Genomic DNA, 50,715 nt, shown 5'->3' with positions numbered 1-50,715 from the left:
TTCGCAATTGAATAACATTTAAGAAAAAGATGAAGTATTAAAAAAAATATATAATGCAATAAATATAATTTAAATTTGCAATTGAATAGATTTCAACTTATAAAAAGGATGTCAAACTATTGTACTATAAAAATAACTATTAATAAAAATATAGAGTACAATGACATTTAACAAAAAGATACTTACCAATTATCATCTTTCAACTAAATTGGAATTAATATAAAAAAATATAAATTGCAATAAATATAATTTAAATTTGCAATTGAATAGAATTAAACTTATAAAAATGATGTCAAACTATTGTACTTTTTATAAAATATACTATTAATAAAAATATGAGTACAATAAAATTTAACAAAAAGATACTTACCGATTATCATCTTTCAACTAAATTGCAATAAATATAATGGAATAAAAATATTAGAACAGATAATCACATTGATATAATTCTAACAAAATGATTGTTATTTACATTGCATAAATAAATATTTTCTTTAAATATTTTAATATTATTAAAAAATTTCATGGGCGAATAATAAGCCCATTTATATTGGGTATAGATTAATATATTTGTCTGTAACAATGTGGCCATAGATAATATTTCTACCTCTGTTGCCCAGACACCGTTTCCCATAACATTTCTGTTAACTAGGTATTCCTCTACAGGATATTCTATAAATTTTCCCATTTCCAATTTGAAATCTTCGCTCCTCATAAAAAGAATGCATTCTTCCCTAAGGTAATTATAATTTTCCTGGCTATTTGATATCTCTTGACTTATACACCTAAAATAGGTAAATAATTTAAATATTATATATAGATTCTAACCTAAAAAAAGAGTTCCCATCACCCACAATATGATCGGTTGTGAAAATCTCTTTTAATATACCACATTTTATCTTGGGATAACGTCCATTTACTTTGAAATTGAACCGTTTAGAGTGATATACCTTCGAGTTCCTTGTTGTGGGCAGAAAAAGTTCACCAATTTTCTTTGGTATTATTGCTTCCACAATAATTTGGTCATCTAAATTTGATAATTAAATAATAACATATTTTTAAAAAATATTACTACCCTGATCTTGTACGCCTATATATCCTTCCTCTCTCACTATACTTTTAATAGCTATTATTGGATCTTCACCAAAAGTATCTATATCCAAAAAAATATATTAAATAATTTTATATATTATACCCTTTCTCTTGACACGTTTTATTTTAGTATCCTCCTTTTTAAATTCCAAAGAATTTTAGATTTATCAAAAATATAATTTTTCCAATTTTTAAAAAATAAAACTTTCTCCTGAAACTTTTATTCCACAGGACATTTCTTCAAATAGTGCTTCTTCTAATGAAAATATAATAATTAAAAATATATTTTCCTTTTTCCCAAATGCATTTGTTTACCTTCTCCTTCTCCAACTATAGTTTTAAGAAGCCTACAAACTTAATTATTTGTTCAATATTATTTTATGAATAAACTGATATTACCTTGATCTTGAACACCCTCTATAGTTTCACAATGTGCAATATTTTTGACTGTATCTTTACCATTAAAAAAAGTTATATTCATATATTTAAAAAATAATACCTTTGTTACCCTCTATATAGTGCTTTAAATTACTTATATTAGCCTTAGTATGTAAAATTTTTCCTATTGAAGAGGATAATTCTACATTGCCTAAATATGTATAAATATTTTGTTAAAAATAATAAATTTACTATTAACAATTTTAACAATTATATAAGGACCTACCCAAGGCTGCAACATTTTCCCTCCTTTCCTGTCAGCCCTTGATTATTCCATACAAGCACTTTATCATTTATGTGATAAAGTGCATTCTTAGCAGCATTACGAGTTTTATAATCTCGTTGCTGCTTAAGCTGAGCCTTTATAATATTTTTTGTTGCAGTCTTGAATATGCCTTTCATATTGTCTGCCCTTCTTTGGAAATTGCAGTCATAATCTGTATCATAAAGATCGTCAAGATCTGTTTCTGGTTCTCTATGATCCTTAAATAATAAAAATTTATTACGTATAATAATTTTATACAAATAATGATATATATATATCATACCGCAGTAAAGCTTTCCTGCCATACATCATCTCATATGGCGTAAATTTTGAGGATTCATGCCTTGATGTATTGTAGGCAAATACAATACCAGGTAGAACTCCAGGCCAATCTTTCTGATTGCCTTTTGTACACTTCAAAAGGGAATTTTGAAGAGTACGATTGGCTCGCTCTACCATGCCATTAGCCTGAGGATGGTAAGATTATGTTAAAGTACATTTTAAAAGTGTTACAAGCTTTTTGGGTGATATCAGGCTAAATTTAAGCAATATTTTAAAACAATATTCTATTAATTGAAATAGAATTTTAAATTGAGTACTGTATCCTAGCTTATAAGAGCAATATTTACCTGATTATATTAAAGTACATTTTAAAAGTGTTGCAAGCTTTTTGGGTGATATCAGGCTAAATTTAAGCAATATTTTAAAACAATATTCTATTAATTGAAAGAGAATTTTAAATTGAGTACTGTATCCTAGCTTATAAGAGCAATATTTACCTGATTATGTTAAAGTACATTTTAAAAGTGTTGCAAGCTTTTTGGGTGATATCAGACTAAATTTAAGCAATATTTTAAAACAATATTCTATTAATTGAAAGAGAATTTTACTTTGAGTACTGTATCCTAGCTTATAAGAGCAATATATACCTGATTATGTTAAAGTACATTTTAAAAGTGTGACAAGCTTTTTGGGTGATATCAGGCTAAATTTAAGAAATATTTTAAAACAATATTCTATTAATTGAAAGAGAATTTTAAATTGAGTACTGTATCCTAGCTTATAAGAGCAATATATACCTGATTATGTTAAAGTACATTTTAAAAGTGTGACAAGCTTTTTGGGTGATATCAGGCTAAATTTAAGCAATATTTTAAAACAATATTCTGTTAATTGAAAGAGAATTTTAAATTGAGTAGTAAATATACCTTTCAACTAGTTTATCATATGTCTTGTTGATTCCAAAGTGACCTGATAATGACATTTCTGTGAGATTTGTCTCACATCCTCCATGGAATGATACTAAAAATTTTTGTTTTTCGCTATAGAGTGAGATAACTTGCATTATGAAGGTTATGGTATAATTTGTCATTCTCTAAGAAAAACTTGGCACATTTGACTCTAAGGTTTCTTTTTAAGCCATGATCGCCGACATAGGAGTTTGGGTAGGTTTTGCATTTTAGGTAATTATAAATATCATTGATAACATCGTGATTCACTATTTAATATTTTTATATTAAAACAATAAAATATTTTACTTTTTACGTGAACAAGTTACTTTTTAAAAAGGATGTTTAATTTCACCAAGTAGATAAAAAAAATTTAAATTCGATTCAAAATTTAAATTCGAAAATCAAATTTACAAGAATTTCAGCAATATTAAAAAAAACTGCATGATCATATAACTCTCCCTATCAATTTACATTGTAATTAATATCTTTGTTACTAATTAACTCCCTCCTTAACACTATTTATCAAAGGGGGAGTTAATCTATCATAGTTATTACTTAACTCAGAGGTATGTGATAAGGGGAATTAATTAATCACGCTACACCGCGACAAGCAACTTCCACGACAATCGTTTTGATCAAAGCTACGATAATTGTCACTATAACCGCAACCATTTCGATAATCGCAACGATAACTACTACGACGATCGATTCAACAATAGCGGGTACAAGGTCCATGACAATCGCCACGACTATCATTGTGACCATCATCAAAGCCCTCTTCGAAGGAATGACTTCTATAGAGGTGATAACCGAACCAACTATTCCCGTCGTGGTCAGCATAGACATAATCCTCAAAATATTATTGGTTTTCCGAAATATTAGTCGAAGCCCAACCATTATAATAATGAAAATAATACTTACAACAGATCTTCTGATTACAAAGATCGTGATTGTCAAGAATACACCATGCTATGAACATCGAAGTAATCGATGACGACGACTCAAACACAGACCTTAAAGAATATAATCTGCAGAATTTAGAAGTGTACAATCTGGGGGTCAACGATACTAGATATGACGCGTACAACGTAAAGGTGAGCATCAACAATATACCCACGTTGATGAAAATTGACACCGGTACGAGGTGCACTGTATTTCCGAAGCTGACCGCTAAGACTGTGGGCATAACCACGATACATAAGACGGATATGAAACTCACTGGTTATGACGGCAGCGCCAAGATATTAGGTCTTGCCAATGTGAACATGAAGGTAACTCACAAACGCTAGAGGCCATAGTAGTGGATTGTGACAAGATCCCCTTGCTAAGGCGTATGTGGCTCCACGCCTTCAATAACATATTAAAAACGTTCTTAGTGGGTAACGTAGAGAATGATTTCGAGAAGGTAATCTTGACAAAAAAAAAAAACCTCGAATCAACTTACTTCTACAAACCCAACATGATCAGACAAGAGAAAGTTCACCTGAAGCTCGATCCGTGCCTAAGATCATACATCCGAGGAGAGTTCCATATGTCAGGGTTGATGCGATGACTAGTGAATTGGATGGCTGGCTGAAGGACAACATAAATCTTGCTCGAGAGGAATCTAGATGCCCGATGCCATGTACAAATGATCTGATCGCAAAGTTAGCTAAGGGCTGCCTTTATTTTACCAAGCCATCGTTCGGTTTGAAAAGAAGACTGCACCATGAACATGGGTGGCGTATTGTGTGGCGATCTTAAAGGCGTTCCACTCAACTTATCCAAGGAAATCGTAAGCCGAATTTTTTTGGAGGGTGGAATGTTAAATAATAATGATTATATCTTTCGGTCAAAATTTTATAGTAACATTTTTTTATATATCATTTTAACGTGACATTTTTTTTATTCACTTTGTATAATCGGTGAAAATTTTATATTAACATTTTTTTATATCATTTTAACGTTTTTTAATATCAATTTGTATTTCACACAATTAGTTATTTTTTTTATTGTTAAAAATAAAATATATAAATAAAAATTGTTTTTAGTGAAAGGGGAATAAAAAATAAAAATGTAATTTGTATAAATATAAAATATGACATGATGATATTATTACTTAATGGGAGATTCTATTGAATTCTTACAAAGTGGGTATGGGTTCTTTACACTATCTCTTTAATTCCTATAAATATTTAAACTGCTAGTTTTTATATGCGCACCGTGCGTACAGGTAACTGCAGATTGACAAATCTCGAGTTTACATAATTTTATTTTTGCAATCCTGATCGGGCCATTATTAAAAATCGACCCAAATCGGGCTTTTTAAAAACGATCAAATAATATTTATTACCACTAATAACTCATTTAATAAAAGTTTTGTTTTCCAAATCATAGGTAACCTATTTTAAATTTAAATTCTTTCCATTTGTACATATATCTTTTTACCCAGTTTGATAGCGTTTTCAAAAGCTCCGTTGGCACGAGAGGAGGGGGAGGCAGGCCGACCTAATAATTTTGGCTACCAAGTCTGGCCTTCCGAAAGAATTTTTGGCCCCAAAATTTAAAAAAAAATTATTTAGTTATTAAATTTTAGTTCACCATTTACAATTAAATCTAAATGAAAATACAACAAAATTCTTAGAAAGATATTTTTAAATTAATTTACACAAATTAATAAACAAGTTGGGAAAACCTGAGCATAATTATTCCTTATTTTTGTGGTGAAATCCAAGAAAATTAAATAGGAATCATTAACTAAAATGCTTAATGATTGTATTAAAGCAAAGCACATTAAATATATTGTACAATATTTTAGGCGTTTTAATGTATCCTGTAAATATATAGGCGATACTCTTATAAAACTTAGTGGACAAGTCATTTTGAAATATTTCGCATCATTTATGAGAATTTTGAGGCTATTGGTGAAGTATTATTTTATTTTTCTAATAGAACTCTTAACTCTAAAGTTTTCACTTATGATTCAAATGAAGACTTTGGTCTTTTAGCTTAAACCTTTAATATAAAATACATTATATTGGCCTTTTTGATTTATGAGGTATTATAACAATAGATTCACAAAATAGGCATCTACAGTGAGTAGGTATTAATATAGTGGATGCTATAAATTGTAATGATTTCACATTTAATTTATTAAAAAAGTAGTTATAATTCTTTTGATTTGATAAAAATTAAGGCTTGAAAACTCATATCAAAATTTAATCTCATCCTATCTAGATTTTTTAAGTTGATTCCAAATTACAATTTGATTGTAAATAGAACTTAATTGAGTTCACTAAAAAAAATTGTTATAAAATTAATTACTTTGTTTGTTTTTAGATATTTTTGCACATGATGATTATAATCTTCTATCATATTTTAAAATAGTGCCCCCTCCCCCAGACCCTGTTTATTTCATATCAAATAAAGAACCCATTGGAATCATTATCAAACTTAAATATGGGAACGTTACATCATGAAATAAAACTAACCAAAAGATTAATAGCTGCAGAATGAAAAATAATTTTGAAAATTCCGTAAATATTATGTAAGAAAAATAATATCATCTAGCTTTTAAAGAACTGTATAAATGCAACTCAGCAACCATCATCAAGTATCAATGCTCTTTGTAAGGGTGAGTTCAATCGAGCACTAGAAACTCGATAAAAGATCTACTTAAACATAATTTAATATTAATGATGTTAAAAAGATACCATCGAATTTTGCTTTTAATTCATTTATGTTAAAATTCAAAATCATTTTTACAAATTTTTAATAAAAATTTCTGAGCGCCTAATTATTTGATTTTCTAAAAATAATAGTTGCCCCCCCCCCCGCTGGAAATTCCTGGCTACGGCCCTAATTTTCAACAATACAAAAGGGTAAGCGCTTAAAGAAAAACGAATGAAAAGTGATAAAATTTATCAATTTCTAATTTTACTTATGGGTTAGTGCATAATCAAATCAATGATATATAATACCTATAGCTAGACTTTCCCTCAAATGTGTATCACTATAAATCAGCTTGTGACACTACATTTTATTAAAGATTTATAAAAAAAATTCAAAGCTTCATTTATCTATATTTTTAGCTTTTATAAATAATGGGTGATTACTATTCAATTTTTTTTATTTTAAATAAAATTTATTAACCAACTCCCTGCCTACTTAGATAATTGTTTAAGTTATTATCATTTAACAAAAAGTAAAAGTTAATTTTGATATAATAAAAATCATAAATGGTTTAACAAATAAAAATTTTAAAACTTTAATATAAAATATCTTAAGTACATATAAAAAGAACAAAAAAAAATCGATCACTTCAACATTCTGCCCTCCTGAAAACCTACCAATGGTTATCCTTGTATGTGTTAAAATAACTGTTAATTAAAACAGGGGCATCGCTAGCCTTTAAATCTCAGGGAGCTCAACTCGCCCCCCATACCCCCCCCCCCCCAATATGCGGGCCTTCGGCCGGGTTTTATATTAATGTATTATACATTTTTAAAATTAACTAACTCTAAATAATTATTCTGAATGTCATTTATTATATTTTGCATCAAAATAAACTAGCATATAAATCATTAAAATAATACAAGACATTTCTAAAAATAATATTTTTTAATACAAAATCTATTTATTACAGTATAAAATATTTTCGATTGTTGATATAAAAAAATTTTGCGCCTAAAGAATTATAAATGATAAAAAAGGTTAATATATTCATATATATATGCCTCAATTGATAATACATAATATAATATAATATTAGTAACTTACATTGACAAAAGGTCATGAAACTAATATAACTCTCTATTACCATTTTAGACAATGTTTTATAGAATAGACTAATAAGAAAACCTTAAATCAACAATTCTTGAAGAAGAGCATATAAACGACCAATCCAAATCATAAAACTATATGGTGGTTAGAGCTTCCTCTTAGATGACATGATGGAAGCTAGATAAGTAATCGAGAAAATTATTGTATGATATTAAATTTCTATAATATTATCTTCCATTTTTAATGATATAAAAACGACTACACAGTTGACCATTATTGCTTATCTAAAATATGCGATCATATGCTCTCAGCAGCTGTAGTAATAATCTTAAATTACATAGCCACACAAATAATAAATGCTGGTTAATTTGCAGTCCTAGGCATGACACTCACGATGGTAACCCATATCAGAATTTATTCTGTTAGATAAATTGATAAAACAAAAACACTAAAAACCTTTAGAAGAAATTATGAAAATATATTGAAGCCTTGAGTTATTTACACGGCAAAAATGCCATATTAGAAATTGTTACATTATAGGAATTAATAAATTAATATTATATATTTTGGTTATTGTTTTACTTTTTTGATAATTTCATTTTTGTAACCTTACTTATATTACTTTTTATGAATTCAAATTTATCTTTTCAATTTAACCTTTTATTTTTGTAATTCAACTTATATTACTTTTTATTTCTCGTAACCTTACTTTTTGTTTTTATATATATTCTAATTTATATTTTTAGAAAATATATATATACCTTAAGAAAAGAAAAAGAAAGATATAATAAAGTTAATAATAATAAAATATATTTTTACTTACTCGCAGGTAAATTCTTTCCTTCTTTCTTTTCATGAAAAGAATCATGATAAACGTGCCAGTATGTAAAAATATCTTTTATTATAATTAACTTTATTATGCCCATTTCTTTTTCTTTTCTTAAGGTATATATATCATTTTTTACAAATCAAAATTAGAATACAATATTAAAAAAACGAAAAACAAAAGTAAAATATTACAAAATATAAAAAGTAAGGTTACAAAATATAAAAAGTAAGGTTACGAAATATAAAAAGTAAAGTTACAAAATTAGATTATAAAAAGTTTGTATGCAAAAAAACAGAAGTAAAAATAAGGTTAAAAATTAGACTATAATGTAACATTCTGTTTGTTTAAATCGATTTTGCAAGTTGGTTTGTTTAAATCGCAAGCTTGATATCCTTATCGTAAGTTGTCTCCATTAATCATAGCTTGCTTGGTAGTACTCAGTTGTTATTATTATCATTTTTCAAAATTGTTATTATCATCAGTAAGTGGCGAATAATAAGAAATAATAGTTCATCATATTGGATATAAGAATAAACGACGAATGATAAATCAACAAGATTGTTATATAATATTTTCAGCGTTTTAATTTTTTGCGTTTTATTATAAGCGTTTTAATATTTAATTTACTTTATGCAATTTAATATTTATTTTATATTTTAAGTTATGTAGTCTTTTAAATAAACAGGTTTTTGTTTAATTCGCATAGGTCTAGGAATAGGTGTTATATCATTATTATCAGTAATTTTTATATTTTTGTCCACACTTCCCTCCTTAAAAGAATCCTTAGAGTCATAGTTAATAATTGTGTTAAAACAGTTTCTAATTCTTATTTGATCTAAATGTCTCCTCAAAATACCTTTCTCTGTCTTAATTCGGAACATCATATCACTTTCTTTATGTGTGATCATACCTTTGCACCATTTATCATCACCTTGTACTTTATACCAAACAAAATCTCCTACATTAAAAGTTCTATTACGTGGTAAAGTAACGTTTATCTTATTATCCTTCTCCTCCAACGGTTTTAATAAGTCCCATTTAATTCTAATATCTCGATTAAACATTCTCTGAGAAGGTGTAACACCTGTAGTATCATTACTCGTATTTCTGTAATTAAATAAAAATTTCCCAAGCGCGATGTCTAGGTCAATTTTAATATTCCTTTTCATATGTGTTTTGAACGTTCTCACCATGCGTCTACCTGGCCATTAGATTGGCAGATGTAAGCACATGTTTAATACCAAAATTGTTGCAAAATTTTTCAAAATTGTCACTCGTAAAGTTAGTGCCGTTATCAGTAACTATAGTTTCATATTCCATATAGCGAAATAGTTTTAAAGATTTCTTTTAAAGTCACATCAGTCGTAATATTTTTAACAGGAATAAGAATTGGAAATTTGCTGTAGGCATTGACTATTATCAACCAATTTTTTGTGAAAAACAGACCCGCATAATCTATATGTATCCTTTCAAACGGTTTGGTTGCCGAAACCCATGGTTTTTGTATCTTTATAGGATTATCATGATATATGTTACAATCGTCACAACATTTCACTTCCATTACTATATCATTATTTATACCAGGCCACCACATGAAATCTTTGGCTAAGGATTTGATTTTTCCTGCTCCCAAGTGACCTTCATGTAATGACTGTAGTATATTTTTTCTCATAGAAGACGGAATTATGATTCTGTTGCTTTTGTAAAGACAATCCTTAATTATACTTAATTCCAATTCAATGTTTTTATAAATATTATTCATAATAGGCCTGTTGTTATTAATATCATTTATGACTTGTTTTAATTCCATATCTTTCAAAGTTTCATCACGAATTTGATTAAAATTAATAGGTAAATCCCCATATTCATTTATTATAGTGATATTTTCAATAGTTTCATCATGACATTCTTGTGGTAATCTCGAAAGACAATCAGGAACAACATTATATTTACCGGATTTATACTTTATATTAAAATCATATCCTCCTAATGTAATATTCCACTTCTGGAGTCTTAAGGACATGGTGCTATTATCCTTAAGACCCTTGGTAAAGATGTGAACTAGAGGCTTATGGTCAGTAATAATTGTAAATTTTGTGCCGATTAAATATTCCTGGAATCTCTTTATAGCGAACATAATGGCGAGAGCCTCACGCTCAATATTGGTATAGTTCATTTCAGATTTTAATAAAGTTCTCGACGCGAAAGCTATAGGTTTTTCTTTACCGTCTTTTTCAATATGAAATAGTACAGCTCCTAAACCACATTTCGATGCGTCAGTGGCTATCCCTATAGGTAATTCAGGGTTAAAATATGTCAAAGCAGGTGGAAGACTAATCAACTTTTTAAGATCATTAAAACTTTTAGAGTGTTCAAGGTTCCAAGCCCATTTTTCTTTGTTAGCAATCTTATATAGAGGATCGGCAATTTCTGCAAAATTGTTCAAAAATTTTCTATAGTAGCCAGCCATTCCCAGAAATGTTGATAATTCAGCAGCTGATTTTGGTTCTGGCATATTAATTATTGCTTCAATTTTGTCGTGATTAGCATGAATCCCCTTAGCGTCAATATCATGACCCAGGAACCTCACTTCGTTTTTAAAGAACACACTTTTATTAAAGTTAGGTATTAGCCCAAACGATGATATTCTATCAAACACTTTTTTTATGTTGTTAAGATGGGCTTCATCGTTTTTTCCATTTATAAGTAAATCATCAATATAAAATATGACATCATCCATGTCACCAAAAATTTGATCCATAATCTGTTGAAAAATTGCAGATGAGGTCTTAAGCCCAAAAGGAAGTCTAGTAAATTGGTAATATCCCTTGTGCGTAGATATGGTTAAAATATTTGTAACTACAAAATAAGAACCAGAGTGATATCATGAAAGCAATTAAGATTTTATATATTATTGTCGCACCATCTCTAGTTGGTATATTATATCTTAAATAATAGTAGTTTGTAATAATATTAAAAATATATTCGTATTAAAAATTTAACTCAAATCTATATTCCGAAGAAGAAGAAAATAGCTTTCTAAAAACACGTAAAAAAGAGAAGAAAAGATATCTAATTTATTACATCCATTGTAGGATGAATAATAATACGCTTAATTTTAATTATATTGCAAATAAATAGATAGAGTTAAATATTTGTAAGCAAATTATTACTTATATTTATTGTCAAAAGCATTTATTAGTAAAGTTTTAAAATATTAACTGTAATATATTATATAACTGTCAGATACGTCTGTAAAAGTGGCATTTTACTTAATATTTTATAAAAAATTATATATAATAGAGGGTTATAAACTATATGTCTACTTACTTTTTATAAATAAATCTCTTATACTTATTTGGATTTGGACCTTGAAATAATTTTAGGAAGAGGCATGATAATTAAATTTAAAAATCAATAATATAGTTGATTAGTGATTTTGAACTCGGCTAAAATATTAAATTATTAATTTTCAATTAATAAATGATTATATTTATTTAATTAGGGTTATATAATAATTTAAATAATAAAAGTCAATTAAGCTTCAACTGTTAATGCTAAATTAATATTTAGTGAGTGATATTGTTATATTTTTAACATAGAATTTGATTGCAAGCTGAGATAGTATAATTTATATGTAATAATCTAATATAATAATTAAAATAGTTTTTATTTAATAAAAATTAAGATAGTCTTATTAATTTTTTAATAAAATTAAATCTATATATTACTCAATAGAATTATAAAAGACATTATTTAGAGGGCAATTAAAAACATTTATTTTTAGCTCAAGGGGATATTAAGGAACCATTAAAAAAAAAATTTTTCTTCAGGGGGCTATTCAAACTTTTTAGGGGGCTCGAGCCCCTGTGCGCCCCCCCCCCTAGCGACGCCACTGCCATGAGAACAACTAAATACACATGATGAGTTTATTGAATCAAATCCCAAAATCAAAAATGATTAAAAAATACAAAAAAGAATATTGTTATATAACAATATATTTAATTTAAATTGTTACCGAACATAAAATTAAATGACTTTTCGAAGTTATTGAAGCATAAAAAATATATAATTGTTTTTTGAATGTCATTAACAATAAAAACTTGTGTATTTCTTTTTTTGAATATTATTAACATGAAACTTGTATAAATGTTTATTGAATATCATTAATAATTAACACGAATAGTTTTAAAAATCGATGAAAAAAACAATTAAAACGACTTATTAACAATTATAAAATTTATTAATTACATTTAAATATGGAAAAATATAATGGGAGGGTGGTCAAATGCCCGGGATATCCTTTATATCTTTTTTTAAGCTCAACCTAGATGAGTGTGTGTTACGTGGGGAGATATGGTAGCAGATCGAAGAGAGCGTATTATTTGGTGTAAAGTGTGGCCTTTAAATAAAAGCTTCAAGGGCAATGGAGGGACTAGCCTTTACTATCCAGGTAGTTCAACTTTTAAAAAATGCAATTTATTTTAAGAAATCACTTTATTTGAAATATTTTTAAAAATATTATTTTTATGGAAATATTTTTTAATTACCCATTTTTAGGATATTTTTAAAATTATTAATTTTAGGAAACACTTATAAAATTACAGGTGGCTCGTATAATTATTTAATCGGCTTGAGCTCCCCTCCTCCAATGATGCTTCTGTTCTGTTAAATCACTTATATTTATGAGCGCTATTTAGTAGTTGTTTCAAATTTAATTATTTTCATCTTTCCACCATATGTCATTTTCAATCGATTAAAAAATGCTATTAAATACCGAAAAAATTGAAGAAAACGATAGTAATTTATTTTGGTTATAAATACAATTTAAGTTTTATCTTTAAAGAGAAAACAGAAAAGGGGCTTAATTTTTTTCAATCATATGCCACTCCATATAATAGTTGTCTTAGAAGAAGGCAAAGCCTACTTTCTACAAAAAACATATATTCAGGAGGTACTCAATCATAACTCAATTTTTTGATAATTTTATATAATAGGGCAAAATGTTTTGCAAAGACAAAGTTACCATGGCTCTAGTTTATTCCAATTAAGAGGTGAATATGGTAAGTCATTATAAAATGTTATTAATTAATCTCTTCACATTAACAATATAATATATTCAAATATTAAGGGATTCCTATTTTATTTTTATTTGATAAAATTCACCTGTATAAAGATTAATCAAATTAAAATTATCACATCATTAAGAATATATATACCTTTTTAGAACATTATATTTCTTTCATAAACATTAATTATATGTTAACATTATACAGGGATTCAAACTGTAATGGATATCAATTATGGTTCAGATAAATAATAACAAAAAAGACTACTATCTTAAGTTTGAACTTTTAAGAACTGGTTCAAACTTTTTGCATGCAAATTTTTAGAATTATATATAGATAATCACATTTTTATTGTATCTTTGAATTTGATAATTAAAGCAACTAATGTTTATGCTATTATTAATGCACATACAATATACAAAAACTAATTTATAAATTTTAGCAAATAAACAGTATTTATCAACTCCTAAAAAAATACTATTTAAACCATACAATTAAAATATTTTCAACCTTCAATCAAACTATATTCAAAGAAAACTTATTAAAAAATTTTCAGAATATTAAAATTAGTAGACCCCCTTAATTAATAACTTAAAAGATTAAAGTTAGTTACTACCAGATATAGTGTTAAAATAAGTATTAAATTTTTTTTATTTGTTAAATGCATTATCTTAAATAAAGAATATATGTAATTTAAGCTAAAATAATATTATATTATTTATACTACATTAATGAGTTAATGAGTAATCTAAAAGAAATAATATCTTTATTCTTCAAAATTATAATGTTTGGCTATTTCGTGCTTAATTTAATATTTTTGTAAAATTTATTGTAAACATACTTCATAAATTATATTTTACATTACCCACTACTTTACAATAAATTTTATAAAAATATTAAATTAAGGGTTAAAATAACCATTTAAAAAAAAGGAATTTAGAATTGCCTAAAATAAAAGTTTTGATATATTCACCCATTTATTAAAATATTTATATCCATGTTTTGGTGGGATCAGACATGTTAAGTCAATTTTTTATCAGTTTGATTTCACTCACAAAAATTTCGTGTATTGTCAAATTAGTTTTAGCAAAAAATAGACTGGGACTTGAACTTCAGTAGATTGGAAGACAGCTCAGGTATCATGATTATTGACTATATCAATCCTGCTATTAAAATATAACAATTGATCATGAAAGATAATTTCTGACCGTGTGTTTTTACACTAACCAAAATATCATGCTTGCACAATTTTTGTAAAAGCAACATTCGTTACCATTGTTGATAATATTAATGTTTGAGAAAACAAATTGGATTGTGAAAAAAAATGATCTTTAATCAATTAAATTTTATTATTCGGGGAATTTTTATTTATTTATTATTCATATTCATAAATTCTGAATCTAATAATTACAATTAATATTTTTGTAAAATATATTAATAAACCTGTCTTTGGCCGTGTATTTTGTTTACTTTATGTAAAAGAAATTAATAATGTGGCAACAGGAAAGTTTTTATATTTTTTTTACAATTCATTATCTATTTCATGTAATATATAATTAATATTGGACCATTGAGGATATTTTAATATTGATATATATACATATATATAATATATATATAGATGAGAATAAAGATTGTTGGTGGAAATTTCTAGTATATTCGTATAATTGTATAAGTGTCCATATATTAAATAATAAAGGTTGAGAGCTTTCAAACCTAATAACGAAGAATTTGTTCTAAGGCCTCGCTCAATCTAGAGTTACATAAAAATAATAACTAGCCAAAAAAATTATTTAAATTTTGACGGTTATTAAATGCTTAAAAAGTTGCTTGACCCATCTTACTTCCAAACCAAAACTGAATAGTATTTGGCTTGAAGAATTTTCGAATTAATTCTAATGGGGAGGTGGATGAGGAAAATATATAATTTTTAAAAATTACCTTAGCTTTGAAGATCTTTATAAAACATTATAGATGAGCTGCTATTTATTTTTGTCCAACTTATTTTAACATAATTTTATTTTATCATTTTACATTAATTTTTTAAAAAGAATTATTTATACTAAATTTCATATTTGGTGTAAAAAATAACATTGGAATAATGAGACATTAATTACTAATTATCAGAGTTGTTAAAGTATCTAGATACAAGTATCTAGATACTGTATCTAGATATAAAAATGTAGTATCTGTATCTAGATAGATTTTTTAGAAAGGTATCTGTATCTAGATATTTTTTTAGAGGTATATGTATCTGTTTTCGATACTTTTTAAGATAGATTTTATATACCCCTTTTTTTTATTATAAATAAAAATATTTGACTGTAAAATTTATTTTATTTCATATAAGCTTATGAAACAAATAAATATATATATATATATTATATATTAATATTTATTAATACTATAATAAAGAATTATATATACATAAAATATTAAAACTTATATATAAAAAATATATATAAATATTCATTAATTTAAATATTATGTCCGAGTTTATCAATAAACCATACAAATTTTAATATTACAATATGGAAATGGTAAATTTTATTTTATAACTAAATTTTTAAGTTTATATATTTATTTAGATCTATATCGATGAAGAAGAGGAAGCAACAACAAGTTCTATTGCTTTACCATGACCTTTTCACAATATAATATTAATTTAGGTTTATGCAAACCTATAAGAGCATAATAAAAAATGTATCTGTATCTTGATAACTTTTTAGACGCTGTATCTGTATCTAGATAACTTTTGAGACTATGTATCTGTATCTAGATCCATTTAAAAAGTATCTTTTAACAACTCTGCTAATTATAGACTATTAAACGTTTCTAGCTGACAGGACAGCGATTTTCACATTGATTCTCAATTAAATTATATTTTACTTTTAATGTTTAACACCTTGATTTATAAAAAGTGAACCTTATATATACTATTGCATATAAAATGTTTTTTATTTATTTTCAAAGGCCGACTCAAATTGATGCATTCCTATTTTTCTAACCAAGGGCTCAACGCCTTGAGCGAAAGTACCGAAAACATAATAACAAACAAAATAATTTACCCTAAAAATTATAGAAACAACACATCAAATTTTGCCAATAAAAGCCCTCTGAGATCATTTTCCAACATTTCTCATTATAGAAACCCGTATAGCAACGGTTCCACGAGGGACAATTCTCCTGCCTTATCCCCTCTCAAATCTTCTCGAACTACGAAATCTATTCCCGTAAATAGGTACTCATCTGTATTATGTGAACTACATGCTAATTCGACTGGGCTAAACGTCGAGAATTCAGAAAAGGGGGATTCTGAAGAGGGAATGCATAAGAACTCGATATACGCTAATAGATTATTCGTTGGTAATTTGAGCTATAGAGTAAATTATAGAATTTCGATTTTTTATGTTGTCAAAGATCACTATATACATAAACATGTGATATTGCATTTGATTATGAGAATAAGAATAGAATGAAATAGAATTATTATATTTTAAGAAAATTATTTCCAGGAGTTATTTTAAATATTATTCCATTTGTCAAATTAAATAGTTTTTCCTTATACGGTGAAATGAGTGTTATTATTAAATATACAACAAAATGGAGTAAATAAAGAAAGATATTATTTTAATTTAACAACATATGAATTTAAAAAAGACAAAACAATTACATCGTCATATTTAAATAATAAGAAATTATGTTGAAAATTTAATTTAGGTTGATGAAAAATCACAATTTTTTTTTGATCTTTTAGAATGCTCAAGTAATATTTTTAATAAAATTTTATCTAAAATTCTAAAATTTTTTTTGCAAAAAGTCTTTTTAATATTTGATTTTTGAATTTCCTAAATGTATAATCTATATTGTATCCATTTATTTCGATAAAAATATGATATATATTTACTATAAACTTCTATAATCATTTCGATGAAAGAATAAATATATAAAAATATAATTAAAATTTAAAAAATCATTCTATTTGTTTCACAACCTCGATGATGGTACCTTTCTAGAAATAAAACAAATCGTCTTCTTCGACCCTGTAAAAATTTTAGTACAAGTTGCCCAACCCGTTACATTTTTTCCTAGGCCCACCCTGGTATAATTTTTTTATAAATTTGACCAGCCCGGCATGCAGGCTTTATATTTTATAAGTATATTTTTATGACAATTTATTTTATTTATTAAAAATTTTTTTTATAATATTAAAACACTATGAAAGCACTATAAAATTAAAACACTATGAAAGCACTATAAGAATAATATACAATTTTATAATTGTGTTCCCAAAATGGAACCATATTATATCTAAAGATTTCTATTTAATTTTTTGACGAATATATCAAAATTCCTTGGCTTTGTTGGTGAAATGCCGAATTTTGCTGCCAAGATTTTTTAAAAACTCATAGGTTAATTGCAAAAATCATTTGTAAAAGTGACTAATGGAATAAAAAGGAAATTGTTGAGATTTTTGTATTTATCGATCTTTTTGGTCATGATTATTAAAGGGTCTGCAAAACTCAATCTACCAACCAGTTGGTTGGGAAATTTTTCATTTTCGGGATGGTACTGAACTAAAGAAAAATTCGGGTGGGTCATGTTTGGAAATATATTATTTTTACAAATTTAAATTTAATCGGTAATCGGTGATATAAATATCATGGTTTGATTGCATTTTATTTCACAGTAGAGTAGAAAGAACGCCGCTGCTTTTACTTTTATTGTCCCTGAACCTCAACCTCAAATTATCATTATCGTTCATCTTAGTTTATTCTTATAACATCCTAATGATAACCCAACTCTAAATATTGTTGCATGTGATTGTGGAAATTAGTAAAATCATAAGGAATGAATCCGCGTAACATTTAACAACACTACTAGCGACTAAAATATTGTCAATTTCTAACGCACAAATTCAAATATAAATTGATTATAAATATTAGATATATATAATCGGCGTATGAATCAGTATTAAATAAATGTCTCGAAAAGAACTTTGTAAAAAAAGTATAAATTTTTTAAGTATATAAAATTTGATTTATAAATTTAAAACTATATTAAAAAAATATTAAAAAAATATTGGATATATAGATTAATGCACATATAAATTTCCAAAATATTCATGGAAAAAAATATGGTTTATCCGTGGTAAAAAATATAATTAAGAAGCATATTATAAATTTATAATATAAAATTCAATATTTCCTGGATTGAGCTAATTTTTTAATGATTTCATTCGTGTTTAGTGTTAACTCGCTATTATTAAGAAGGCCATACTTCTTAGTAAAGTTGTTAAAAGGTTCAATTTAGGCCAATTTTTAAAGTGGCTAAACCAAAGAAAAATATTACGCAAGCCTGAAGAATTTGCTCATAGATGGCACAAAGGTTTAGACATCTATAAACGAAATCTCGAAGCATAGGCAATATTTTTTTGGTTTTTAAAAATCGGCGTAAATCGAGCCATATAACAACACTATTTCTCAAGTTTGTTTTTATTCTTGTTAAAGAGGGAAATGTTTTTCATTGATAGAAAAATATATAATAATTTTTATACATTAGGAAAATAGTCTTAAATGTGTTTGAAATTGCGATGCATCTATCGCATTTTTTAAAACATTATCAACCATATTTAACCTTTTGTACTATAGTTTGCATTCAGCTAGTAAGGCATTGGGATACCTTAACACCCTCACAATAAAAATCTGTCAAATATTTAATTTTTCTCTAACAAGAATTGAAATAGATTCGAAAGAATTCCTATGTAATATTTGCAGATTTATAAGTGCTACGCTACCTTATTAATTGAAAACTTTACATTCATTTTAGTTATAAAATCCAAGAGGGGAATAAAAGATTTATTCTATGGTATTCCTCTACTGACCCTATATTTATATTTGAACGATGGGCTTGCCTTGCTCCAAGTCGAGATAGATAAATATTAAATTTATAGGGCTCTGCTTTTGACTCAACAATGACATCCAATATAATGCTCTCAGCTATTCTCATAGTCTCAATCATATAGATATCATTTTTTTCAATAGTTTTGCAGTGAAAAAGTTTCAAATAATTTGAGAAATTTTAAAATGGTGAAAATTTAAAATCGATATTAATTATAGAATAAATTAGTGGCATATTTATTTTTGCTGTGAATGTTATAGATAAATGTAAATAGGAATATATAAGCAATAAGATGTAGTAATCAGTAATTTTCTTTAAATATATTTTATCCGGTATCTTGATTTTTTAGCTGGGGAGGGGGATTTTCCCCCCTGCTTCCCGGCGTGTTGATTTGTATTTAGATTCAGATAAAAGTAACAGTTCAGGTTCTGTTCAAAAAATTTAATCATATCGGTTTGGAAAAACTGTAAAATATAATAGTTCATTGACTTCAAAAGAAATGAACACACTACATAAAAACATTTATTAGCACTCTCATACAGGCGTATTAGAATTATGTAAATAAAATGTTTTAAATTTTATCACTATTCTCTAAAAATAAATTTAGTTTTAAAGTGCTTAGTAATAAAAAATATTTTTTTAATTATCTTATATTTTATATATTGATTCAGGAACCCATTTCCCAGTATTAAACTTAAATCTTGCACATAAACACAATTGTCCCCTTCTGTTATAAAAATATATATCTTAAAAAAAATCTAGCTTACCTTAGAATTTATAAGTTTATCATCTTAATACTTAGCGGTAGTGTTAAAAAGCTCGTTTTGAGCCGTTTAAAAATGGCTAACTCAATATTTTAGTCAGAAAAATATTGCCTAATCCTTGAGATTTTGCTAATAGATGTCCAAACCTTTGTTCCTTCTACAAACAAAATCTTCTGGAATATTATTCTAGATGAAATAGTGAGTTCGCCGTTTTTAAAAATCGGCTCAAAACGAGCCGTTTAACAACACTACTTAGCGCGGATTTACTTCGGCAAAATATATATGCTTATTTTTTTTTATGTGGAGGGGTGGATATTTACCCTCTTTTTAAACTATAAATTGTTTAATAAACATTGTTATGCAAACGTAAACAATCTTCTCACAGAGTCATTCAGTCACGAAATGTTAATGTAATTTTTGCATATATTTCCTATTGTAAATTTTTTATATAATATTAATTCAAATATGCCTTTAGTCCTAAATCTCCCACTGTATATTAAAAAATTATATTTAATTGCTTGTAAGTATTGATTTAGCATTTTTTATATTTTATAATAGATTCTAAAAGTAAATTCGATATATAATAAAACATATTTAATAAATTTACAAAAATGTTTAAAAGGGTTTTATCTACCAAGAGTCAAAATCTTATACAGTAATAATATGATTTGTTGAAAAACATTTCCATATATGTTAAAAACATTACAATATAATTATTTTGCTTTCCGTAATTGTAAAATCTTGTTGAAAAAAATGCAACCTTTTTTAGAAAACTTTTAAAAACTTGAGAGAAAATGTTGAGAAAAACATGATTGTTTTTAAAAACCTCCGCTATTTTTTAGAACTTAATTTAAAACTTCTAATAATTTTTTTTTAAATTAGCGACAATTTTAATTTTAAACTTCTAATAATTTTTTTTTAAATCTAATTTTTTTACCTATTAAAAACTATATTTCTATTCTTTTTTAAATGTCATATTTTACTATCGCTAGTATTTTGAATCTATCTCCAATTTCAGACTTGTTAATATAATGTTCGATTATTTACTAATATACATAATTTTAGATACACCTAAGGAAACTTCTTATTTTCTCGGGGGGGGGGAGGGGGGGTTTATCTGAAATAAAAAATAGATACCAAAGTTATTCACCTATCCCATCAAATTCCCTTAAATGTCTAACGGACATTACAAAATTTGTATATTCACGACCAACCAAATTTTGATCCTATTCGTTTGCGGAAAAAAATGGTAATTGGAGCGATGAAAAAAATGGAATTGGCTAAAATATGACTGAGTAAACCAATTGTTGATCAGCCCAAATTGCCCATGATCTATCCATTCGAAAGTTTATCGTTTCAGGGGGAAACTTTCCCTGATTATTAGGACTACCCTTTATTTATATAATAAAATAACAAGGTCGGAAGAAAAAAGACAACTCAGAACTTTAATCTAATATACCTGAATTGTTTGGTAATAATAACGGCTATACCATCAAAAATATAATAGTACACTTACCGCCATATATAAATGTGAGCGAGTCGGCTATATCAAAATGTATTAAATGAATGGGTTTTAGCCGGAAAAGGATTGGTAAAGAGATAGGAGAAACGCTCCAGATATATTTCAAATTCGAAAGGAATATTGTGACAAGATGAAAAATATTTCTTTTGAAAATGTATTCTTCCTGGACGAGACAGGGTTTAATACCCATATTATTTCGCACTATGGGTGGGCACCTCTTGGGAAAAGATCATCTGAAGTCACTTCCCTCCAAGGGAAGAAATATATTAGTCCTATGCACAATAGGAATAAGTGGATTGAAATTCACAATTATAGATAAATTCAAAATATGCCTCGATGAATTAATTACAATTTTACCATCGAATTCATTGCTAATAATGGATAATGTTCCTATTCATTTAGCGAGAATAAATAGTAAAAATTATTCCAATATCATATTTTTACAACTTATTTACCACAATTAAATCTAATTGAATTTTTTTTCTGAGTTTTTAAAAATCAATACCTATCAAATTATCCTAAACCAATTAACCGATTAGAAGTTATTGCTACGCGTTTGAGCAGTTATTTTGCATATAATTTTTCAAATTTTTATTCTCACACCACAAAATTCGTTGAAGATGGAATTCGATGCCTTCCTTTTGATTGAATTTATTTTATTGCATAATATTTTCTATACATAATAAATTGGGTTTTTTTATTTTGGTGTCTCGAATTGTTCATAAAAAATCTAATCTATACCTTTTTGTCTATATAAAATATATAAAACAATAAATATATTTGCACTATTATAAAATCAATGAATCCTTGCAGCCTATTCATATTTAGTGACATAATTTTGATAATTTTATGAAGAAGAATCTTAGCATTTATAATAAAATATTTGTGACCTAAACCAATAAGATTATAATATCTGGTAAAATCTACAATATATTAATAATCAAAGTAAATCAAAATCATTCCTCCAAAAAATATTACTTGTAAACAGGGATAGGGGACGGCATGGGGCGAAGAATCAATGGTTTCCTCTATATTCATAGGAATACTTGGTAGTATAATATTCGTTTTTGTTATGGTATAAATACTGCCACCAAGAATAAATGTTGTCACTGATTAATAAATAAAATAATATTAGGACTACGATAACTGTAAATAACCATAATAAAATTTAAAGAAATAATTCTAATACGCTTGTATGCGAATGCCTTTAAATGTCTTAGAAATTTTAAATTCAAATAAATTTTTTAATTAACCTTAATAGTGCTCAAAAATTAAGATTTTTAAGGGGGCAGTTTTTTATTTTGTGCTCCTTTCTTTTGATGCCAATGATATTATCTTTAATATTCTTAAATTGGATATATTAAACTAGAAGAGAATGATCATATTTTAACCTATTTTTCCAAACCGAAATAATTAAATTCTTTGAACCGAACCTGAATCGTTATTTTTATATGAATAACATAAATCGAACCGATATACGTTACGGTTTTGACTCCTGAATACATACCAACTGGATGATTAATTATAATATTTGTATTTGTTTTTTAAAATTTTATTTAAAAAAATTATTATTTAAGTTATTTTTATCCATAATCTTCATTCTTATATTTTTGTTAATCTCTTTAATATTTATACTCAATACATAAATTGGGATAGTGTTCTTAAACGGCTTAGCCGAGTCAGCTCTAAAGAGCTGGGTCATATTTCTGTTCATTTTTTCCGACTCGAGTCATTATTTTTTGTGCGTCAGGCTATTTTTTATAATTTGTTATGTCGCTTTTTATAAGTGTGATTGATTCTTTAACATATATATTTTGAATTTATGAAATCATATTATAATTATACCAATTTAAAAATTGAATACAATTGTATTTCTTAAAATTTTTTAAAAATATTATGAATTTTTTAAATGTAGGTTACAATAATGGAACTTCGCAATATGTTTTCTAATTACGGTAAAATCACGGATATCGCATTGATTAAAGATAGATTCGGCCTATCCAAAGGGTATAATTTTGTTTGTTATAATAAAAGATTTTATAAATTAATTGATATAAATGGGATTGATAAAAAAAACGTGATATGGAAGGGAATCTTATATCTCGGCTTATTAAACCATTAGCAATAAATAAGGAGGAAGGGGAATGAAAAATTTATTGATTTAAATATCTTAAAACATATTGCTATATATTTCTTATCTTAAATAATAAATACAAATCTTATAAATTATAGTAAGTTATCACGAACACAAATTTTTTGTTCCAGGCCCAACCCGAGCCCGATTTAAGAAAATTGGAATTTGAATTTAAATATAAAAATCCGAGGCTATTTAATTGAATAGATCTTAGATAAAAATATAAATTTTCAAATTAATATTTCATAACTATTATAATAGGTTAATACTCAAGATTTTGTTGGCTAAGTGTAGAATATAATATATATTTTATTTAACCTAATAGAATATGATGTATATAAGTAATAGAGTTTTAACTTGTTACAATGCAAATCATAATCAAAGGAAATTGTTTGGAAAATGGAAATTGTAAAAGAATATGATGAAAAATGACATATGATTTTGATTGATATTTTGATAATACAAAATGATTATTGAGGATCAAATATTTAATTCAGCCCGATCCAAGTCCTAGAAAAAGTCTTCAATATCCGAGCCCGAGGTTCGGGTCGGGCTTCGGATAGCCCGTGCAGGACTAATTAGCACTCCTAAATTTAATTTGAGCACCCTTGGTTGGCGAATCTATTAGACCATATGTAATGTCTTGTCAGTAATGGGAGGTATAAAAATATTTTATTAATTTAAAGATCGATGTATTTTTAAAATATTATTATATTCATTGGTATTATCTCGCGGTCAGGTTATCATATCTTCTGTAATTTGCCCTACCTCCACAATCTATCCATTTTGAGTTTTAGTAAATCCATAAGCGTCCATACTGCTTAAATGGGCATTTCTGGAATTGCAAAAAATGACTTAAATTATATTGATTAAATCCATTTTAAATGATATGCTTTTTTTTGAACTTTATTTAGGTGTTATGTTAAAATTAATATTAGAAACAAAAAGTTATAAATAATAAATGTAAAGTTATCATTAATGTTGTTAAACGGTTCATTTTGAGCCGATATTTTATTAGTAAAAATGTTATGCAAGCCATAAGATTTTGCTCATAGGTAGCACAAAGGTTTGAACATCTATTAACGAAATCTCGAGGCTTAGACAATAATTTTCTTGCTAAAATATTGAGTTAGTCGTTTTTAAAAATAGGCTTAAATCGAGCCGTTTAACAACACTAGTTATCATAAACTAATTTTAGAGAAGCAAATATTTAGTTTGATTTATGGTTATTGATAGCTTTATCCAAAAAAATATATATGTTTCTCACTAGAAAACAATCGATGGGAGACCTTACATATCATTGGGATTGATGAAGATAACCTTTGGTTAACCTTATATTAATCTCAATTTGGAAAGAAAATTTAATTTATTATATATGAGATAAATATAATACGTAAAAAATTTAATTTTACTCTCCCTACAGAGCAATCTGTCCTATTTATGCCATTATCCTTGGCCGCTCTGTATTGGGATTATACCTATAACTAATGTCGGTCCTAATCCGTTTTAGGTTCAGATAAAAATAACGGTTATGGTTCAGGTTGAGTTCGTAAAAAATAATAATATCAGTTCTGTTGGAGCCTTTAAAAACCTGTTCAGACCTTTCCGCATACAAGCGTATTAGAATTATGTAAAAAGATTATTTTTTAAATTTTATCATTATTCTTTAAAAAATAATATTAAGCCATATACCGTTAAAATATTTTTAGGATTCTCTTCTAAATTATATCTATAAGGAGGAAAAATAAATTTGAGGGCTGAAAACACTTCTATATGCAATTTAGATAGCTGGCACCTTCAAATAGCTAGATGATATTTAGTTAGAAACTGTCATCTTTAAAAAAGTTAAAATATCAAAAGGTTCAAACTGGTTCACAGGCATTTTTATAGATTCGGTTGGTTTAGGATTGGTAGATAATACTAGTTAATACCGGGTTAATGGCTCAGATTTGGGTTGAATTTCTGCTCCCGATGGCGCTTAGAAGTATGTTTTCCCTACAAATTCTTCCACTCCATACATAACTTTGAAGATCAAATAACGATTATATTTAAATTTTCATATAATTTCATCAATTCCGATGATGTATCCGGGATCAATCTTTCAATGAATTGATGATATATCAAACCTGTACACTTTTCAGAATTTCGTAAGTCTATATAAAAGAAGTTTAAAAAATATTTAACTTTGAATTACCATTTAGTAAATCAATCTATTTTGACTATAGTCTAATTCTTCGAAAACACCTAATAAGTTAAGGCTCTAAAGATTAACTTTGTCAGGATATAATTATATTTAAAATATATTTTCGATTAGAAGAATTTAGTTATTTCGTTCTTTCTTACAAAGCCAATTTTGGATTTCTTTCATTAATCCCAATGATAATTTACATCTCGTAATTGGGAAAATTGTGGAAGGATCTGGAATCAAATTACAAAAGACACCGTGACCGAGATAATATTCATGAATATGTTCGGGAATTTATATTCTTTCGAAAAACAAAATATAGATTATTAAATCGGTATAATATTTATAATATTCCTAGAGAAATCACATCTTTAGACGGTCTCCATTTTTTTCTAAAATTAGCTTAACACGGCTTAGTTTTTTAGCCAGGTCCGTGTAAATATGGCTATTCTAAATAATTTGGCTGTTTTTTTCTAAAAACGGGAATTGAAGATATTTAGAAGAGCATGAATGCTAAATAATTTATCATGTGATTTTTCGATTGTTTAATTGTTATAATTTAAATTTATTTTTAAAAATCTACCCCAAGCATGTATTTTTATTTTTAAACCCAACTGGAAAAAATATTAAAAAAATTTCAAACTTGCACTTCTTCATCTTATGTCCCACACCCGATTTATAAAATTATACTATTTTTCGGGCTGGATAATCTAGCCGGGCCAGCGAATAACTATGTAAATGTAACATAAAATAAATGCGAAAAATATATAATAAGAATGCATATTTTTTCATTAAAAAAATATATAATTTAAAAATATTTAAGCACTACCATAAACTCGGTTCCAGGGGTTCAAACCGAACCCGGAGAAGAAAACCCGGGTTTCTGGGAGAAAATGTGAACCCGAACCGAACCTTAACCCCGTTTATAAAATTTCCAAAACCCCGAACCGAACTCGGGATTTTTATTTGAACCCGGGTTCAACCGGGTTCAGTGTATTGTTTATATTAATATAAGATATTTGTATAATTGTAAATACAAATATTAATAATTTACTTGAGGTTTTATAATATTTTCAAATTTCCAATTAAGTGAAGTGTTTTAAACAACTTAATTCATTTACTCCATTTTTAAAATTTATTCTCAAAGATTCCTATTAGATTGTTAATAAATTTTAGACAATTAAATTCATTTACGCCTTTTATTTTTAATTTTTAATTTATTCTCAAAGATTATTAATTAGAGGAAAATGAAAGTGAACAAGTCAAAGTAAAAATTATTATATTGGATATTGTAATTTAAAGAAATACGTCTAAATAAAATTTTTAAAATTGATACATGACTATGCTGTGTATATTTAATTATATTTTGCCTATAAATAAAATAAAAAATTTATTTTTTATACCAAATTTATGTCTAGTTTTTTAATTATGATTTAAATATAGAATTTTTTTATCAATTCAAAAATTCTTAAACCCGAGCTGAACATGTAACCAAACCCAGGTTCAAAAATATTTCCCTGAACCTAACCCGAACCGAACCCACCTATATTTTTTAACCTTAAACCGAACCGAACCCATACAAAATTTTGCCAGGTTCGCATCCCTGGTCGGTGCCATCAAACAATTATTTTATATTTTAACAAAAATGTTTTTCGCCAGTAAATATAATGTTCACTAAAATTTGGCGAGCATATATATGGAAATTGTTAAATTAATGTCTGTATATGTTATACCTCTTACTATTATGTACTATATATTTATATTATATAATAATGCATTAAAAATCCCACAGGTACGGTCTTATAACTTTTTCTAGTGGTGAAGAAATCGGCAACTTAATTCAAAACTTTAAAGATTGTCTCTATTTAGACAATAGGTCAACAATTAATATATATTTTGCACTTTTTTATGAAAGAATTATAATTAACATTTGTTTTATGCCCAGATATTTATTTCATAGAAAGTGAATTTAAATTTGAACAAGGAAAGATACATTTAAATCTATTTTATGATATCTTATTTTACATTAATTTTATATAAATTATCTAACAGAAAGCTGAGAATTCAATTAGCTGAAAACAGAACTATTGACGAAAAAAGATATGTCCTCCGCGAAAATTAATTGTTTATTTTAAAATATTTTATACTTTTTTGAATAATTGTCAAATTTGTGTTCTAGCCATGAATGTATAATGATTATATTTAAGGGATTCTTATTTGATTATTTATAGCATTTTTTCCACGTTTATTCTCTTATCTGGTCTCATATTTTATTAATTTACAAAATGTTTCCGGTTTATATTACATTCACAGTCCCTTGAAAACCATTATGTGCTGGTTACTCTGTTGATACAATTTATAGCACCAATTTTTTTAAAGAATTAGTCAATTGCTCGAAAGTTTTAATTTATTTCGCATTTAAAATTAGAAAATATATTATTTTCGTCATAATTAAATCATGCTTTTTTTATTATTATAATTTTAAAACTATTTATATTTGACTGATAAAAATATACCATATTTATATTTATAATTATTTATATTAATATTATACGTATATTATGATATATATAATGAATTAGTAACATTCAATTTCTTTCTTATTTTTTCAAAAATAGAGAATACCAATGCCAAAGTATGTGGTAGTGTTGTCAAACTATTTCGTTCAATATTTAAAAACGGCCCGATTAAAATTTTAGCTAAAGTAATATTATGTATGATTTGGCAGAAGTCCCATCTATGAGCAAAATCTCCAGGCTTACATAATATTATTTAGGTTAAAATCTTAATCTGGTCGTTTTTAAAAATCGAACTAGTATCTGGATCTGACCCTTATTTTTTTCCCATAAGTTTTAGGAATATTTATAGTCATCCTTAATTGATTTTAATTATTTAAAATGTTAATTATTTTTTTTCATAACTAAATATACTTTATTTTGATTAGTATATATATATATATCAAGAGTATCGAACCTTTTGATATATCTGTTCGGTTCAGGTTCGCCCTAAAATATTCATAGAGGTTCAGTAATATTATTTTTTATATGGTATGCCCATATATATATAGCTTTATAGATAATATTTTAATCTTATTTTCTGATAAATATAGAAAAATAAAACACGCATTAAAGCTATCCCAAAATTTTATTTTCAATTTTTATTTGTATATAAAATTATCATCTAATATATCTTTGTCCAATCTTATTCTCTGTGATGGTAGAATATATTTCAATCTTAAAAATGTTCTTTTAACCTAAATCTATATAGTGGGACAGACATGGCTATTATTGCTAATAAGACTTCGAGATGCGCTAATTTTCTTCCTTTCCAAGATGCAAAAATATTGATGTTTTATTCTTTTCGATGCCGTTATAAGATTTTTTTGTATTGTATAGCATATTTCGACTTGCTATTCTTTTTCATTTGTAATAAAGATATAAAATCATCTTCGTGGTTGGAATAATTTTTTTGACTTGAATTAATTGAAGGAAGTAAATTATATATCATCTCACAACTTGTCTCAATTACATGTCAGGTTTTTATAAAATGTTCTCTAATCCTATTATTTGGTCAACTGACGATAATATATTTACTTACCCGTTTTAGAAATTGTTTGAAATGCTAGCAAACTTTCCTTCAGTATCTAATTTATTGGAGTGAAGAAATTTCAATTGCAAATATCTGAAAATTTAGATATTGAAAGTTAATAGGTTTTATATAATAGATTTATATCAGCTAAATTTTGATTAATCCCATCTACTTTTGATATTTTTCAATTTATTTAGATAAATTATTGGCTTTCAATTCAGTCGATAGGCCATGTCCTAGGACAACTTAGCGATTAAGTATCCAAATTGAATCGACCCAGGACACAGCCATAACACTTTAATTTAGGCGTCATTTTATAAAAAATTAAGCATTTACCAAAAAATGTTTTTATCAAAATATTATTATCTAGATGCTATATTATATTTAAAAGTGCTGAGAAAACGCTTTTCTTTTTCACTAGCAGTGTCACTATTTTAAGTCATAGAAATAAAAACATTAAAAATAATATTCAGAAAAGTAGTTAGGATACAATTTTTTTTGCTTTTTATATATTGATTATAATATAAGGTAATGATATCTTAAAATATACACTTAAACATGTATATTTATTCTACCTTCAGTTTAGTTCTATTTTGATAACTTTAGCTATTTTGAATAAGACGAGATAAAACGCAGACCAACTATTTTTATTATAATAAACTTAAAATTACAAATATTTCTTTCTTAATTCTTTGGAAAAGTCATTTTAATTTTGTTAAAGATGAAAAAAAAAAGTTTTTTTTATCCCCCTCTTTCATTATGGTTAAGATGAAAAAGTTTTTTTAATCCCCCTCTTTTGTTTATGTTAAAGTTAAATAAAGTTTTTTAATACCCCTCCTTTGTTTACAATAAAATGAAAGTTAAAAAAAGGTTTCTCTTTTTGGTCCCTCTCTTGTTTTAAGTTAAACACAGTGAAAGTAAAACATATGGCTTTTGTGTTTTCTCTCACTTTACTGGATTTCTTACTTTAGGAGTTCTCAGTAAGGTGATCCGAAAATATGAGTTAGACCGTTGGGTCCGGGAGACCACCCTGCATCCCAAGGTATATTTTGAGTTTCGGGAAGTATAGGGGGTAGGTTTTATCCCCAATTATGTACGATAAAACTAACACAACTCGTTTCCACAAAAACGTTCTTTTTTTCACTTTGCGCCAATTTAATTTTAATTTATAATTGCGCCTTTTATTTTCCCTATAAAAGGGACCAATTTTTTATAGTTTAGATATTTTTTATTTTTTCTGTAAAATAATTTTGAAAATCTTTATTAATACACACTTTTTTATGTTTAAAATAATTTTGAAATTTTTATTAATATAAACTTTTTTAGTTGTGTAAAATTTTGATAATAATTATTTTAGTTATTTTGTTAAACAATAAATTTTGATAATAAATTATTATGACTACGACCCGATCCCAAAATCATTTAAACGAAGTGTCTCAAAATTCTTCAAATTTTAACTTGAAATTTGAACTATATTAATTTAAAACTCTGAATATTGTTCAAAATTCAGATGAAACTCTTTATGAAAGTGATACTAACTTAATTGTATTGCAAGAAGGGAAACTTGCACTAACATTGGGGGTTGAGTCGATAATAATATGAGAACGGTGTAGAATTTATGATGGCACAATAATAGTATTTATTCAAGAAATTTCAATGTAATGTAATTATTATATAAAAAATTTCCTTTTTATATATATTATTTTCTTTTTACACAATTAACTTATTAAACTCAAAATAAACATAATAACATGTCCAATTACAATATAAAATAACGAAAATTATGTATGAAAGTGATGTTATCATGGAAAAATAACATTGAGTAGTCGATGTCAGGGAGAAAGAATTAAACAACAATAATTAGTATACCAACAAATCAAATAAAAGTGTTTGGGAGGGCAAAAAAGCTATCCAAAATAATATTTTTCGTAATTATACCCTTAATGTAGAAAGATATAAGAAAGGTATAAATTACACTATATATGGGCTAATGTTGAGAGGTCAAAATAGCTATCCATTATAATTTTTTTGGTAAAGAAGGTATAAATTACACTATATATGGGCTAATTGATATAATAATATTTACCAATAATGGTTTAAAATTTAATTATTATGTTACAACAGGCCGGGTATGTATTACTTATAAACTTAATTTAAATGTTACACAAAAAAAATAAAATTCAAAAACCTTTTTGCCTTTAAAAAAAAATGTCATTACAAAATTTTCCATACATATGTGAATACAAAATTTTCCATACTGTCTAAAATACCATTCAATTTCTAGGAAGAACATACAAAAAATTTTTTTTTTTATAATTATTATAATGAGAATGGGAATTAATGTATCTTTATAAATGAGGGAATAAATATAGGGGAGACCGGGGTAAAACGATAGGCATTTTGCATATTTACCATAAAAATTTTAAACAAGAGTCAAACACAACAAATTATAGATCAATGTTTAGCCCCATCTCTCTTCTACAAGATAAAAAAAAGTGTAGCCCTCTACCTATAATATTTTAGGAGCTATGATTAGTTATGTAAAATTACTCATTTTCGCCATTTTACCCTGGGTACAGGGTAAAATGGATAAGCACTAGGGTAAAGTGGTTAAAATAATATTTGACACATATTTATTGTTTTATTTAACAAATATTACAAATTTAAGATTTATTTATGATTTTTATTTAAAAACTAATCGATACAATAAGGACATGTAAAATAATTATCATAATTAGCACATTTAGAATGTGCCCATTCAAGGCACATTGTACATTTTAGCCATTCATCGCCCTCGCGACTATTTTTATAGTTTTTATTACAAATAACACATACACAATTATTTTTTGATATCTTTTTTTTTCTCTGAATTAATAATTTTTTTTTATAAGGTGTAGATGTTAATATTTCTGAATTCTTTTTTTTAGATATTTTATCCGATGAAATATTGAATAATTTTGGAATAGGTATTATAGATGAAGGATTGAATACTTTATTATAATTTTTTGAGCATGATGGTAACATATCATGATAAGGTTCATCAATATCATCTGGAACATTTTCGTTCAATAATATAGATAAATCACTATTATTTTGAGTCACTGTAAGATTTTGAGTCACTGTAATATTTTCATCATTATTTTCAAATTCAATATTTGAGTTAGCATTTGAATTATTACAGCAGATATAATCTTGTTCTGTAAATATATTTGGGTTTAAAGGAAATATGCCACATGCTAAGAATCCATTTAATATATTATTTGATGTCACTGCCCTTGGTATTTCATTTTTTAACACTCCTGGAATATCATAAATCTGAAATTGTTGCCCCACATGATTTTTAGATTGAGCATTATTAAAATTATGAAATACAATATAATTTCAATTGAGAATTTTTATTAAAGTTACCAAATTAATAATATTTAGATTGAGCATTATTAAAATTATGAAATACAATATAATTTCAATTGAGCATTTTTATTAAAGTTACCAAATTAATATTGATATTTAGATTGAGCATTATTAAAATTATGAAATACAATATAATTTCAATTGAGCATTTTTATTAAAGTTACCAAATTAATATTGATATTTAGATTGAGCATTATTAAAATTATGAAATACAATATAATTTCAATTGAGCATTTTTATTAAAGTTACCAAATTAATATTGATATTTAAATTGAGTTATTAAAATTATGAAATACAATATAATACAAACAATATAATTTAATTACTTGTTTAGGCGTTAATCCCATAAATGACCTACTTGCTTCTAATATGTAGTCACACAATCTAGATTCTTCTTCATTTGTAAATATTTGTTTATGATGATCTGAACTTTTAATACCAATTTTACATCTCCTTCTCAACGTTGTATAAGGTATGTTAAATTTTTTAGCAGACAAATTTAATGAAGTATTATTTGTTATTTTATATTTTATGGCTTCATTTATTATATTTACATCTTTGTATATGGTTTTTCTTTTATAATTTCTCATTATTTGGTTGATACAATAAAAATTATAATAAATAAATTAATGTGAATAATTTTATATTTTAACCGTTTTACCCATAACAGCTTTACCCCTAGGTGACATATATTATAAATATCGTTATTGCGTGACTTCTAATATAGCTAAAGATGTCAGATAAATTTTATTTTATAGCTAATACATTAAGGAACATGTGTGCCAAATTTTGAATCCTGAGGATATGTAAATTTTACTAAAAGCAAAATATACTAGAGAATGATTTTTATATTTTTTGGGTAAAAAACAGTTTTTTGACAAAATATATAAAACCAGGTAAGTTTTTTAAAAGATGAACATAGGTAAGAAATTAGATATAAAAATACATCTTCACACCAAATTTAAGGTCTTTATACTCAATGGTTAAAAAGTTATTCGCGATTCGCGTTAACATTGTTACCCCGTCAATCGCTTTACCCCGGTCTCCCCTAATGGGAAAGAAAATAAATAAAGTTATTTGCAAGGAGAGGAATCAATACAATGAAAAAGAGAATCAATGAAGTTATTTATAATAGTACAATAATAACTACGCATACTTTATAAAATATTAATTAATATTCAACAAAAATAAACGAAATGTTAAATGACAACATTAAAAAGGGGAAAGGAGGGAATAACTGTATCTTAATTTCCCACATGACATTACTGATCCTACCAATGACAGTATCCACAATTGAACCCACTGACACAAACACTGAGTGGTTCTAAAGTTAATTCTCTGCAATTTATTCTTTTAATATCCGGACCACTCTTGGTAATGTAGGTGTACAAGTATTACACTTAAACAAATATCTATTATCCTTATATGAACACAAATTGTTAAAAGATATTAATTTATCACCTATCTCTTGCTTATTAAACATGTTTATATCAAAATCGCATTTGATTATCAAATTATCTAATCCAATCTTGACCACATAAGGGTGGTCCTTCCCCATCTAATACATAAAAATCTAAATGTTTAATAATATTTAACCAAGCCTTACAATTAATGACTTTTCCAACTACTATGATGGGAGAGCCTTCATAAGAGAATAACTTCCTAGAAAAACATTTTAACTCAATATTTTCATGATTCGTGAGCTTTTCGAAGTCTTTAATTGGCAAGGCTGTCATCGGAGTACCAGTATATCATAAATGAAATATTTAGATTATTTAATTGCATATCAATGATAAAATCATTCATAAAATTCATCTTATTTCGTGGCCTCTACGGTATCTGTATAATCTCTTGCTTTTTGATGTTGCTGTTATCGGTCCTTTTAAAAGCATATTTGTTTTCCTTCCATACCGAATGGCCTTGCCATTTCGCTCCACCATCTATTCTCCATGAATCTTTCTCTGCACAGGTTTTTTTTATCAGTTATTTCCATCGATTGATATTTGACCACAATATCATAATATGTTTAGATCCATCGTATTTTCCTCTATCAATCTTGCTTTAAGTTTTTCATTACGACAGTTAATTATGAATTGTACCGAAATTAATTCTTAATTCAGCCCCGAACCTCAGCAATGAAGTCAATCCAGATATTCTCTGGAAGATTCCAATCTACCAGATTTGAATTAAATAATTCAAAGATACGTGTAATTTTATTTTTTTCGACCTTTCTTTGTATTAAATCTTTCATTTGTTGAAACGATAAATTGTACATAATGCTAACCGCCATCTCTTTATAAATCGTTTCGAACAGTTTATATTTTTTTATGGCTTCATCAACAATATTCTCCGCTAAGAATTTCAGGTTCAATGTTTTTAATGGAACTTTGACTTTGATATAATTTCTATCCTCCACCATGTTATAAGGGGGAAAACTTGCACTAACGTTGGGGTTTGAGTCGATAATAATATGAGAACGGTATAGAATTTATGATGACACAATATTAGTATTTATTCAAGAAATTTCAATATATTGTAATTATTATTTAAAAAAATGTCCATTTTATATATAATATTTTCTTTTTAAACAATTAACTTTTTAAACTCAAAATAAACATAATAACATGTCCAATTACAATATAAAATAACGCCTTAAACATTAAAATATAAATAATATATTATTTTACAAATTATAAAATAAATTCGCCTTTTATCATTTTTACACAGGAGCTTTCTAATAGGAAATAAATTTCTATGTGGAATTTTAAAAAACTGAAATTGATTGAAGCTTAATAAAAAAAATACCTTAAAAACGATAAAAAGATTGAAGGATAATTTAAATATTCGAATCAAATAATGCTGAATAATTTTTAACTAAAATTTAATCATTCATATCTATTAATTACCTGTCATTCTGATAGATGATGTAATTCACAGGGTGCATTAACTGCTTATGAAAGCCTTTTCTCAGTTGGAACTAAATTTGCTGTAGAAAAAACGCATATCATAAAGAAGGAACAAAAGAGAAAAACTCCTTGCCTTAAAAATTGGCTGAGCATTATATTCGTATTAACTTTTTTAGCAACTTGATCGCATGTTCTTTATCATCAGATTATTAGAATAACCTTTAATGTTTAAATTAGACATTCAAAAATTGATATTTTAAAATAAACGAATTAATATTAAATTTTATGATTCATTTTTGAGTAGGTCTAGATATTGACTATTGAGAATTTTGGAATGAATGCTATATTTACATCACTAGTTATAATATATTTCGCAACTGGTATTACGCATGCGTTGATTGTTTTGCTCCTTCCTTTAGCTTCAATTTTTGGGCTAGAGCGGAAATTTAAAAAAATTAATAAATATAGTAACATACCTAATATCCCTTTAATTTATATTGTTTCTGACACAATCGGTGCTTTCGACTCCAGAGTCTGGATTTCTTCTAAACACTCGACCATAAATTCCGTTATATTTCGGATGATCCCCAGGAAGGTTTTTATCTTCGGCAAAGGATTCTAATTGAAATATGCAGGCCACACTTTATAACAATCCACAGTGCTATTACCTAGAAAATATATTTTTTTAATAAAAATTTTTTCTTTATTGCAAGTTCTCCCGGACGACAATCCTGCTATAAGTAACAACACCTCAAAAAGGTTAACATCCCATCCACTCTTGAGCCAGTAGGTCTTTTAATTGGTAACTCCCTATGCCCAAATGCATAGCCCACGGACGAACGGTCTTTCATTGTCTTGGGACTACACGTCCATGACTTTGCAAAGAAGTCTAACCTCTCATTTTCTGTCATTGAAAAGGCAGAAATCGTTAATATAAATAAATATACAGGCCTCACGAACATTAGTTTTTATACCAATAGTTACTAATATCTTTGCGATGTTAGGAGGCTCTCTATTTTATCAAACGGCGAAAGAAGGAGACTCATTACAGGTGATCTCAAAGAAGGATTCTACCTTCGTCAGGATTTCTCTCGAAATCTGCTAATCCAATTTAAACATTCACTCCTCTTTTGGGTGTATGATGCTTTTTTAAAGTTATTTTTAAAGTTATGTATATGTTTCCGAATCCCACATGATTCCATATCCCAATACGACATATGTATTTTATTTCCATACTTTTATTTTTTTCTATTTAATATCTTTTTAAAATTAATATTTATTATTTTAAATTATTTCTATTATTTAAAATTGAAAATAAAATTTATATAAAAATATTATTGAAATCTTTATAAATAAAATAATTTGACATAAAAATAAATAAATAACAATTTATATTGAAAAATACATTTTGTTAATTTGGGGTTAAATCTCTTTTTAAGATAAATAATATGAAACATTGGTATTGGTATTGGATATTGTTATTATTTTTTGATGTTAGCATTCAATCAAATCCTAACATTATTCTTTTCCTAACAGATGATCAAGATCTAATTCTAGATGGAATGGTAATAAAAATAACTTTTTTATATTAAGTTAAAAATTGTTTATAATAAAAAAAAATCTATTTTAGAGGCCGCTAACATTTGTTAATAAATTCTTTGAAACACGTGGATCTATATTCACCAATTCGGTAAATTAATTCCGTATTTTATTAATTTACTTTATACATGTTGATGTTGTAAAAAGGATACTATTTCAATTATAGCCTATTATGTTTTATAATTAGTTTATATAAATACAAAGTCGGTAACTATTTTTCAAAATAAAATAACATCTTAATTTATTAAAATATATTAATTTATAAAAAAAACCAACTATCTTTTTTAAATATAAAAGAATGTAAACAAGATAAAAATTTAAAAAAAAAACGATTTTAATTTTACAATTAAAAATATATTTTATGCGAATGTCCCGCAAAACGACCGCAATTGGAAATCTAACGAATTTTATAAACTATATGTCATTGTTGAGTTAAAAGCAGAGATCTAAGAATTTAATATTTGTCTACCTCTACTCGCAGCAAGGTAAGCTATTGTTCCAATATAGGAATAATAAAAAGAGATGTGAGAAGTAATGTTGTTAAATGGCTCGATTTCGACGTTTTTAAAAAGGCTAACTCATTATTCTAGCCAGATAAATATTGCCTAAGCCTTGAGATTTGTGGCACCTATGAGCAAAACTTCAAGCTTGTGCAATATTTTTCTGGATAAAATATTGAATAAACCATTTTTTAAAATCAGCTCAAATGGAGGCGTTTAACAACACTACTAATAAATAGGATTACATGGCTTAGTCCTTTTTAATATACATAGGGAATTGACACCAAGCACCGATAAAATCATTGAAAAATTAGCTCACTCTCGAATAAAATTAAATTTCACATTATAAATTTATAAATGCTACAACTTCATTATATTTTTTCCCATTTTTTAATACACATTTTTTTTTTCAATATGTAAGTTTATATATACATGCAATATCACTTAAGAATATTTTCATGCATTTCATCTATATCTCCAAACATTTATTATTTTTTTAAATATGATTTAAATTTACATATCCAATTTTATATACTTCAAAAATTTATATTTTTTTACAAAGTTCATTTTCGAGACATTTAAATTATCCCATTATATGCATTTAATATTTTATCATAAATTTATATTTGAATTTGTTTAAATTACTAAATATAGTCACTAGTTCTAATAAATTTCTGAAACTAACGATATTCTTAAATATCTCCTAGAATAATTCTAAAAAAATTTAATTATCCCCCTTCCCGTGATCAATTCCTGTGTAAGCGCCTGAAGTCATTAGATCTTAATAATAAAAAAAAGACCTAGCGGGTGGCCTTGTTAGCTTACAGCCTGTTTATATCCATGGCATCCTGAAGTCAAATACACCCTATGGTTAATCTCTTCTTCCATATTACAAATATTCTTTAGAACATGATTGTTAGTTTTTTCCCCCAACGATGGAAGGATACACTCTATTGCAATCGAGAATTTCTTTAGAAGAATTTTTATTGCTCTATGAAAAGAGTTTACTTCTTTAAAAAACGAATTTTTTTAAAATATTTCAAAATTTAATAACCATACAATCCTTTAAGAATAAGATATTTGACAATGATTCCTTTTTGGTGCCGCCATATATTGTTAAGGCATAATAGATAGCTATGTTACTTTACGAATTTGGCGCACTAGAACATCTCATTTTTAGTGTCATGAAAAATATTTTATAAATAGAAAGAGATGTTCCAGGTTGACAAAACTATGAAAATGCATTAAGCAAAAAAAGTGTATTAAGTGTGGATCTAAGGATTTATGTGATAGTGAATATAAAAAAATTATTACTTATGAGCAAGGCTGTGAACCCTCCTTCCAAAAAAAATAGGTTCGGGTTTGGGTTCAGTGAAAAATCTCTTTACCCTAGAAAAATGACTTATAAAAATTAGTTAAAATAACAGAAACATCATTTTTTAAAAATTTTTTTTATTTAGTAATGCCATAAAAATAATTTATCATCATAATTATATATTACTATAATAAAATTTAAAAAGATAATATTATAATTCTATTTTAAAAATTTAATTAAGGCGAATTATCATAATATCTTCTAAAAATGTCGTCATTAAGACTTCCAGGTAGGTCCGACAATATTTTAATGATGAGAATGATCGTTCAACGCTATAGTAATTAATTATGTTAATATAATATATTTATTATATATTATTTGTATTGTTGGGGCACCTAGAACAATTTTTGCCAAAGTGTATAATCTGGATAAATTTAACTATTCCCTCACCAGGTGTCGAAACTTAAAATATTCGGCTAATAAATCCTTGAATTTCATCCAAAAATTTAATTTTTTTTCAAACAAATTATTTAAATTTTAATAAAACTATCTAAATTAAATTTGTAATTACAATATGAATAGCAGATTGCCATATTTTTTTTAATTATTAATTTAGATATGACATATTCTAGGAAATATTATTTGATTATTAAATTTACTCTATAAATAGCCACCATTCATATATATTTTTTATTGCGCATATTTAATCTATATTATATTTAATATATTTTAATTGAATATTTGATTCTTTAATTAAGACTAACTAAACTAAATTTGTAATTACAAAATAGCTAACAGATGTTTCCTTATTTTAATTATATATTTAGATATTACATATTCTAGGAAATATATATTTGATTATTAAATTTACCTTATAAATAGCCACCATTTTTTAATATATTCTAAATTATATTTGATCATTTGCAACTTGCATTTTTTAAAAATTTTTTACCATGTGATTATATACTTATCTTTATCTTATTTAATAATCCACAAACAACAATATCCTAAAATATTATCATCATTTATGAAAAACTTTTAAAATCTGCTTTGCTGAGTAAAATTTAAAAATTTTTACGAAAAATGGCCAACTCTAAAATATAACAAAAATGATTCCATAAAAAAATAATCAAAAAATTTTTTTTAAAATTAATATTTTTTTAAAAAAATAATAAACAATTGTTTTAAATGTTTATAGAAAATCTTTTATAAATGAACGTAAATTGCATGTTTTTTATATTTTATTATTTAACATATTTTTTAAAATAAATAAAAGTTTAGCTTGGACCCGTGTTTGGGTTCAGCGATATCGAGGGTTTAGGTTCGAGTTCTCAACCCTGATAAGTGCGGGCACTAAAAAATAATTTGTGGGATGAATCAGGAATGCATAGATTTTATATCGTATTGAATTCATTTTTCGAGGTATTTGTATCGGCATTGAAGACTTTTTTAGAATTTGTATAACTCTGCTATTTTTTAAATGTATGGTTGACAACTGTGTTTTTTAATAAATGAAATTCTTCAAGGCTATATTACAATATAACAGAATATATTTAATGTTAATTAGTACACCGCATCACCCCTCTGTTGTCCTAGTCGGGCTAGTATACTAACCGGTCTTTATGTACATAATCATAATGTGGTTAACAATAGTCGGGAGGGACAATGTTCCGGAACTGAGTGGAGAGCGACCATTGAAAAACGACACACCTATCCACTTTACCTTAAACGAAAAGGCTACGACACATTTTACATGGGGAAATATCTAAATGAGGTTATTATCATCAAACATAAAATGACTTATAGGTCACAAACTACATTTCAGCGTGCTAAAAAATGTTATTTTTTTATCTTAGGCATTACTCAAAGAATCCATGCTTACAAATAAAATATTTCAGACTTGATAATAGTAAAGGCAGGAGTGATATCCCAATGATGCCAATTAAATTTAGCTATATTAATTTTTTTAAAAATAATTATAAAACATTCTTGTAGATATTTTTATTATAAAATTATTTAAAAAATAAGTATGGTGTTCATAATGAAAAGGATTCGGAAAGATATTACATACCGGATGGCTGGACCAATTGGTTTGCTTTGGTAATTTTTTATATTAATATTAATACTTAAGGTTAAGAAGAATTATATTATAGATTGAATGCGATCTAGTATCAGAGATCTGGGGGGGGGGGAGGGTTAATATTTTAAGCCCAACCAGATTTTAAAAATTTTGATGATTATATTAGCATGGAATTTTGAAATTTCTTTATTTAAAAATAATTTTGGTTATTTTGTTAATAGTTTCAAATGGCTTATTTACGCCAAAGATAATTTTAATATTTTTTTTTTGTAAAAACAAAAATATAATATATCTTATTTACAGGCTGGAAATTCTAGATACTATAATTACACTATCTCTAATAATGGTAAACCTCGCGATTACAAAGATAATTATGAAAAGGACTATCTACCAAACGTCTTAAAGAAGAAAGCTATAACATATATCAAAAAACGATTTTCATCTGAGGTTATAAAATAGGTTTTCTCAGTTAATATAGAATTAACAATCCCTAGATAAACTATCAATAACTATAAGTAAAAAATGATTTTGATAATTATTCTGGAGGTTACTGAACTTCTATTTATATTGTTTTTGCAATTTATTTTTTTTAGGAAAAGCCAGAAAATGGCTTTATAATGACGATTGGCCTTCCTTCACCTCATGAACCTTGGGATTATGCTCCTCAATATAAAAATAAATTTCTCAAAAAATCGGTTCCAAAATTTGCATCGTTTAACAATATAACTACTAACCCTGTAAAAATAAAATTTTGTTAAAGATTAATTAATAATTCATTTTAGAGGAAACATTGGATAGTTAGACAGGCTATGAACATCCTATCTAATAAGACGGTGGTTCTCATAGATGAAATTTTTCGAAAAAGGTTTATACACTAAGATTGTTATCATAAAATTATTGAATTTCTTATTATTAATATGAACATAATACTAATTCATAGGATTTTTCATGTTGGGGGGGGGGACTATTAAATGTATTTTTTCCTATGAATTTTACTGGAGATCTTTATATCCATTTATTGTAGGCCTTTGGCTATCTTAGATTTTTATAAAAATAATTTTGGGTTTTCACTTTTTATAAAATTAAAATCCTTTTTAAAAAAATTTGAATTATAGTGTTATTTTAAAAGGTATTAACTTTTATGAATTTTTCTTTCATATTCTTCCTTATACAATACATTTTTTTGGGAGGGGGGGGGGAATGTAGAGGAAAAATTTTATTAGCTTAAAATGATATTTACGAGAACTTGCAAATTTGTTTGGTTACGCGCCTGACTACATTTGATTTTTTTTATAATAGATGGAGAACATTATTGACAGTAGATAATATTTTTAGTGCTGTAGTTAAGGCTTGTAACGAATCAGACATTTTGGATTCTACATACTTCATATTTACATCTGACAATGGCTATCATTTGGGTTTATTATTCTATTTTATAAATATCCTAATATCTACATTATATATATTATTACAAGTCAAACTTCTTGCAATTAATTACGTTGTGCCGCAAGGCTAGCTTTAAACTTAATCGGGTGATCGCTTTTTCCCTAAAAACATTTACGTTGCTAAGTTTTACCTTTTTTTAGAAAATAAGCCAAATGACTCCTTTTGTTTTTTTAAAATTTTATTCAAGAAAAGAAAAAAATATAATGAATATAATCCAGTTTTATTTGGGGAAAAATAAATACAATGAAAACCCATAATATAAATAAAAAATAATAGAAGATAAATAAAATAACACTAATCATCTTCTTAACAACGCCAGTCAATTATCACAGGTCGTTTACATGTTATCTTTATAGACCCTTCATATAATATACCTCAAAAATAATAACACTATTACGCGACATATAATAAGTAAAAATATGCTACAGTGTTGTACAGGTCTATTGGAAAACATTTCCATAATTTTTATTTCTTTTATAAATATTATTTAACTTGAGAAATTGATAAGAATATATAAATATGTTATTTTAACAAATTTTTGAAAGTCATATATTTTCAAATAAATTAAAAAATATGGAAGTGTTTTCCATCAAATCTGGTCAACACTGTAAAATAAAATCCTCCATGCTAAAATTCATGTGATTCTGGAAATCACAACGTATATCTTTTGAATTCTATATGGGCTGGCCAAATTTTGACCTTTGCGAACATTTTATCATGTATCAATTTAATTTAGACCTTTGTCATTCCTTTGTGATGTCACTTGTTTTTATACAAAAAATAGTTTTAAATTTTATATAAAATATTATTAATGTTATTAAGGACAATTTGGCTTACCTTACGATAAACGACAACCATACGAATTCGATATTAAAATACCTTTAATGATAAGTGGTCCTGGAGTAACACAAACTGAAATACATGTATTTACCTCTAGATTTGTTCAAATTAAATCATTATTTTTTTATATTTTCCTTTCTCTCTTATACCTTTGCCTTAAAAATAACGCTAATTTATACGCACAAATTGGGTTCAAAGAAAATAGTTTCAAATATAGATCTCGCTCCTACTATGTTGGAAATGGCGAACATAGAATACGAAAAAGATAAATTTGACGGGGTATCTTTATTGAGTTTGGCTCGAGCAAATAAACCCCCAAAAAGAAATTCGATTCTTATAGAACACTCGGGCGAATATAAACCAAAACCAATCCATGGGTGTCCACAATACGGAAACAACTCCAAAGGATTGTCGGTTAGTTATAATGATGAGAAAGAGTATTTTTATAAATATTTTAAAGAAAATTAAAGCTATTGAAATATTATTTTACACAGATTTTCAGATTATTTATTTGATTTTTTATGCTAGATGTGTGACATAGATTGTGTATGTCAAGAAAGCCCAAATAATGCTTACACTTGCATAAGAACCATTTCCAATGAAAAGGATGATATCTACTGTGATTTTTATAAAGAGGTAAATTCTATCAAGTTAATTGTTCTCAACACTTAATTTACCTTTATAAAGTTAAATGACAGTTTAACAAAGGTCTAAATAAAATTGAAAAATGACATTTATCAATTTATTATATTAACAAAAATATAAGTACATTGTGACATCTATTATTATATCATTAGGAATTGGATACTTTTTAAATGTACACTGTAATAGAGCATTAATTAACAGTGCTAGTTTGGATTGTGAGAATTATTTAATTTATTAACATCATATTGGGATTGGGATATGGAAGGGGATTCGGAATATTTTATTTTAGGGCGATTATTTAGAATATTCTGATTTGACCGAAAATGTATTCCACTCGAGTACCACCTTGTGAAATTCAGGCAATTTTGCCGTTAACTTTTTAAATACCCCAAACTTATATTCATTTTCATATAGATTTCTCATATAAATTGATTAATACACAAAATTTAATGATAAAAATTGTTCGAATTCAAAGAGTAGATACTCTACATATGCTGGAATTATATTTCCGGTCAAATCAGATTTTCGCCCTAATAATTTATATAAAATAGATTACGAATCCCAATGGATTTCACATCCCAATATGACATATATATAATAGTCGATTTGAAGTGATTGGTTATTATCTAACCCTATATGCTGGCACTACTGACTTGAAATATTAGGCTAATTCTAAAATTCGAACTATTCTTGATTGATATAATTAAGAAGGAATAAATAAATGTAAGTTTATTAATTAATATAAGCAGTCAATAAAGAGGAGAAAATTTTATAAACAATATGAGAAAAAAAAGTTAGTGTGCAAATTTATCGATATCAAAATTTTGTGTAAAGTTTATAAGACTTGTTATTTACCTTCAATTTTTTCTATCAATAATGTAAAAACATTTTAGTATTTTTAAAATTATTAATTTTATATATTGCAACAGAATCTGGCGGAGAGCTATGATTTAATCAAAGATCCCTTTCAACTAAACAATTTAGCCAATCCCAAAACGTCTCATAATTTACAACAAATAAAATTTATAAATAAATTTAAGCGATGTCATGGCATCAGATGCCATAAATTTTCCTAAAAATATATTCAATTATATAATAATCGATTATTTCTTGACCCTCATATTTTATCTACTTTTTTAAAATAGTATATTTTTATATATATAATTAATGGCAACAATTTATCAATATTTTTGAGCCAAATAAAATAACATGGTTACAATGAATGAATATATATATATTATATTTTTATTATTCATTTATTAATAAAAATATTTTGAGATAAAATTAACATTAAAATTAGTATAATATTAATTTAATTAAGCGAAAATCCGTGAATTCTTCATCTAAAATGCACCATTGGCTTTGGCGGTCACTGATTCTCTCAAATTCTCGCATCTTTACTAGTGTTTCTTTGTCATTAATTTTTTTTATCGCCTGAGATCCAAGTTCTTTAGCGCCAATGTTATAATTGGGAGCAAAATAGCCTTATCCCTAGCACAGGATATTCAATCAGGGGTTTCGGTCATTGATATTCAGCTGAGATAATTTCACTTTATTATGTTTAGAACCAACCTCTGACGTAAGTAGTTCCATCGTTGGGATCTTTGGTCCTAGCAGATATCAGGTGCCCCAACTCTTTAAAAAACGCCAGGACATGAGAGCCGAACGATGTTAAATTCGTAGCGATTAATGGTAGGAATGTATAGTTGGCAGGTAGCGATGGTGAATATTTTGCGAGTTTATTCGCTCGGCGTCTAATACAGCATCCCTATTTATATTGGAATGGGTAAGAGGATCAATGCATGAGGGTTAGGAATTCCCCCCTCTTCCAAGGGATCATGCTAGAACCATCAGGCCGTTTACCATCGGAATTGTAATGGGCAGTGGACTCGAGTGTTGACGGAATGCCAGTAGGTTTCAAGGCCCTGACTATAGTATCATTGCATTTTAAATGTCTAATGAATCTGTCTGGTTCTACAACGCTTCCACTGCAAAGGGTGAAGGCCTTTGGAGTTGACCGATGTTTGACAATACAGTGTGATAGGGCATCACCATATCGCAATTGAGGCTAAGACCAATGGCGTGAAATAGATCATCGTTGTTTAAGAGTTGATCAAGATTTTGCGAAAAAGCCTAGAGAAATTCGTAGCCGCTGCGGGAATGGAGAAGAGCAGAAAATGATCCTAGGGTTTGCTCCTCGATTTATGGTATGCAAGGGAAAAATTATTTTACTTTTGGTTTACTTTTAATATTAACAAGTGCTGTTATTATCAGGGAGAGGAAAGCCTCCGGTTCATCACACCTAAATTTAGGTTAAGCATACCAAGAAATTGTCTATTTGAGCACGCCAAAATTTTAATAAAATAAAGGTTTTTAGCGGAATTAATATAAAATGGCGAGAGTGAGATAATATATTTCACCTAAATTATGTATATATAGGCTATATAGGTCTGATGTGGGCTAGAGTCCTGCAAAGTCAATAAGATTGACCCGTTCTTATTTCTATTTTAGACGCAAGCCCGGGTTGAAATATTTAATTGAATTTATAAATTTAAATAAAATTAAAAAGCACTAATTGCTGTCATAATCCCAGGGTATATTTCAATAATCGTTTTATTTTAAAAATAATTAGGATAAAATTCATTTATATCTAATTTTAGAAGTTAGGGTCAACTTACATGGTTAAGTGGACGGCTAGGGTAGAGTTGTTAAAATATGGCGACATGGTGTTCAATCAGTTTTTATGGTATTCGGCGATACTTTTGGCATTTCTATGTATCGTTTTTGTCGTGATAATTTTTTACATATAGGTGTCAAAATTTTTTTATAATATCGAATCTGATAATCTTTTGTCTTAGAGTTTAGTTTAATACCTTTTTAATCATAGATATTTAATTTTACATATTAGAGTTATTAAAAATGCAAAAATTTTATATTATAGTCTTTAACCGCCTATGTCCATTTTTGGAAACATAATATTTTATTTTTTTTAAGGTACCTTTTTTAAAAATATTAATTAGATGACTATGTCCTAGTTTTATTGTAATTTTTATAATATTAATTCATTTGTTAATGTAAAATGTCAATCATGAAGATTGCAATGATAGAGAAAAAAAAGGATTTTATATTTATTATTTTTTTTCTCGGGAAAATTTCTTACAATATTATATTTTTATGCTTTTAGAATAAATAAAGAATTTGTATTAAAGTTTCAGAATATTATTCAGATCCGTTTATCAATTTCAGAATATTATTCAGATCTATTTATCAATTTCAGAGTATTATTCAGATCCGTTTATTCAGTTTTTTTTATTGTTGCCGCAAGACCATTGATCGCGAAACTCTTAGGGATAATAATTCTGTGACGAATTCACTCATTATAAAAGAAAATTCTAGAACAGTTTGGATATTCTGGTAAGAATTTTTTTATTTGATTGGATAACACAACGCAATGTTTCATATTTTTTTGTAAAATTTTTGTGTAGAAATAGATAAAATAATTTAAAATTTTGCAAAAGTAAATTTCTAGATTAATTAGATTTAATAGTTTTTAAATTTTTTTGTAATTAAGACTATTTTTTTTAAAAAATAATTGTACAGTAAGATAAAATTGTATATAATGAGATGGGTTTTTTACCTAGTTTTGATTATGAGCCTAATATATTTAATAAAATTTCCAGTTATAAGGATATTAGTTATCAAATTCTTTATAAGAATGTTAATCAATATGATATAAATAATCTTATAGTGACAATAGTATTATTGATCATAATTTATGGATTATTTATTATTGTGAAATTTGTATTAAAAAAATGTATTTTTAGTAGTGACAAAATACGTGAATTGGATGAAAGACGTTGTGGTGTCTGACAATCCGTGTGAGGAGATATCAGTGGAAATTTTCCAAGAAGTGAAAGGAGTGAGGGAATTACTCAATAAGATCTGTTGTGATATAGATAAATTGAGTAACCAGTGTGAGAAAAACCAGTTGAGTGGTAAAATTGGTTCCAATGAAAAAATTTTTTTTCCAAAGGATAAAAGTATTAGTGAAATTGTGTGCAATCGGTGTGGTTATAAAGGCCATAAAGCCGAGACATGCATAGTAAAAGAGTATAATTTTAGAGTGGGTTTCCCATTGAAAAAAACAGCTTTTATAGAGTCCAACGTGAGAAATATTTCAGGTTATAATGTAAACAAATTTGATGCCTTATATTCAAATCAGGATGTATCCCGTATGCTATAAATGCAAAACAACGGGACATATAGCTATGAATTGTGCTGTAAATTGACTATATGATGGCAAATGCAATCGTATATCAGTAAAATTTCCACCAAAATCAAATTTTAAGAAAGTATATAAAAATGATAAAATGAGATATAATTCACATAAAATGAATGATTTTAATATAAATTATGTGTATCCTAATGATAAAATAAGAACAAAAAGTTCTTTTAATAATTTAAGTAATATAATTGACCATGAATTTAAGTGGAATAAATATCCAAAGGATAGTATTAAAAAATACATAGATATTATTAGAAAGCCTCTGAATTCCGAGTTGAATTTATGCACTTCTGAAATCTTCCAATGGGAAAAATATCCCCTGGATATTGTTAAGAAAAGTATTAATATTGTTAATAAGCCACTGAATTCCGAGTTGAATTTATGCAATAATTTCGATTATAATAACATTGATATTTCGGATAAGGTAGATATGAATCAACCTATCAAAATTTGCGAAATTTTAATGATTGAGAGATGGATTAAACCATATCAGTGTCCTAGGGTTAAATTGAGAATTGACCAGAAGGATATTGATATGTTGTTTGACACAGGAGCGAGAATTTCAATAATGTCTCGGGAAAATTTTTATAAATATTGGCCTAATGGCAATATTATAAAGGAAAATATGTGTTTAAAACAATTCGATGGTTCTGAAATTGAAGTTTTGGGTAAAACATGGGATGTCCTTTTCCATGATTCATATATATGTTTGAATTTATGGATAGTGGATAAAAATGTAGAAACTATTATGGGGTGGGATTGGATTATAAAAATCGGGGCCCGTAATAATTATTGGAATTTGTTTATTATTGACAAGGAATTAGCTGAAGATAATTTAGAGAAAAAATAAATAACTGATAGTGGCAAACCTCTAATTCAAGAAAGAGTAATATTGAAATTATTAAAAGAAGAAAAGAATACTGTTGTTAATAGTAATTTTCTTGAATTTCCTGAAAAATTAAAAATTGATACAAATATCACTCAAATAAATTGTGAAATTGATAAAGTTCAATTAAGAAAATTTGAAGAAAATGAATTACTTAAAATTAATCATGATATAAATATGTTAGTAAAAAAAATATGAAATAATTTTTGAAGAAAAATTAGGACGTTTAAATGATTATAAAGTGGACGTTAAGCTAAAAGATGGGTTTTCACCCATTTTCTTAACTTGTCGAAGGGTTCCATTTGAATGGAAGACGGAAATAAATGAAGAGTTAGATAAGTGGGTATCAGATGGAATTATTATTCCCATTGAATACAGTGAATGGGCTACACCATTGGTGCCAGTTAAAAAAGCAAATGGGAAATTAAGGCTATGTGCTGATTTCCGTGTAACCGTAAATAAATGGGTAGTTGATGTTAAATACCCCTTACCTAGGATGGAGGAAATTTTGGCCAATTTAAAAGGTGCCAAATATTTTTCCAAAGTGGATTTTTCGTCTGCTTATTTGCAGTTATCATTAAAGGAAGAAATTCAAAAATTGTTAACGATAACGACTCCTAAAGGTTTATTTGCCTTTTGTAGATTACCCTTTGGATTAAGTGTGTCAGGGCTGATATTTCAGCGTACCATGGCATCAGTGTTCCAAGGTATGGAAGGAGTCTTTTATTATATGGATGATGTGTTGATTACTGGTATAACACGGGAACAACATAATCAGCGTTTGGAGGAAGTTTTTAAACGAATTCGTGATAAGGGATTAAAGGCCAGTAAAGAAAAGAGTGTTCGAGGAGTAACCGAAGTTACTTATTTGGGACATCAGATTAATGGAATGGAGGTGAAACCTCTTGAAAAAAATTTAAAATATATAACATATATGAAGCCTCCCACCAATAAAATGGAATTGCAATCATTTTTGGGTATGATAAATTATTATCATCGCTTTGTAGAAAATTTTGCAAAAG

The 50,715-nt window shown here is 26.6% G+C and overlaps 2 protein-coding genes across 3 annotated transcripts; both read left to right on the top strand.

Moving 5' to 3' along the window:
- Window positions 1–13,340: 13,340 nt before the first annotated feature.
- Window positions 13,341–28,576, top strand: LOC135924520 (uncharacterized). Of its 2 annotated transcripts, none has more exons than XM_065459578.1 (7): window positions 13,341–13,417; window positions 13,464–13,571; window positions 13,615–13,671; window positions 16,660–17,069; window positions 23,789–23,880; window positions 27,985–28,068; window positions 28,245–28,576. In XM_065459578.1, exons 1-7 carry the CDS (start codon window positions 13,381–13,383, stop codon window positions 28,312–28,314), a joined length of 858 nt encoding a protein of 285 aa, XP_065315650.1. In that variant the 5' UTR covers window positions 13,341–13,380; the 3' UTR covers window positions 28,315–28,576. The 2 variants fall into 2 exon arrangements, with proteins under 2 accessions (XP_065315650.1, XP_065315649.1); XM_065459577.1 differs by having other exon boundaries at window positions 13,615–13,680; window positions 28,245–28,574.
- An 8,955-nt stretch (window positions 28,577–37,531) lies between these two features.
- On the top strand, window positions 37,532–45,644 carry LOC135924571 (N-acetylglucosamine-6-sulfatase-like). Its single transcript, XM_065459643.1, has 12 exons — window positions 37,532–37,662; window positions 37,728–37,787; window positions 41,079–41,285; window positions 41,540–41,611; window positions 41,895–42,038; window positions 42,185–42,328; window positions 42,374–42,456; window positions 42,891–43,009; window positions 43,860–43,960; window positions 44,076–44,291; window positions 44,406–44,513; window positions 45,452–45,644. The coding sequence occupies exons 1-12, from the start codon at window positions 37,546–37,548 to the stop codon at window positions 45,596–45,598; spliced, it is 1,518 nt and encodes a 505-aa protein (XP_065315715.1). The 5' UTR covers window positions 37,532–37,545; the 3' UTR covers window positions 45,599–45,644.
- Window positions 45,645–50,715: the final 5,071 nt, after the last annotated feature.

Source organism: Gordionus sp. m RMFG-2023, chromosome 2, assembly GCF_954871325.1.
Source record: "Gordionus sp. m RMFG-2023 chromosome 2, tfGorSpeb1-WG-v2, whole genome shotgun sequence".
In the NCBI taxonomy this organism is placed as follows: Eukaryota; Metazoa; Nematomorpha; class Gordioida; order Chordodea; family Parachordodidae; genus Gordionus; species Gordionus sp. m RMFG-2023.
This window is presented reverse-complemented; position numbering and strand designations above follow the sequence as displayed.

What these genes read in the sequence shown, in the direction of transcription:
- LOC135924520 (XM_065459577.1), top strand. Translation starts at nt 13,381, where the DNA reads ATGCTATTAAATACCGAAAAAATTGAAGAAAACGATA. An exon ending in TTGGTAATTTGAGCTATAGA is followed by an intron (nt 17,070 to 23,788) that starts GTAAATTATAGA and finishes TTTTAAATGTAG; the next exon opens with GTTACAATAATGGAACTTCG. An exon ending in TGTCTCTATTTAGACAATAG is followed by an intron (nt 28,069 to 28,244) that starts GTCAACAATTAA and finishes ATTATCTAACAG; the next exon opens with AAAGCTGAGAATTCAATTAG.
- LOC135924571 (XM_065459643.1), top strand. Translation starts at nt 37,546, where the DNA reads ATGAAACATTGGTATTGGTATTGGATATTGTTATTATTTTTTGATGTT. An exon ending in GGACCAATTGGTTTGCTTTG is followed by an intron (nt 41,612 to 41,894) that starts GTAATTTTTTAT and finishes TCTTATTTACAG; the next exon opens with GCTGGAAATTCTAGATACTA. An exon ending in ACAATATAACTACTAACCCT is followed by an intron (nt 42,329 to 42,373) that starts GTAAAAATAAAA and finishes AATTCATTTTAG; the next exon opens with AGGAAACATTGGATAGTTAG.